Genomic DNA, 72089 nt, shown 5'->3' on the forward strand with positions numbered 1-72089 from the left:
GTTGTCTCCTTCCGTTTGCAAGTAGGAGTCGTTTGTAAGTTAGATGTTTGAAAGTAGGGTCCTGCCCTATATACTCAGCAGAAATTTGGGCCTTAGGTGTTGCTGTGGCCACAACACTGTAAGCCCTCACAGGGCCCTGCTGTGAAATATTAGATCAAGAATTGTAATTACATGCCCCTGTTGAACAGGAGCTGAAAAATTAGACCTTAGGCACTGGTGCTGGTGCCACAACACTGCAACCCCTCACAGACACTCTAGTTGGAACGCAGGAACGAGCCCTGCTGCAAATTATTGCTTCAAAAATTGTAATTACACGCCCCTGTTAGACAGGGGCAGAAAAATTGGGCCTTAGGCACTGGTGCTGGTGCCACAACACTGCAACCCCTCACAGACACTCTAGTTGGAACGCAGGAACGAGCCCTGCTGCAAAGTATTGCATCAAAAATTGTAATTACACGCCCCTGTTAGACAGGGGCAGAAAAATTGGGCCTTAGGCACTGGTGCTGGTGCCACAACACTGCAACCCCTCACAGACACTCTAGTTGGAACGCAGGAACGAGCCCTGCTGCAAAGTATTGCATCAAAAATTGTAATTACACGCCCCTGTTAGACAGGGGCAGAAAAATTGGGCCCTAGGCACTGGTGCTGGTGCCACAACACTGCAACCCCTCACAGACACTCTAGTTGGAATGCAGGAACGAGCCCTGCTGCAAAGTATTACATCAAAAATTGTAATTACACGCCCCTGTTAAACAGGGGCTGAAAAATTGTGCCTTAGGCACTGGTGGTGGCGCCCAGAACCAAAAATGTTCTTACAAGCTATCAGCGTGATGATTGAGGAGGAAGAGGATAATTACTCAGGGATAGTCACTCAGCATCAGCATAGGCAGTCTTTGAAGGGATCTGAGATTTCAAAAAAAATTATTCGGTTACATCAGCATCAGGTGCTTGGTAGCTGGTGGTGATCCAAGACTCATTCATTTTTATGAAGGTCAGCCGATCGACCGAGTCGGTGGACAGACGCACCCTGTGATCGGTTACCACGCCTCCAGCAGCACTGAATGTGCGTTCCGAAAGAACGCTGGATGCAGGACAGGCCAGTAGCTCAATTGCATACTGTGCAAGCTCTGGCCAGTGATCCATCCTCAAGACCCAGTAACCCAGAGGATTTTCGGTGGGAAAGGTGTCCAAGTCTGATCTTGCCCCTAGGTATTCCTGCACCATGTAAAACAGACGCTGGCGATGGTTGCTGGAACCGATCATACCTTGGGGCTGCGGACCAAAAAATTGTCTGAACGCATCGGTCAGACGGCCACCTTCTCCACCGCTCCTTCTTTGACTGACCGAAGCCTCAGCAACACGTTGTCCAGAAACAGGAGTTTGTAACCTCCCAGTCTCTGGGAACGCGTTGCACAGACCTTTCTGCAAGGCCTCCCGAAGATGTTTCATCCTCTGCTCCCTCTGCGATGGCAAGATAAGGTCCGCAACCTTACCCTTGTAACGTGGATCAAGGAGGGTTGCCAGCCAGTATTGGTCCTTCTCCTTGATACCACGAATACGAGGATCCTTACGCAGGCTTTGCAGGATCAGGGAGGCCATGCAGCGTAGGTTTGCTGAGGCATTCGGTCCGGAGTCCTCTGGGTCACTAAGAACGACATGGTCCGCAGCCACCTCCTCCCAGCCACGTACAAGTCCATGTGTTTCTTGGGACTGATCCCTTAAAGACTGCTGCTGATGCTGAGTGCCAGGCTCCACCTCCATACTGACACAATCTTCCTCCTCCTCCTCTTCCTCCTCGTCCTCTTCCTGTGTGATCGGCGGGCACGCAGGAACACTGTCTGGATAAAGGGGGCCTTGAGAGCTAAGGAAGTCCTCCTCTTCCTGCCTCTGTTCTGCCTCAAGTGCCCTGTCCATTATTCCACGCAGCGTGTGCTCCAACAGGTGGACAAGGGGGACAGTGTCACTGATGCATGCACTGTCACTGCTCACCATCCTCGTGGCCTCCTCGAATGGTGACAGGACAGTGCATGCATCCCTGATCATGGCCCACTGGCGTGGGGAAAAAAAACCAAGCTCCCCTGACCCTGTCCTGGTGCCATAGTCGCACAGGTACTCATTGATGGCCCTCTGCTGCGTGTGCAGCCGCTGCAGCATGGCCAACGTTGAGTTCCACCTGGTGGGCATGTCACAGATTAGGCGGTTCTTGGGCAGGTTAAACTCCTTTTGGAGGTCCGTCAGCCGAGCACTGGCATTATATGACCGGCGGAAATGCACACAGACTTTCCTGGCCTGCCTCAGGACATCCTGTAAGCCCGGGTACCTGCCCAAGAACCGCTGCACCACCAAGTTAAGGACGTGAGCCAAACAGGGCACATGGGTCATTTGTCCCTGTCGGAGGGCAGAGAGGAGGTTGGTGCCATTGTCGCAAACCACCATTCCTGCCTTAAGTTGGCGTGGCGTCAACCACCTCTGAACCTGCCCCTGCAGAGCTGACAGAACCTCTGCCCCAGTGTGGCTCCTGTCCCCCAAGCACACCAGCTCAAGCACCGCATGGCATCTTTTGGCCTGCGTACTTGCGTAGCCCCTTGAACGCCTACGGAGCACCGCTGGTTCCGAGGAAGAGGCCATGGAGGAAGAAGAAGAGGAGGGGGTGGAGGAGAGAGGTGTGTCACAATCAGCATTTTGGAGGCGTGGTGGCGGAACAACCTCCAACACTACTGCACCTTGTCCTGCATCCTTCCCAGCTGCCAGCAGAGTCACCCAATGCGCCGTGAAACTTAGGTAACGTCCCTGTCCATGCCTGCTGGACCATGAGTCAGCGGTAATATGCACCTTACCGCTGACCGCCCTGTCCAGCGAGGCATGGACATTGCCTTCCACATGCCGGTAGAGAGCCGGAATCGCCTTCCGTGAGAAAAAGTGGCGTTTGGGTACCTGCCACTGAGGAACCGCACATTCCACAAACTCACGGAAGGGGGCAGAGTCTACCAACTGAAAAGGCAGCAGTTGAAGTGCTAGCAATTTTGCCAAGCTAGCATTCAACCGCTGGGCATGTGGATGGCTGGGAGCAAACTTCTTTCGGCGGTGCAGCAGCTGGGGCAGGGAAATTTGCCTGGTACAATCTGACGTTGGTGTACCAAAAGCAGATTGCCCACAAGTACTTGGCTGTGACACACCTAATTCTACACCTTCATTCCTCTCACTGCAGGTCTCAGAGAGGACTGAAGGTCTAGTGGGGTTGGAAATCTCAGCTGATGAGGAGCAAGGAGAGATCCTCTTTGTTCTTTGGTGTGGGTCTTTTAGATACGCTTGCCAACGAACTGCATGGCAGGTCAACATATGTCTGGTCAAGCATGTGGTACCCAAGCGGGAGATATTTTGGCCACGCGAGATACGCTTGAGACATATGTTGCAAATAGCAGCGGTGCGATCTGATGCACTCGTCTCAAAAAAGGCCCACACCAAAGAACTTTTTGAATAACGCGCAGAGACTGCAGCGCCCTGCACATGTGGAGCTTTGGGGTGTGATGCAGTCAATGTGCTGCCCTTAGGCTGGCCCCTGGAGGGCATCCTGCCTCGTTGGTGATGTGCTGCCGCCTCCTCCTCCTCCTCCTCCTCCTCCTCCTCCTCCTCTCTCCTATCAGGCACCCACGTTGAGTCAGTGACCTCATCATCCCCTCCCTCCTCATCACTGGAGCAAACCTGGCAGTATGCTGCAGCAGGGGGAGCATGACTGCCAGATTGCTGTCCTTCTTGGGCACCCCCTCTGTCCGCGCTCATGTTACTGCCTTCATCGAGCTCAGTATCGTCATCAGAGCCTTCCAAACGCTGGGCATCCTCCTGGAGCATGTACCCAACACTGTGGTCAAACAGTTCGAGGGAATCCTCATGAGGACATGGTGGAGCTAGGGAAGGAGTCACTGATGACATTGAGCTGAGGGAAGAGGCCGCTGCTTTGCCAGACAAAGCACCCTGGGCATGGGTGAGAGAGGATGAGGAGGATGAGGACGGCTTGGTCATCCACTCGACCAAGTCTTCCGCATGTTGCGGCTCAACATGGCCAGCTGCCGAAAAAAAGGCCAAGCGTGTCCCATGGCCACGTGCTGATGAGGATGCACCGTCTCCACGACCAGCACTAGACACAGAGCCTGCTTGCCCTCTCTTATTGGCTTGTGACTGTCTGCCTCTCCTTCTTGGCCTTCCAGACATACTAATGGCCTGTAGCTGCACTAAGCTGGGATAGAACACCTGTAATTTTCTTCAAGTAGCTTTATATACTGTAACCAGACAAGCCTGCCTGTCAGTAGGAAGATAACAGGAACGGATCTAGCTGAACACTGTGAGCAGGATGTACAGCACTAACTTGTAGTTTTAGCTGTACACTGTGAGCAGGACGCACCGCACTAACTTGTAGGTTTAGCTGAACACTGTGAGGTAGACGCACCGCACTAACTTGTAGTTTTAGCTGAACACTGTGAGCAGGACGCACAGCACTAACTTGTAGTTTTAGCTGTACACTGTGAGCAGGACGCACCGCACTAACTTGTAGGTTTAGCTGAACACTGTGAGGTGGACGCACCCCACTAACTTGTAGGTTTAGCTGAACACTGTGAGCAGAACGCACCCCACTAACTTGTAGTTTTAGCTGAACACTGTGAGCAGGACGCACTGCCCTAACTGTAAATAGTCTAGCTGCCTGACTGTGGTACTAATAGGATCAAAAGAACACCAGCAATTTTCTTCAGGTAGCTGTAAATACTGTAACAAGACAAGCCTGCCTGTCAGTAAGAAGATAACAGGAACGGATCTAGCTCTACACTGTGAGCAGGACACACTGTACTAAATGTAAATAGTCTAGCTGCCTGACCGTGGTACTAATAGGATCAAATAGAACACCTGTAATTTTCTTCAGGTAGCTTTATATACTGTAACCAGACAAGCCTGCCTGTCAGTAGGAAGATAACAGGAACGGATCTAGCTGAACACTGTGAGCAGGACGCACTGTACTAAATGTAAATAGTCTAGCTGCCTGACCGTGGTACTAATAGGATCAAATAGAACACCTGTAATTTTCTTCAGGTAGCTTTATATACTGTAACCAGACAAGCCTGCCGGTCAGTAGGAATTTAACAGGAACGGATCTAGCTGAACACTGTGAGCAGGACGCACTGCACTAAATGTAAATAGCAGGAACGGATCTAGCTGAACACTGTGAGCAGGACGCACTGCACTAAATGTAAATAGCAGGAACGGATCTAGCTGAACACTGTGAGCAGGACGCACTGCACTAAATGTAAATAGCAGGAACGGATCTAGCTGAACACTGTGAGCAGGACGCACTGCACTAAATGTAAATTGCAGGAACGGATCTAGCTGAACACTGTGAGCAGGACGCACTGCACTAAATGTAAATAGTCTAGAAGATAACAGGAACGGATCTAGCTGAACACTGTGAGCAGGACGCACTGCACTAAATGTAAATAGCAGGAACGGATCTAGCTGAACACTGTGAGCAGGACGCACTGCACTAAATGTAAATAGCAGGAACGGATCTAGCTGAACACTGTGAGCAGGACGCACTGCACTAAATGTAAATAGCAGGAACGGATCTAGCTGAACACTGTGAGCAGGACGCACTGCACTAAATGTAAATAGCAGGAACGGATCTAGCTGAACACTGTGAGCAGGACGCACTGCACTAAATGTAAATTGCAGGAACGGATCTAGCTGAACACTGTGAGCAGGACGCACTGCACTAAATGTAAATAGTCTAGAAGATAACAGGAACGGATCTAGCTGAACACTGTGAGCAGGACGCACTGCACTAAATGTAAATAGCAGGAACGGATCTAGCTGAACACTGTGAGCAGGACGCACTGCACTAAATGTAAATAGCAGGAACGGATCTAGCTGAACACTGTGAGCAGGACGCACTGCACTAAATGTAAATAGCAGGAACGGATCTAGCTGAACACTGTGAGCAGGACGCACTGCACTAAATGTAAATAGCAGGAACGGATCTAGCTGAACACTGTGAGCAGGACGCACTGCACTAAATGTAAATAGCAGGAACGGATCTAGCTGAACACTGTGAGCAGGACGCACTGCACTAAATGTAAATTGCAGGAACGGATCTAGCTGAACACTGTGAGCAGGACGCACTGCACTAAATGTAAATAGTCTAGAAGATAACAGGAACGGATCTAGCTGAACACTGTGAGCAGGACGCACTGCACTAAATGTAAATAGCAGGAACGGATCTAGCTGAACACTGTGAGCAGGACGCACTGCATTAAATGTAAATAGTCTAGATAGAAGATAACAGGAACGGATCTAGCTAAACTGAATACAGTGTATATATATATATGCAACACCTGGGGTGCATATATATACACAATACACTGTAAGTGCAGCTAACTGACTGACTGTTCTGCCTAATCTATCTAACTCAAATCAAATGACACTGTCTCTCTCTCTCTCTATCTCTCAGCACACCGGAACACACACTACACAGGGCCGCCGTGCAGGCGGCCTTATATAGTGTGGGGTGTGTACTAAATCCCCTGAGCCATAATTGGCCAAAGCCACCCTGGCTTTGGCCAATTACAGCTCTCTCTACTGACAGCGCTGTGATTGGCCAAGCATGCGGGTCATAGTGCATGCTTGGCCAATCATCAGCCAGCAATGCACTGCGATGCCGCAGTGAATTATGGGCCGTGACGCGCCACACGAATTTAGCGCGAACGGCCCATAACGTTCGCAATTCGGCGAACGATCGAACAGCCGATGTTCGAGTCGAACATGGGTTCGACTCGAACACGAAGCTCATCCCTAGTAAGGATGTTAGATCTTAGTGACAACCATATTCATATGATTTGTCTTATGCCCTTCATTTCTCATGCCTTCATTCATAGACTTCATTTTTCAAGAATTCTGACGGACCTAGAAATGAAACATGTTCTAAATTTTTCAGACGGAACCAATTTCTATCGGGAAAGCCGATCGTCTGTATGCAAAAACGATGCATGCTGTGAAGCAAGTACGAGATGGAAGCTTTTGGCTACTGGCTATTGAACTTCCTTTTTCTAGACCCATCGTAAGTGTTGTACGTCACCGCATTCTGGACTTTGGTCAGACTTTGGGTTGACCGTGTGTAGGCAAGACCGCTTGAATGGAATTCCGTCCAAGTTCCATCAGAGAAACCTTCGGAGTTAATTCTGACAGCTAAACCGGTCATGTGTATGCGCCATTATTTGTATTATGTCTTTTGTGTTTTTTTTACTTTTTTTGTAATAAAAAAACTTTTTTATCCTTAATTATGCATTGACATTTATTTTGAGAGGGGGTTCCCAGCACCTCTAAAGTCCCACTCAGTATTGTATTATTTGTCTAGTCTTTATAGGGATGTGGTGCTGTTTCTTTCAGCCAAATGTATTTATTTTGTAATCTATATGAGAATGTTTGATCACATTAGCATGACAGTGAACCTTAGCTATGGTGAAAGGGCTTAATAACAGGGGCCATGAGAAGTCTTGCTTTATACAGACTAAGTAGATTTCCTCTGCTTATATGTTAAAAAAGGTTTTTGTACTGTCGTGAAGTGGTGGACTTAGTGCTGTTTTTTAATTGAGGCTGGATAAAACATTATCGGGCAGCCGTTCCACCAGCTGATGCCACCAAACCAAATCGTCTTTAGATGATGGCATTCACAAGCCCTGTGCACAGAGCCAATATGAGTTTCCCTGTACATTGTGATCACTGTGATTGGTCAGATGGAAACCGTGTGTGAAGCCTCCTGTACGTTTGGCTCTGAGCTTTGCAGTCCCACCCTTGCCTCCCTCACCTCCCATGCCTCCTGGTACCGAGCCCGCCAGTGAAGTAGAACCCATGCAGTTTGGCTTCACACGTCTCTCTGCAGAGGAGAGGACCTTTAGGAGGAGGGGGAGATTTTGCCTTTATTGTGGCCAGGCAGGTTACTTTTTGAAGTCTTGTAAATGGGAAAGGTTCCTCCACTGGGTTTTTTAGAAGCGCAATATCACAAATTATTTAACGTATAAAAATATTTTATTAAGTGAATAAAGGTCACATATTAAACATTAAAATATGAGCTCTGGTCATGAGGCATTGTACATATACCAGGATGCAACATTGCTATATCAAAAAACCCCAACGCGTTTTGATCTATTTAGTCATGGTCTTCATCTGGGGTATGGTTTGCTCTAAAACAAATGCTTCAAATTTTAATTTTCAAAAAACATCTTTCAATATGCACCAATTATATATACATAGACATTGCTATATTTACCACTGAAAGCTGGAATGAATAGCCTCAGAGCCTATAGTCTAAAATCAGTTGAATGATCCGGTGGACCACATGGCCATCTGCACCTCCCCAAGAGAAGAACCCAGCCCAGAAGTCTTACAAGAAGCCACGTTCTATGCCCCCCGGCACCAGAAACAATTCTCCCAGCTGTTGATAAAGTGTCAAGGAGGAGTGTAAATTAGTATAAAACATTGAAATTTCTAGTGTATTCTATTTTGTATCTTTTTATTAAAAGTAAATTAAGTAGTACTTGCTCACATGCGTGCTGTGAATAGCTGTATTAAGTAATAATTAATGTGTTACATATTTCATATTAACAACAATGAATTAGTTGGAGAAGACAATTTCCCAATAACAATATTGTGAGTTGAAAAGTAAAATTGCTTGTGAAAAGAAAAAATGTGCTGAATGTATGTGAGTAAGTTGAGATGTAATGATTGGTCTCATATATATAGTGAAAAATTATATAAACTGCAAAAAGTGAAAATTCTTGTTTAGGGGATTTTATTTTATTTTATTTAAAAAAAATAATTTTTTATCTCAGTTTAGGTCTTTATGTATTTTTCTACATATTTTTGGTAAAAAAAAAATCGCAATAAGAGTATATTGATTGGTTTGCGCAAAAGTTATAGTCTACAAAATAGGATTAAGATTTATGGCATTTTTATTATTATTAATTTTTTTACTAGTAATGGTGGCGATCCGTGATTTTTATCGGGACTGTGACATTATGGCAGACACATCGGACACTTTCAACACATTTTTGGGACCATTAACAATTATACAGCAATCAGTGCTATAAAAATGCACTGATTACTGTAAAAATGTCCCTGGCAGGGAAGGGGTTAACACTAGGGGCCATCAAGGTGTTTACTGTGTTCCCTCACTGTGTTCTAACTGAGCGGGGGATGGGACTTACTAAGGGAGATGACTGATCGCTGTTCATACTTTGTATGAACAGCGATCAGTCTCTTCTCCCCTGAAAGAACCGGGACCTGTGTGTTTACACACACAGATCCCGGTTCTTGCACTGTCACGAGCGATCGCGGGTGCCCGGCGGTCATCGTGCCCACCAGGCACTCGCATTGGCTCTGGCAGCGAGCACGCCCCTAGTGGCCACAATTGGAAGAGACGTCAGGTAACGTCTATTTGCCCAGCACTGCAGCAGCTGGTCGGCAAGTGGTTAATCTATAACTGCCATGATGCTGCACATGTGATCAGGTATGACACCAGCCATTGGGTGATTTTACCCTTTGGTTGAGAGCACAAACAATGGGAGTGTTACATCTCCTGCACAGCTCTCTTCCCAGTGATGGCATTAAAAAAACATAAACTTATGGTGCTTCACCATAAAAATGCTCTTTATTCACCCAAAAACAACACTCACATTTTCATGGTGCACATGTTGCATCACCATGCAGAAAACACACTGTATAATGCATATGCCGGTTTTCAGCTCAGTTGACGATAGAACTAGCATATGAATTATACATTAGTGTGGGCATCTGTAGGGTTGACTTATTGGAATTTGAAAACCTCTTTAAAATAAGGGCCCCCAGATATCTTCACCTCCCTTCGTAAATGTTACTCATTTGCAAAAGGAATTATAAAAGTAATAAAAATAAAACAGACACCATTGAAAATATTGACCATATTGTTATAAAAAAATGTAAAAAATAAATTCAAAAAATAAACACTGTCTCCTGATGTAAGTACAATTTCAATCACATTGTCCAGCAATGTAGATCCATTGCCAAACACGATAAGTGACAAACGCAGACATGGCGACCCATGCCACGATGGTCCCACCGAAAACAGTAGCTCCTTGGCCAGCTGCTAAATGCCAACAAACCAACTGGGGTTGTTGTTTGAGTACTTCCTACTGGTGTGGCACATGAGCAAATTTAAGGCATTCCCAGAATGTGTTATTTAAAGTTTTTTTATTTTAATGTTGCTCTTTAAACCACAATAAAAAGCTCATTGCTTAACCTCAATGCAGTGCCAAAATATCCATGCCCTTTTTACCAAAAGCTTGCAAATTGGCCTTGAAATATGATAGACTTCAAAAGGATTCAGGCACTAAGTTCAATGTTCTTGGACTTGCTGCTAGGAAGTCCATCAAACCAATTCTTTGCTTGGTCAGCTCATCCCTACTCACTAATACAACTCTACTGGGACCAGATGTTTAGTCTAACATTGCCAGGGATTTTTTTGTCAGAAAACAGGTGCAGGTAATGAATCCCGTCCCTTGGACTTAGGAGAGGTTTAAAGCAGCACACAGAGCTCTACAACCACAGTGGTTGGTGTGGTCAAATTTCATATATAGTGGGAGGGTGTTCAAGTGCATGGTAAATATACCTGGGTCAACTTGCTGTATATATAGCACACATATACCAAGGTTAAGCTTTGACGTCACAGTCAGCTTTGTGCCCAAATGTATTTTATACATTTTGTGGTAGGTGAGTTTGCACCTATATGGATCTACATAGCCGGTTATATGTATTCATATGTTTTGATAGTGCAGTAAATTATATATTGTTGTTTAATATATTGTTTATCAAATAGGTACACAGTAGTTTGTTTCTTTAAAAGCTATGTATGGTGTTTTCATATTATTGTATTTTGTATACAATATGTATAATTGTATATGCAAAGCTTATGTTTTGTGGAGTTAGGGAATATCATCACTCCCTTGCAACACATCCAAGAAATCAGCATCTGCAAAGTGCAGTAATCCATATTACCCAAATATTCTTTCATTTTCTGATTGCCCTAAATTGAAACAAATTATTATGGTTTGGTGATTATGGTATATACAGTAGTACTGTTCACATTGTCATTAGTACCTATACAATTTGTGCTCCATCAGGAAGAGGATTAAATAGTGTAAGCTGTTAGTATCAGTAGTAGGCATGATGTGTTTTTTTGGGGTTTTTTTTAGATTACATGAAAATATAAGCCCACAGTCTTGATTTAATTTATGTAAAAAGAGGTGGATTATCTCTCAAATCTTGAAAAAAATTGAAAGATCAAATTCTCAACATTCTTTAAAATTAGGATAACAAATACTATTTATCTTGTACTGTGTTAATTTTTTATGAATAACTTTTTGGATAGCAATGAGTATTGATTGTAAAACACTAATAGTAATAATATTAATATATGTCCTTTTACTGATATTCTATTATTATTATTATAATAGTTAATAAATAAAATCTATTGTGCACCTTGCGGGCATTACCTGCCTTCTCTAAAAAGTTTTAGTGCAGTTAGTGTGCCTATTATGTAAACTAATAATGTATAAAATGTATTTTGAAATACTAAAAAATGCAGGTAGAAGATATAGTGGGGTGAAAATGGTTTTCTTATAATTGACAATGCATGTCCTATTAACTAATGGCTATATAACAGAAAGAAAGCTCATATTGTGCAACATTGGAAGTTAGGTTGTTCAAAGTTGGGCAGATGTCTCATAAAACAGCAGCACTGAGACATCTACCCAACCTCGGCCACCAGTGATAAACCTCCCTCCTCCCTTTCTTATTGAGCTTTGGCGCTTTAAAGATCATCTAACTAGAACGTAATATCACTTTTTATCCATGTGCTTGCATCACAGAAACTGGACATGTATGATCTTTCTTAGAAAGACTTTAGTGGAGTTGAGGTGCATTCATTTTTCTGGTAAAAATATGTTGAAGGTATTTACAAATGAAATAATGTTTTTTTTTTAGTATAATTTCTTGCAGTTTTGTAATGCAGCAGTACAAAAAAAAGTACATATTTTTTACATGTAAGTGAAAGAAAACGGTGGATAACATTGTTAAATTACAGCAAATAGATAAAAAAATGAAAGGACTAAAGGACCACAGAAAACAAGTGTCCTTAGTTTATCACACTTTTTAGTCTCTCCTAAATAATTTCTTAGTTTGTTTTTTGAGTCAGAGGCAAGACAACAAAAACACTGAATAATCAGCTGCTGCAGGATGTTCCTATAATACTACTAATTGTGTTGAACATGTCTAGCACAGGATACTATATAGCAGAGATATGCAATTAGTGGACCTTCAGCTGTTACAGAACTGCAAGTCCCATGAGGCTTAGCAAGATTCTGACAGCCACAAGCATGACACCCAGAGGCAGAGGCATGATGGGACTTGTAGTTCTGCAACAGCTGGAGGGCCACTAATTGCATATCCATGCTACCCTGTTTCACCGAAAATAAGACCTAGCGTGATTGTCGGTGATGGCTGCAACATAAGCCCTACCCCCCAAGCCCTAGTTAAAGTCCTTGTAGGTCTTATTTTCAGGGTAGGGCTTATTTTTGGGGAAACAGGGTAGGGCTTATTTGGGGGGTAGGGCTTGTGTTGCAGCCATCACCGACAATCATGCTAGGTCTTATTTTCGGGGAAACAGGGTATATAGTATTTCAGACACTACTTCTCACTAGTCCTCCGACTCAGGGGCTGGCTCCCGGCAGTCCCTTGCTGACGCACATGCAAACCTCCAAAGAAGAAAAGAAGCTGCTCACTGTTTAAAAGCCTTTGATTTCTGATCTTTTTTTGTGCTGCCACAATACAAAAAAAATGTTTATAAATGTTTATAAATTTGTTGTAAATAACTTCAATATGTTTTTAACAGAAAGAGAAAATGTAATTTCATAAAACAAGTAGACACATAGAATAGAATGTATATTTACTGTAAGTCATAACTTACTTTAGCTCCTAGACAAAATAACAAACTTTAGTTATAATATTTTAAAAAAGCTGCTTTGTTTTACCATATGCATTATGAACCAAATCACAATGGTTTAATCACATTGCAAATCCTCTCAATACCCCATTCAGTATCCTTTTGACAAAAAGGAGGCAAATCTAGGGCTGGCAAACAGTGACTTCAGTCATTTCTGCACCCTGCCCCAGCCCAATCAGTGTTCATGCAAGCACAACATATCTAAATTTGGAGATAATGGTGAAGTTTGTAAACTTCGGTACATATTTATATTGCCCCAACACTGGTGTAGTGGAATTTTTAGACCTAGTACATACATGTATGTTCCACTTTTGAACTTTCTATTGTTCTTTAATTCTGCACATAATTCCATAATTGTATATTAGCATCCTTCTATATTTTTCCTGTATCACATAGAGATTTTTTCAAATATTCAGAAATCCATGACCCTTGAGGTGCTACATCTATCCACAACTTCACTTTTACATCTATACTAAAAATTAAATATATTTTTGATCCAGGAAACAAAGCTTTGACTTTTTTTTGTTATCAGGAGGAATTTTTAGTTTATGTTGCCAGTGTTGTGAATACAATTGTAATTAAAGTCGTTCTCATTCATTCTCTAAATATTAGCTATATCAAGGCTTTTTTTTTCTTTTTTCTTTTCTTGATTTACCTACATTTTAACAAACATCTCCTAAACACATTTTATGATACTGTAAGTAAAGTAAGGGAATTTTCTTCTTCTTTTTTAAAACAAGCAAGAGGTCGTAATAGATATTTGTTGATAGTCATTGCTTTTAAGCACATTTCTCTCTTTGGAGGTCCAATAATTCTGTAATGTCACTCTGCATGAATCCAATGACATATTGATATTTTTATTGCTAGGCAATTAAGTGAATCCCAACTTTTCAGCTCTAAAAATTCTTCTGTAACGAAATGTCAGATTTGGGAATGAGAAAGTCAGAACACACTGCAGTGAATATCAGAATGTTAAAGGGTAACTTTACAAGAATAAAACAACTGTAAGCAAGTTCAGTCCAAAAAAAAATTTTTTGTTCTATATAGATGTTTGCTTTATGTAACCGTTCATTTGATTATTAGGTTCTATAGCCTGCCCATAAAAGGGATATAGTAATAGTAATATAGTAATAAGTAAAAAAAGCTGAACTCTATAAATGCATTTAATGTTTATTTGTACTTCGCTTGGGGACATAATTTCCTACAGGATGTTAGTTTTGATGTAACTCATCACAGTATTACTTTTACACTTTTCCAAAACAGGTTCATTTATTTTTATTTGTCTTATTGGTTCACGTGTACCTTGATTCAGGTGCTCTTGGATCAAAGTGTTCGCAGACATAACTTATAGAATTACCTTATGGTAGATTTCCATTAGGAAAATGCCCTATGATAAATTTAATCTGATTCGATTTTGAGACATTTTAAACTGTTCCCTACAGCACTATAGCCAAAAGATGGCTACGGCCCTCCAGTCCTGGGAGGACATCCATGGACATCCTCCCATGTGTGTGCTTCCTGCTCACCACCTGGGTGCACATCAGGTGCACTCTGTGACTGATGTGTCCTTTCTCCCATGTCCTTTGCATCCAATCACAGCTAGTCACATGTAAACAGGCTTGCAAGGTTATCGGTATTTCTTTCCTTGCACGCTGTCTCTGTTTGAGGAAAGGAAAGCCAATAACTGGCAAGTCTAACAGGGCACAGTGAGTACATTGTTTACACTCATAATGATGAGTATCAGTGCAGCCACATCAGTGCAGATTATCAGTGCCCATCAGTGCCACTTATCAGTGCCCATCAATGCTGCCTAGCATTGCCCATCAGTGCTGCTTATCAGTGCCCATCAGTGCAGCCTCATTAGTGCCTATCAGTGCACATTACTAAAGCCTCATGAGTACCCATCAGGGCACCCTGGTCAGTGCCTCCTCATCAGTGCCCATCAGTGCAGCCTCATCAGTGCCCATCAATGCAGCCTGATGAGAGCGCACCAGTGCAGCCTCATCAGTGCCCATCAGTAAAGTAGAAAAATTACTTATTTGTAAAATTTTATAACAGAAACTAAGGAAAGCCTTTTTTTTCAAAATGTTTTCTTTTTGTGTTTGTTTTGCAAAAAATAAAAACCCCAATGGTGATTAAATACCACTAAAATTAAGCACTATCTGTCTCAAAAAAAATTATAAGAATTATTTTGGGTACAGTGTTGCATGACCACGCAATTGTTATTCAAAGTGTGACAGCTGAAAATTGGCCTGGGCAAGAAGGGGGGAAAGTGCCCAGTATTGAAGTGGTTAAAAGGTATGCAAAGCCTTAACTCTATTTTACGTGTTGGGTAGCATGGGGAAGGATTAGAACTCCCTTACTTTCTGTCACAGTGACAATATTTTATCAAAACAGAAGTATAAGATCACACCGGTGTTGAGAGTAAAGTCATCTACAACACCTCTGAAATTACTGTAAAAAAAAGTGTAAAAAAAAAAAAAAAACTGTAGTTTTCTTTTCAAATACATTCTGGATGGATTTCAGAGGCGTTCGAGAACACAAATGTGTTGCAAAATGCCAATGCTCTAAAATGTTACAGGCAAGATAAAAATCAATGCATCCTGTTGAGAATTTTTAATTTTTACTAGACCATTTCCTATTGTTTATGTAAATAGCACTGTTTTTGTAAAGCTTAATTCATCTGCATAAAATACCTGTTCTTTACCTCTTGTGAACAAAGCCAAAGGGTAGGAAAATCTGCAACATGGACATAGATCAGACATAGATGGACAAGGGACTGCCTCAGTCTTCATAGTATGAACCTATATTGCTTTATAGATTCTGATGGAGCCAGAGGCTAGCTGCACAAAAGTGTGAAGTTCCTCATCTATCCAGGTCATACTATAGTTAATAGTAGTTAGTCACATTCAGCCCTAATTCATACCATAAAAGGTGCCCACGCATGATGGTCCAAGAACTGGATGGGGGATGGAAATATTTTCAAAAAGCCATCCTTTGTGTTAGTAAGTCTGCACACATGTTAATCCTTTGACTCACATTGCTAAAGGTATGCATTTAAAGGTGTGAATTTAAAGGTGTGAATTGTTGTTATATTGCTGGGCTAGAGATGTTCTTAGATAGTCAACATCTGAATTGACATATTCCATGGTGATTAGATTAAGGTGTCTGTGATGTGTGTTCTTGACACTCATTAGAACTGACTAATAATGTAGCTTGGATAAGCTATAAAGCATATTCAGACTTACAGAACAGATCCAGCTGAATGGGAATAAATACTACTAACTAATTAGTGAATTGTCTTTATTCACTAAGCTAAGTGAAATTTCACTTTGTAAAGTGAACATGCTCTATTTTTTAAATAAATAAACCCCATGAAGGCAGTACACAAAATAACATTGATGTTTCTTTAGTATTTATTGCAATTTCCCAAGCCTCCCTTCATTCGATTTTAGACACAGCACTTTATGTAAACAATCCTATGAGCATAATAGTGTGTGGATTGAACAGAAAATGGTTAATTTCAATGTGTAACTTATATTTTTAAAAATAACTCTCTTTTTCCACTAACAACTGCTCATTCTTCTTAAAAAAATAGTATCTCTCTTGATGCATCTATTTACAACACCTTTTCTTGGCTGATAATTTACTTATATTTCATTACAGTTACAACCAAACATGTTTTTGAACACAGACCCTGCGAGGTCAAGTTTTCAAAGGCATAAAATGTATCTTCCTAAGTGACAGTAATTCTCATAAAATAAACATTTGTCTTTGTAAAAAAAGTCTCTCTAAAAGAATCTACCTTTTTATCTTCTGGAAAAAAAATACTACAAAAGCCCGTAAACATTGAACATGAGAAGGATAAAACAGGTATATGTTTTTCAGTGATAAGAGACCATTTCTGAGAACTTTCAGCTTAAAATGTGAGTTTTTAACATGCCACATTTGTTGTTATTCTATCATCATCTGTCAGTACACACATTTAGAAAATTAAGCCATTGCAAATCACATAATTTATCCATATACATTCAAAAAATTTATAGCATCCTATACAGTACATAAATATAACACATTGCATCATTCATATAGTTATACATTTTGACAAATCTGTATTTGAGATATGTTACACAAAATGGTTATATTTCTTAACTTTCAGAATCACTCAAATGTTATTAAACACATCCATACCATGATCATTTTTGTTAAAGGGCCAACTTAGAGGTTGAATCTACTAGGTTGGTTTCTCTGGTTGTTTCTTACCATTGGTCCCCCTGGTTTCTAAAGTTTTTCCTCACTCATTTTTTAGATCTTTTGCTCTTTTTTGCATTTCTCCTAAATAAAAGTAATGTATCAAGTAGAGCAAGCTGTGCCACCTCATAACAGCTACAACAGATATGCATAGTGTTGGAAGGCAACATGTTTTAATATATATTTCTGGAGTTTTACTGCCTGGTTGATACAGCCATTTGGCCTATGTTGGAAATGGTCACCTTGGAATGCCAGTACAGCAAGTTTACCCAGCAGGGTGTTCGTAACAAGGAGTCATAAAAGGGAATTAATCTCCTAACAGGATGTTCTCACATAGCCTTCCTGATATGATGTATGGGGTAGAAAAGTATCAGCTAAGACCTACGTGCCGGTGCAAATTAAAATGACTGATTTGCTGAGTTACAGTAACATCAAAGGCCAGCTGTTACTGGAAGATTACCTGGGTCAGAAGCAATGATTCATAGACTAATGCTGCCACTAATGGAGATCACAGCATGCTTCCAGGAAGATGGTCAGGGGAAGAATATACTGCCTGGTGATTAGGAAAGACAGCCTCTTATGGAGTTTCATTGGACAGAGGACTACACAAGCGGGCAGTGGGTATTTGTGTGGGGTGTGTCTGAGGGAGCTTTAAAAGGTAATGGTCAGTTAGGGTCCTTCCTCTTTTCCATTGAGCTTAGCTGAGAGACAGCATCTTAAGGACAACCAAACGTAAAGTATCATCTATGTTTTGTGTTTTATACACTCTGTAGTCTTCTTTTAGTGTTTTATGTTTGCATCTCTACTTTCTTTATAAATAAATGAGATCTTTGATTATTTAAGCATTCAAGTTTATTTTGTATAGCTTTCAAGAAACAAACAGGAGGGGCTTTTGGACTTTTTAGGCACAACTACAAAAAACTAGTTATATAAAATATTGTTTTATTCACTTAGAAAAATACATAGCAAAAAAGAAACATTGCTAAAAAACCACAACATGTGTATATATTCAAACGCTTGCTATACAACACCATCTAAAGTGCACAGTTGTTCGGACGTCTGGATGATTACTCTGAATAAAGATCGGTCCGAGAAGATGGCTAGATAGCAGATCCGCATTCAATTCATGTCACGTAAATATTACATGCTCATCTAATATGGAGTTAGAAGAGGTATAAGAAACTGTGAGGTGAATGTTGATACTGGATATGCTGACCCTTTAACACAAGACATAATTATTAATTAATTCAATTTATAAAGGAAGGGGAAGATATCTCTTGTGGTCTTTAGGGGGTCATCTTCAATTGGGGTCATTCACAAATTTTTGCCACCATTTCAATCTTTTGGCACAATTCAAGAGAAAAAACAAGCTCAATTTTAAAACACAAAAAAGGTCTTGCTATCCACAGCTCAGAGCTCTCATGGTCTTCCATCACTTTCTTCATCATGAAACTACTTTCCATGGATCAAATCCAAGAGAGCTTGTGGAGCAGAAAACACATTGGGTTAACTGTTCACTCCAAACATAGACCCTGGCCTTTCCAATTACTTCTTTATTGTACCTCAAATCAATAGTTTGTTTTTATCCCTTTTTAATATTCCCATAGAATGTTGATATGGAGGAGATTATATATACTCATATTTCCCAGGTGAGCATTGCTGTTTATCTTGGAAGGTCTTATGTTTTGTAGCTTCACTTTCCACTCTGGCTGAGAAGTGTCATTTAGCCCCAACCACTGTCCTTAGACTCATCTGTCAATGCAAACATAACCTTCCAGGCAAGATTCCCTCCTATTTATACATAGGCTCCTGCTTCAGACGTATCATATCATAGGAAACAGTGAGTTGGTAACTGTTAAGACCTATTATTAGGAGAAACATCTGTGAATACTGAATTCTGCACTCCAGCTGTGCAATCTGTGCCCCTAATCTACCATCTTCTTATACGGTTTGTTTTTGGGTATTGGCCTAGATTTTAAAAGTTATAGTCACCATTAAAAAAATAAAAAATAAATGCAGTTACACACTGACAGCACACATCAGTGAACTACCTAGAGTGTTCAACAGTGCCCAGGCAGTTCATTGAGAACTACAAGCCAACAGCTGCAAAGGCTGATGATAGTTGTAGTTACCCATTCATAGAACTCTGTATATGAATAACGCTATTGGGTGGGCGGAGCACTGCACAGCAGCATCTTTTTAAAATTGTCATCAGGAAAAAGAAACAGCTGGCAGCTCCATACCATCAAAAGGTATATATTTATTGTAAAGCCTTCACAGTGAGTACAGTCAGCGGCAGACGCGTTTCGGCAATAAGCCTTGTTAACAGCATACATATATGTTGAAAGACATGAACATATATACATAAATGACTATCACATGACTAATGTTTCTTCTCCAATCAGCAATAGGTTGAATTAAACATCAGGTGATCGATTGCAGATTGCCAACAGGTGTAATGCCCCATACACACGATCAGACATTGATCGGACATTTCAACAACAAAATCCATGGATTTTTTCTGAGGGATGTTGGCTCAAACTTGTTTTGCATACACACGGTGGCACAAATTGTCAGAATTTCCGATCGCCAAGAACGCGGTCACGTACACCACGTACGACAAGACTATAAAAGGGCAGTTCAGAATAAGTGTGTCACCCTTTGGGCTCCTTTTGCTAATCTCGTGTTAGTAAAAGTTTGGTGAGAGATGATTCACGCTTTTTCAGACTCGTGGTTTTCAGATCGTTTTCTGCTGTTCAGTTTGTGCTTGTGGGTTTGTATCTGTTCTTCAGTGCGTGCAGCGAGTACAATTGACTTGTCATTGTGTTCACGTTCATTCGTTACTGATTTTCAGGTCGCTCTTCACAGGCCTTGCTGTTCTTCAGTGCATTCTGTTACTTCGTTCTGAGCAGCCGACCATTTTCTAGCCATGTTGCGTATACGTACTCCTCGTAGAGTTTGTGCTGTGTGGGGGCTTGGTGTTGGGGTCCTTACCTTGACACAAGTCCAGTCCATGAACAGGGCGAGGAGGAGTTCATGGCCGAAGAATTGGTTGCTCCAGCGTGACCAGTTCTGTCACATGCCTTTGCTCCATGAGATCCGTGAGAATAATCCTGATGATTTCAGGAACTTTCTCCGGATGACGGACCCCATATTTCACCATTTGTTGGCTTTGCTGACCCATTATATCAGCAGGCAGGATACCTGCATGAGGCAAGCCATCACTCCGGAGCAGAGGCTTGTCGCCACCCTGCGTTACTTGGCAAAGGGGAGAAGCCTGCAGGACCTCAAGTTCTCGACAGGCATCTCCCCCAGGCTCTGGGGATCATTATCCCGGAGACCTGTTCTGACATCATTCAGGTCCTGCAGAAGGACTATATTAAGGTAAGATTTTTATCCTTTAACATCACATTTTATTGTATTTAATGTTAGTTAATATATTGTATTTCTTTCCTAATTCCCTAATTACCATGATTGTAATATGCTGTGAATGTCCCCTTTGTCCTCATGCATGCTGGATTTTTATGTCTTTTTTTGATCCTTCATACATATTTGCCTTCACTTACCTCCCCAGCATGCTCTCCTGGGCCTATAGTCACCTTGTGTAGTCACTTAACAATGTATTTTGTCATCTCCATAGTAGTGCTTTACCCTAAATACCCCCTAAAATGTGTAAAATAGTGATGTGTGCTTGAAATTCAGGCAGAGTGCCAGAGGCTTTTTTTTTGGTCTCCCAAAACCTTTTTGAACCCTCCCTCCCCCCAACTGCTAACTCAGCTGATACCAATCCTCTATCTGCTGACTTTGCCAAACCCATACACACTATACCCACCTCTTTAGTGGTCAGATTTATGGATGAATTCCCCAAAGCATGTAGTGCAAGGGCCTGCCTGAATACTTTCAAAAGGTACTGTTTCAAGTTTCTGTATCCTATTATTATCTTGATAGGTAATATCAGAATGTAAAAATGTGCTAAAATGTGTACAGTGTGTATTTATATCTTTTTTTATTATGACACTTCTTACCTGTCCAGTGGGCTGCCAATAGTGTAAAGTAAGAAGGGGCTGGCCAAAGTAATACACATTATTTATGCATTCATCTCTCAATGAAGTGGAGAGGGTTACCTGTCCAAAACATCTCCCTCCCCCCCTAAAATTTATAAAATGGCCCATGGGGGGAGGAATCTGATAGGTGGACCTTATACCTTTGTCTTTAAATACTCCCTAAAATAAATGTTATACTGATGTTGGCCAAGAATGTTTGTGTCTAATCTGCTTTCCATGTTCATGTGCAAAATGATTAATTTATTTTTCTGGTTTTACTCCACAGTTTCCTTCCAACCCACAGGAATGGCAGACTGTGGCCTCCCACTTTGCCCAGTGGTGAGACTTTCCTAACTGCGGAGGGGCAATTGATGGGAAACATGTCCACATCGTCCCACCACCCAACTCGGGGTCATACTATTACAACTACAAGGGGTTCAATAGTATTGTGATGTTGGCGGTGGTGTCGGCTACTTATGAGTTCCTGTATGTGGACGTGGGGAAGAATGGCCGGATGTCAGATGGTGGAGTCGTCGCCCAGACGGAGTTCTACAGGGTCTCCAGAATGGCAGCTTGGACTTGCCACCTCCAGAAGACAATGTGGAAGGACTCCCATTCATCTTTGTTGCGGATGAAGCATTTGCGCTGGGGGACCATCTTATGCGGGCATTCCCTATGAGGACCCTCACCCCGGACCAGAGGGTTTTTAATCACCGGCTGGCCAGAGCCAGAAGAGTGGTGGAGAACACGTTTGGAATCATGGCCAGCTGGTTCCGCTTATTTCTTACACCCATACACATGGCGGAGTATAAACTGAATCATATCAATTCATGTAAATGAACCAACCCTGACGGCGCTTGAGGCTGGCCGTCCTGGCTTGCCCCCTGAGTGCTCGCGATGTCCGTCTAAGATACATTGAATACTTTGTGGGTAGGGGGGCCATCAATATGCCAGACACTGTCTGAGCCTTTTTTAAAATAAAAAAAATAGTTTACCTACTAAAATATTTGCTGACATTTATTACTGCTTGTGTTTCTTTTAGCTGACCCTGACTGAAATGTGTGTAAAGTGCACTGAGACTGCACTGAAACTGCACTTGTAGTGCAAAGTGGATTTGCCCTTAGGAAATAACCCCCATTGTCACTGAAAAAACACCAATTTTACTACAACAAAAGTTTTGGAGCATTGAAAGAAGAATCCACACATTGGTGATTATCAATCTTTTTAATACCAGCACAATCACATGTGCATTTATAAAAGGTTTTTAAAACAAACCAACATGTTTGTTGTATAACAATTTTTTGGGTCACATTAATAAAAGTAACAATGTCCATTTAAGGTAAAACAGGCATGTTTAAAACCAACAAGAAATACACAAATCTGGAACTTACAAAGTTCAACTTTGTTAGAAATGGAAGGCAATATCAGACATGAGTATTTATAAACTGTGTTTGATATTGCGTTCAGATGGGATGAAGTCACCCCTGGAAAAGCCAAATTTTGAAGATGCACACAAATTGCAGAATGTCAACATGTGCTAGCTGCCATCATGGGGGATCAAGGGATGTGTTTTGGGGGTGCAACCCCTTCCTCTCAGCTACTTTATTATTGATGAAGTGGTTGCACCCACAAAACGCGTCCATTGATCTCCTCTGATGGCAGATAGCACATGTTGACACACTGTGTGCATCTTCAAAATTGGCTTTTCGAGAATATGTCAAAAAAGTGCAAAAAAATTTTCGATCCAAAAAACAACAAAAAAGTCAGGGATTTGGAGGTGTTTTAAACTCTCCCTAAAACATCAGCGATGTTCTTCATTTTGCTTCGAACATCATTGATGTATTTCTGGATGTTTTCCAAGTCCCTATTACACCCCATGATCTCCCCGATCAGGATCTGGGCACTTTCACATCCAAAACATCACGATCACCTAAAAATCTAGAAACAAAAACACACCATGTATTATAAATATGCTGGCATCCATCTCTTACCTGAGCCTGTGGTCACAGGCACTCACCTGTTGTGGTGACTATTTCCACCACGTCTCCTTCCTCCTCCTCCTCCTGTCGGCTTTGGGGGATTTCTCCTTCTTCCTGAGGTGGGGGGTCCGTTGTCTCCTTGGATGAGTGGTGTCCTCCGAGTCTTTTCTCCCCTATGTAAAAAAAAAGGTATACTTAGCACACAGATATTTGATGGCAGAAATAGGAATATGAAACATTGCTTGGAAGTGGGGTACAATTGTCTGTTTTGGCAGAGTTGCAAGATGAAGAAATATTTTTTTCCTTTGTCAAGCTTGAATACTTACCTGTTTTGTACAAGCTTCACAGATAGAGACAACCCTATAGTATACACTGGAGCACCTGTGTGGGCTCTCTAATAAAAAGGGTGTTCTGGTGTCCCACACTAGTGCTCCAGCGTCCAGATGTGTAAACAGCTGCTGAGTGTCCTCTCCTTACACAGAATCTAGTTTGCAGTTCATTCTAGTTACAAACTTATCTAGACACCAAAATTATTTGTAGAGAACTAGGCTAGCAAAAGTGTATTCAAATGCATATGTCCAAAACATGGTGTTTTCTATGCCGAACGAACAATGTTTCATACGAACGAATAATGTGCCCATGAACATGAAAGTTGCCATTTTAAACTTTACAACAGTAAAGAAAAGTACATGGCGCAGCACGAACGTTAGAAAAATCAAGAATAGGAACACAGGACAACTACTTACTTTCTTGCAGCACTCTCCTGATCCTTCTATACTGATCGTGCTCCCTTAATTTGAGGTCCGACCACCGCTTCCTGAGTTGATCCTTGGATCGTCGTACACCAAAATTCTTCTGCAGACTCTTGACAACTTTCGCCATGATCTTGGCCTTTCTGACATTGGGGTTGGGGTAAGGTCCATACTTCCCGTCATATTCGGCCCTCTTCAGGATGTCGACCATGTCCAACATCTCCCCAAAGGACATATTTGAGGCCTTAAATCGTCTCCTTCGGGATCGGGACATTTCTGGCTCCGGGCTTTCCTCCTCCTCCTCTTGCTGTAATTAGCACGCACCTGCTGTGTCTCCGCCATGTGCTCTTCCACCACTGCTTCTAATGAGAAGGGGTGGGGAATAGACTAGTAAGAACGTCAGGGGTGGGGGGAGTTTCACACACGCGCAGTGTATATAAAGCATAACATGCATGCGTCTTGCATACGATCTGTAAAGGCGGAGGAAGGAGTATTGGAAGCGCCGATCGTGATAGCGAAGGTAACATTTAAACTTGGGCCTATACTGCTTAGAAATTTAGGCCTATATTGGGAGAAGATTAGGAGACTTTAGCCTGATCTTAGGGTTTGTCTTGTGTTGTGTCTTGCAGAGAAAATGGATGGCTTCAATGACCACAACTTCCTCCCCCTGTTCACAGACAAGTACAGGGAGCTCCCCTGTCTGTGGCAGGTGAAACACCCCCAATATAATCATAAACAAAAGAGGCAGGCAGCACTGGAGAAACTGCTGGAGTTGGTGAAGCCGGTGGTCCCCACAGCAACCATCCTCTATTTAAAAGCCAAAATTGGTGGCCTGAGGAGCACATATCTTAGGGAGAGCAAGAAGGTCCAGGATTCCCAGAGATCAGGAGCTGCAGCAGATGACATTTATGTCCCCAGGCTGTGGTACTATGAGAGACTGCGATTTCTGTCAGACCACACTGAAGTCAGGGAATCCCTCTCAACCCTTCCTTCCACTCTTCCTTCCACCCTATCTTCCACCCCAGCTGAGGCTTCCGATGTCCAACCTGGGACTTCCAGCCAGGAAGAAGTGGAGGAGCCCAGCTGGAGCCAGGTATAACATTCTTCTACAGATTTCTGGTCAAGAAATAAATGATGTTTACTAGATGTTATTATTGATCACTAATTGATGATTTAAGAAAGTGTTTTACATATCAATAGACAGTAGTGGGCAAAAATAAGAATGAAAAATGCTGGGCTCAGAATGATAGTCTGTTATATTTGTTTACATTCAATTTGCAACAGTCATGAGATGAAAATTGTGTGTGATTGATGATGAAAAAACTAAAACTATGTCCCTTTTTCATACACAGGAAGACCTCAGCCAGGAGGAGGCTGTGGAATGTGGCACACAGGAGGAGGCTGTGGAATGTGCAGCCAGGAGGAGACTGGGGTTAGTGGCAGCCAGGAGGAGGGGGGGCTAAGTGGCAGCCAGGAGAAGGCCGGGCCCAGTAGGAGCCTGACAGAATCGCAGGTTCCTCCCCTCCGCCTTCCAAACAAAAGACCTAGGAAGGGGAGTAACGTGCAGGATTGAGCACTCAGGCTGATACAGGAGGTTTCTGCGTCCCTCAGAGCCTTCCCCACCCGTGAAGAGGCCTTTGCCTCCATGGCTGCCACCAAAGTGCAGGACATGCAGGAGGGCCAACGCCCTTAACTAAGGGGGTGAGGGGCAAAATCACACACAAAACCCACCTGTGTGAGTTGGACCATCCTCCTCCTCCTCCTGCCACAACTCCACCACCAGAGCCACAGCGTGGAAGGAAGCGTGGAAGGAAGACAAGAGAGTGATGACCTGGGTTCAGTCTGGTCTGACAAAAGATGCAAGCTCTTGTATGACCACAGCCTGGGGACACAGATGTCATCTGCTGCTGTCCATGATTCTCTTGGACTTCTGGACCAGACTGCACTCCCTTAGATATGGACTCCTCAGGTCACCAATTTTGGCTGGAAATAATTGATGTGTGCCTTTGGGGCCAAAGGGTTCGCCAATTTCGGATGTTTCTCCAGCGTTGTTTCCCTCTTTGTTTGGTTCGGATCCCTTAATAATGTTTTTTTGTTTCAATTATACTCGCCTATGTGTGTTTTTCTTCAAAAAGGACAGTTTGTTTGTGAGGAGGCAGGTACATTTCAAAAATACAATGTGAAATAACAAGAGACACCAACACCAAGCAACCTCCTTGAGATTAAATAATACAAGATAATAATGGTGTTGTGGTAACTTGACACACAAAACACACCCAAAAATATTCTGGAGTAAAAAAAAAAAAAAATAAAAAACACTGGCTTGAAAAAATAATAACCCAAAAAAAAAGTTTTTGAGTCAGATGTGACAAATAAAAATATTATATTGATGAAATTATGAGAAATAAGAAGAGAGTGCGCTGCATTAAACAATTTAAAACATTGCAGCCTGACGAAAGTGCTTTATCCATTCCGAACGCTAAGTTTACCAGACCGAGCAGTTCCGTCTCAGAATTTCTTCTGAGCATGCCTGGCACACAGGCATTGGCATCGGAATTGTCCACACCCGGTCGGAATTGACACGATCAGATTTTGTTGTCGGAAAATTTTATAGCCTGCTCTCAAACTTTGTGTGTCGGAAAATCCGATGGAAAAAGTCCGATGGAGCCCACACACGGTCAGAATTCCCAACAACAAGCTCCGATCGCACATTTTCCGGTGGAAAATCCGACCGTGTACAGGGCATAACAGTGGCAGGTAAAAAACAAAAAGTCATGCTATAATACATCACACAAAATACAGACATACAAAAACTATCCTAATATATAAAGATGAACATTATTAAAAATTCTATGAAAAAATTCTTTAATGAAAAATAATTATGAAAGATCATAAAATATAGAATATAAAAACCATGTGTAGAGGATAGTACACGTAAAGAGTGTATTACAAGAAATGGGCATAAACAAGTAATGCCTATGACTTTAGGACTTATTTAGGATTTATTTCATAAAAAGATCCACACCACAGCGGTGGTTCATTCCCACAGGTACCCTTGTTTGTAGGTTGAATATCCACCAAACTTCACGTAGAAGGAGTGCACAGTGAATATTACCCCATGCGAGGATAGTTTAACTCTTTCTGAACCAGAATAAGAAAAAGATGCCATATTACCACTGTGTTCATACTTGAAATGTTTGGACACATTGGATAAGCCTTTGTCAGTACTGTAAGTTGTACCATGAAAATGTTCACTGATTCTCATTCTCAGTGGTCTCGTGGTGCATCCGACGTACTGTTTGTTACATTTGTACATTCTACAACATAAACAACATTACTGGTGTCACGGTTGATGTATTCACAAATCATAAATTCTCATCCTGTGGGACAAAAAACAACCGTTTTATGTTGACTTGAGTGTCTACTGCAGAATCGGCATGTATTTTTGTCACAAATATAGGAGCCCACAGTATTCAGCCAAGTTTTTTTTATATTGCTGTGACTCAAACAAGCTGGGAGACAAAAGGCTTCCTAGTGTTTTGGCACGGTGGCATGAAAATCTACAACCCGCCATAAGTATTGGTGCCAAATTTTCGTCCGTGGAGAGTATGGGTAGGTATTTGTGTATAATATTTTTGATTTTATTAAATTCCAATGGAATTTTTTAAATTGTGACAGCAGGCATGGGGAGAAGATCCCCGGCCTACTGTCACAGTGAAGACTCAGGGGGACACAGGGGCAGCTGCAGCAGTAAAATGTTACATGTTACACCCTAAATACTGGTGAAACATGTAACATGTTATAAAAGGTGAACCTATCCTTCAACAAGAGAACTGTCTGTGTAAGGACCTGATCTCACCACCTTATTATTTGTGGGTGTAAGTTTTTATAACTGTTCCTTTGATAGCCTATAATATCTTGCAATAAACCAACTGCTTGTAGTTGGTACAAGATGTAGCACAGCCAGTACACTACAATCTACTCTTCTGGTAGGGGGCATTATAATTTTGTCATTAAAAACGGGGATAGGGAAGATGGCACTGTTCAAAGAGGGTACACATAGGAGGTGTCCCTGAAATAATTAAATTAATTAAATTAATTAAATTAGTCCTGTGATAGCCAATAAAAAAATAATAAATGTAAAATATTTAAAATATATATAAAAATGTAAATGAAGTGACTTTATCTAGGAGTTCAGTGGTAAACGAATAAAGTGATAAGTGCATCCAAAACTCTTTAGCAATAATTCATATGATGTATGCAAAAAATATTCATCAAAATGTGCAAATAAATCAATCAATATCCATAAGCAATAGTGCAACAAATATTATTAAAGTGACCTGTTTTTAATTACATTTTGGACTTCACTTTGGTAAAGTTCTTTAATGGGGAGGCTGCAGTTCACCTATTTTTCCTAAGTGCAGATACCTGTTATTTTATTATTATAATTTTGGCCTTTGTCAATAGTTTGTCATTCATGCATGTCTACATATCACCTATGGCAACTATAAGAGAAGACAGCCCTGTGGCCGATACGGACATGGATAACCTTTAAAGTTAAGATAAGACTTACCATATGAAATGAACCTGGAAGTGTGGACTTACCATATGAAATGGACCTGAAAGTGTGCCTTGGCCTGATAAACGGTATGCCAAAATAAGGGGGCATACCCCAGTTTAAGAAATGATTAAATTGTAAAGAGAAATTAATAATTGAGAAATGCCCTGAAAAGGGGGTATGGGAGGGTGTGTATCGTGCACAGGAAACCGACAAGTACCACAGGCGAGTGGGCTGGTTAAATACCCCCCGGGCTCCTCCCATAAATTCAGGCCACCATACTGGCCTTCCTACTTATGGTTGAAGCCCTATGGCCGATACGGACATGGATAACCTTTATAGTTAAGATAAGACTTACCATATGAAATTAACCTGGAAGTGTGGACTTACCATATGAAATGGACCTGAAAGTGTGCCTTGGTCTTATGGACGGTATGCCAAAATAAGGGGGCAAAAACATTCAGGTGGGGTATAGTATTTTATTGGTATTAAGTAATTCATTGAGCCAATTTTGAAAATGCCTGTGCCATCTCCACTTGAGGATTAGGGATATACCGGGTGAAGCAGGGCTGACTTCCACCTGCCTAGTCTTTTAATGACGTGGTCTGGGACCCCGTGGCAGGATACTGCTGAGGCCGCTCCAATACAAAAGGAATGGCCGGAGTACTGACTAGGGTTAAGGAGAAGGTTGCGGAGCAGTATCCTTATGTGTTTCATAAACTGACAGATACTTAAGGGTTTGACTGGAAACGGTAGAAGGGGACTGGAGTCCGGTAGTTCAGGCAGGAGTGACAGAAGTTGATTAAGTACGGTGACTGGACACCAGTCATTATTGGTTTTGTAAAGGTGAATGTCCACTCCAGAGCCTGCCTGCTGGGTTTTAGAAACCTCGAGGTGAAGGACGAAGTGGTCTTGGTAGCGAACCAAGTGCCGTCTGCGTAGTACTTGGCCTGCGGGGTTATTACAGGTAAACTCGCCAGGTCGTAAGAACCCGTAGTAGGCCAAGTATATGGCTGCTTGTAGGACCGTACTGGAGAGAAGACCGAATGGAGAAGTATTCAGGATGGTCGACATATCCATAAAGATGGGCCCCGTAATAGGTAAACGTTTGGTACTGACCACCGGTTGGTGTTTCTGAGTGCCACGTAGGATGGCCTGGATAGCGTGGGATGAAAACAGTGAAGATTTTGCAGGGTCTTGAAGAGTGAAGAAATGTTGTATGCCGGCTAGGTATAGCCGAATAGTATTATGGGATAAGGCCAGCTGAGTGTGGCAATATGAAATGAAGGCCAGTACCTGCTTGACATCTGTTGTTCCCTCGAAGCAGGGTGCCAGAAATTTATTGAACGCCCTCCAAGCTGTCTGGTAGGCTTTGAGTGTGTTATGGGAGAGTGAGTGATTTCTAAGCTGTGTTGCTCCTTGTAAATGTTGAACTAGTCCAGGGTCAGCTGAGACCAGACGGGGATAGGGGCCGACACTGGATCAGCTCCAGGAACCTGTTTGAAAAAGGAGGTGTAATTAAAACGTGACAGTGAGTCAGCAGCTAGATTGTATTTACCTGGAATAAATGAACAGTGGATGTTAAACTGATGTTGCAAAGACAGTTGTACCAACCTGCGCAGGAAGGACATGACTGATAGGGACTTGGACCTGCCTTTGTTGATAATGTCTGCCGTGGCCTGATTGTCGGTGGTGAAGACCACAGTTTGCCCTGTCCAATGATGACCCCAGATCTGTGCGGCTGCCACTATGGGATAGAGCTCGAAGAGGGAGGATGTTCGGGTGTCAACAGTATCTGTGGAGGCCAGGGTCCTGAAAACCATTGGTGGCCAAAAATTGCCGCGAAGCCTGTAGAAGCTGCAGCATCTGTCACCACCTGGGGTGAAAGGGCCAAAACCATAGGTATAAATAGGGATATGCCATTCCAGGTGGAAAGGAATTCCTCCCACATAGATAGGTCGGCTATTGCTGCGGAATCTAGATTTAAGATCTGATTGGGATCTTGTGTTTGTGACAGAAATCTCAGCAGACGTGACACAAAGGTGCGACCTTGTGGAATGATTCGCATAGCGAAATTAAGCATTCCCAGGAGAGACTGCAACTGCTTTTTGGTACACCCCCTAGTGTGGGTGAATTCTTGAAGGACCGCCCTAATGCGGGTTAGTTTGTTGAGGGAGAGACTGGCCTGCATGGTGCAGGTGTCTAAGTTGACCCCGAGAAAGGTGATGTTGTGTGCTGGGCCGTCGACTTTATGCTAAGCGATGGGAACATTGAGATTTCCGAATACGACTCTGAGTTTGTCGAGGTCTCCTCGGGGCTTGCTGGGTGGTTCTATTAGTAAGAAGTCGTCCAGGTAGTGAATGACTTCTTGGCACTGAGCTTTGTGCAAGAGTATCCAAGGAAGGGACTGAGCGAATGTGTCGAAGAGCCAAGGGCTACTCTTCAAACCGAAAGTCAGTTTCGTGGCAAAATAGTATGCCTCCTTCTACTTGATGCCATGCCAGCACCAAAGGGATGGGTGGATAGGCAGGAGCTTGAAGGCGTCCGAGATATCGGCTTTGGAGAGCCAGGCGCCTGTACCTGCTTTAATGATCACTTGGATTGCCATATCCACGGAGGAATATTTAAGGGAGAATTCTTCGGAGGGGATCAGGGAATTGAGACTGGGAATGTGGGAAGAATGAGGCGCAGACAGGTCGTACACCAAACGTAGTTTATTTGAGAACTTGCCCTTGACAAGCCCAATAGGGCTGACTCTCCAAGTACTGAAAGGGGGCTGAGTGAAGGGGCCTATAACGAACTCTCGGTCTACTTCTGTCTGTAAGAGCTGGTCTATGGCCTGTTCGTCAGTGGCCGCTGAGTGAAGATTCCTACATTCGTAGGTAGTATGGGGCAGTGAAATGAGGCCGGTGTGAAACCCTACTGTGAATCCCTGGATAAGGTATTTGGCCAGGGAGGGGGTGGGGTGTGAGGTGAGGTAGAGCCCTAGCCTCAAGATGTTGATTCGGCTTAGTCATGCCCTCTTCTGTTGTTTGACTTCACACAAATTTCTTGGATGCGCTCTTTGGCATAAGGTGCAGATGTGGAGCAGGCGGCACTGACTGAAGTTGCAGGACCCGTAGTTGTAATTGTTGCAGATGGCTGCCCCTCCCACGGTTCAGACTGGGCGTCCGAATTTGTCCACCTGAGGCATTTGTGCAGGGGCCGACTGACCCTGAAGTGCACCGGAGGTAGAGGGAAATTCAAAGGGACGTCTGATTGTCGCATTGGCGCACCAGGTGGCGGTGTGAGTGGAGGACTGGCAAAATGCACACAGTGGTGAGCGCAAGCCGGCAAAGTGGCGACAGAAAAGCTCTGTGTCCATGAGGCTCCAATTTGTGGTCATTTAAAACTGTGTGAGTCTGGCTGCTGCCTTTGCGGAAAAAGAACGGTGGTAGTCATAAAAAGAAAATCCTCCATACTTGTAACCCAGATCTATTACAGTATGGAGGTATAAGTCCAGCTCTTCCCTCCTGCTGGGAGCGGCTGAACATAGGACATTCCTCAGCATGCCAAAGGCCAATGTGAATTCTGGGACAGATAATTTCCTATTGAGTCTGGGGTCTTTGGCCTTAAGGACCACCGATACATCACCCCAGGTATAGGCCTTATTTTCCGCCAGATCATGGACAGAAATGAGGAGAGAGGCAAGGTTGACATCCCTGCCATCCAGAATGTCCTTCCTGATGCTGGTTGGAACCAAATGGGAGGGGTAGACAATGGGGCTCCACCCTGTGGTACCTGCAGGAAGGGGTGTCAAAACTTGGGTTGCTGTTGGGTCAGGAATATCCGCGGCTGGCCGAGCCTCCAGGAGTGCCACCCTGCATTGTACGTCAGTGACCGAGGAAGACAGGGACGATACCATAGTGTGGAGTTGTGAGATGGCAGAGGATATCGACTGGAGAGACGCCTGCTGGTTACTGGGTCCTGCGACTAACCACGATCTGGACTCTGGAGCATGTACTGAAATGAGGCCGAGCCCTGGGGCACCCCGTAACGAATCGGTGCATCATAAATGCGACTGGATTCGAACTGGAGCGCGGTAAGTGACAGTGGAGTAGTTGTTTGCCATGACAGAGGCACGAATCGATCGTGCCGCTGTTGCGACTGACTACGAATCAGACTCTGGAGCATGTACCGAAATGTGGCAAATACCTGGGGCACACCGAGACGAATCGGTGCATTTCTTAATGCAACTGGATTCGTATTGGAGCGTGATACGTGACAGTGAAATGCTGGCCATGACAGAGATATGAATCGGTGAGTCGTAACGACCAACTGACAATGAATCTGACTCTGGAGCATGTACTGAAATAAGGCCGTAAGCAACTGGGGAACACCAGAGCAAATCGGCGCATCTTTAGATGCGAATGGATTCGAATCGGAGCGCGGTACTTTACTGAAATGAACAAAATGATTTCAAATGGTTTGAAATGTTTGAAATGCTTAGAAATGTTTCTGAAATGAGAAATGATTTAGTGTCGAACTGACACGAGTCGATAGAAGATTGTGAATTTGCGAATCACAACGGTTTGTCTAATGAAGCATGGTACAATTGTTTAGACATGTCTAAATGAAGCGACGCCTATGTCGTGGTGGTTTGCAAACAACACAAATAGCTGACATAACAATAGTGCAAGTAGTATGTGTTGTGGTGACGTTGTGAAATTGCAAGTGATTCGTAAGTTTGATATCACGGTTTAGTGACATGATATCTAACAATGCGTGAAAATAAAACGTCAGTCGGAACCCTACCTGCGACAGCCGAGCCAGACGTGTAGTACGAAAATACGAATCGGTAACAAGGACCTCGGAACTCTCGAGCACGGAAATTTACGGATGCGGGAACTTGCCAGACAAGAACTCATGGACGCTGGTTTTCGAATAGTTGGCCTAGTGACGTATATCGCGCACAGGACGTATATCGCGCACAGGAAACCGACAAGTACCACAGGCGAGTGGGCTGGTTAAATACCTCCTTCCATAAATTCAGGCCACCATACTGGCCTTCCTACATATATATATAACCATATATCACAGTAGCAGTATCCACTTAGAAAAATGTCCATAGCGATCTTTAGTTCAAAATGATATATATAGAAGTATTGAGAAGGCTGAAAAATAATAACATAAATTCAAAATTTGCATATTTCTACAACCCTTAAGGTAACCAAAAATAATGACTCCAGCTCTAAATAGTAGCTTTCATAGACCAGAGTTGATCTCCAGAGTACTTTAATCCACTGGGCAAAGGTGTTTGTGGTGCAAAAAAACAGCTGAACCTTGTCCCCTAAATTTAAATCAAAATAGGATTCAACATAAACATTAAACAGTAGATATTCATAGTATTTAATGTGTAATGTTTATGTGGGTTTTCTATTTTTTTGTATATTTTCCCCCTCGCTTTTATAAATATAGTTTTTAACTTGATTGAAGAAAAATGTAGATTATGTTTTAAATATTACTGTGTCATCCTCTCTACCAGCAAAGTTCATTCTTTTTTTTTGTTTTTGTAGTATCTATTTTATTAGAATGCAGTTTCAGAGGGGGGCGTGGCCTGGAGCTAGGGCGTAGGGCAGTGATGAGGAACCTTGGCACCCCAGATGTTTTGGAACTACATTTCCCATGATGCTGAACTACACTGGACAGTGCATGAGCATCATGGGAAATGTAGTTCCAAAACATCTGGGGTGCCAAGGTTCCCCATCATTGGCGTAGGGTGTGCAGAGTGAGAGCTCTGTCTGAGAAATTAGCCTTTTCACTCATTCTCAGGGGAAATCCAACTACAAACATGCCGATAGGCTGCCCACGGTATCTGCCTGCAACCCTGCCTCCATGTCACTGCCGGACATCTGAAGCCATAACCAAGCTGGCCAAATATCGCCATGAGGGTCGGGAGAATAAGGAGGAAGATGGCGCTGACTCTGTACAGGCTGCAAAGGAGCCTCCCTCCGGTGACACCGCCAAAATCCTCGAGGCTGTCTCCCTGGGTCAGACTACCCTCACCTCCAAGATTGAGGAGGTTAAAAATTGACATCTCTCTCATCTGACAGGATATTCAGAAGCTGAGGGACAGAACTACTGACACTGAATGCAGAGTGATCCGCGTGGAGGCAGACATCACACCCCTGCAGGCATCCATGGAACAGCTCCAGCACCAGCTCAGCGTCGTCCTGCACAAACAGGACGACATGGAAAACAGTAGGTGTATGGGGTAAATTCACGCAATGAATTGAATGTTTTAGTTATGGATATGGCTGCTGCCTCTACACATACAATACCACCTAAATGGAAAGTATTAGAAAATGGTAAAAAAGCAGGAGTAGTATGGCGCTGCCCTTATGGAGACACATTTTTTTTTCTTCTTTGTAGTGAATGTATTGCCTAGTGTCCTTATGGAATTGCTTCTAAAACCTGTATTGCCCCGTACACACGGTCGGACTTTGTTCGGACATTCCGACAACAAAATCCTAGGATTTTTTCCGACGGATGTTGGCTCAAACTTGTTTTGCCTACACATGGTCGCACAAAGTTGTCGGAATTTCTGATCGACAACAACGCGGTGACGTACACCACGTACGACGAGACTAGAAAAGGCCGGTTCAGAACCAAGCGCGGCACCCTTTGGGCTCCTTTTGCTAATCTCGTGTTAGTAAAAGTTTGGTGAGAGACGATTCGCGCTTTTTCAGACTCGTGGCTTTCAGATCGTTTTCTGATGTTCAGTTTGTGCTTGTGGGTTTGTATCTGCTCTTCAGTGCGTGCAGTCAGTTCGTATCAGAGTTTTCTGTGTGATGTTGCCTGCTCGTTGCTGTTTTTCAGGTCGCTCTTCACAGGCCTTGCTGTTCTTCAGTGCGTTCTGTTACTTCGTTCTGAGCAGCCGACCGTTTTCTAGCCATGTTTCGTATGCGTACTCCTCGTAGAGTTCGTGCTGTGCGGGGGCTTGGTGTTGGGGTCCTGACCTTGACACAAGTCCAGTCCATGAACAGGGTGAGGAGGAGTTCATGGACCAAGAATTGGTTGCTTCAGCGTGACCAGTTCTGTCATATGCCTTTGCTCCGTGAGATCCGTGAGAATAATCCTGATGATTTCAGGAACTTTCTCAGGATGACGGACCCCGTGTTTCACTGTTTGTTGGCTTCGCTGACCCCCTATATCAGCAGGCAGGATACCTGCATGAGGCAAGCCATCACTCCGGAGCAGAGGTTGGTCGCTACCTTGCGGTATTTGGCCACAGGGAGAAGTCTGCAGGACTTGAAGTTCTCGACAGGCATCTCCCCCCAGGCTCTTCTTTGTGGACATTTACTGCTTGTGTTTGTTTGAGCTGACCCTGACAGAAATGTGTGGAGTGCAGAAAATGTCGTGATTGTGTAACCTTATACAAAGCACTGTTGGCTGTTATTTACTAAATGCAAAGACACTTTTCACTACAAGTGCACTTGCAACTGCACTGAAACTGCACTTGTAGTGCAAAGTGGATTTCCCCTTAGGAAATAACCCCCATTTTCTCATAAAACAACAATTACATCACCCCAAAAGTGTTGTAGCATTGAGACAATAATCCACACATTCTTGATGAACAATCTTTTTATTACCTGCACAATCACATGTGCATTTACCAAAGGTTTTTCTGACAAACCAACATGTTTGTTGTATAACAATTTTTGTGGTGTCATTATCCAAAATCAAAATGTCCATTTTATAGAAAACAGGCATGTGTAAAACCAACAAGAAAGACACAAATCTTGATCTTACAAAGTTCACATTTGGTAGAACTGGAAGGCAATATCAGACATGAGTATTTAGGAACTGTGTTTGATATTGCGTTCAGATGGGGGGAAATCACCCCTGGCAAAGCCAAATTTGGAAGATGCACACAAATTTCACAATGTCAACATGTGCTAGCTGCCATCACGGGGGATCAAGGGACGTGTTTTGGGGGAGAAAGCCCTTCCTCACCGCTACTTTATTATTGAGGAAGGGGTTGCACCCCCAAAACGCGCCCATTGATCTCCCGTGATGGCAGATAGCACATGTTGACACACTGTGTGCATCCTCCAAATTTGGCTTTGGGAAAAATCACAAAAACATTTCGCACATTGTAGCAGACAAAAGAAGAAAGTGATTTGGAGGGGCTTTAAACTCGCCCCAAAACATCAATGATGTTTTTATATTTTGGAATAACATCATTGATGTTTTGCTTGATGTTTTCCAATTGTAAATTACACCCCATGATCTCCCCGATCACAATCTGGGCACTTTCTGATGTGAAAGGATCTTCATCCACAACCTCACGATCACCTAAAAAGAGAGGAACCCCAAAATAAATTAGGTGTAAAAAATATGCCGCCATCCATCTCTTATCTGAGCCTGTGGTCGCAGACACTCACCTGTTGTGGTGACTACTTCCACCACGTCTTCTTCCTCCTGCTCATCTTGTGTTGGTGGGATTTCACCTTCTTCCAGAGGGGGGGGGCTCTGGTCTCCTCACATGAGGGGTGTCCTCCGAGTCTTTTCTCCCCTATGTAAAACAAAAATGGTATAATTAGCACACAGATATTTGATGGCAGAACTATATAAAGATGAAACATTGCTTGGAAGTGGGGTACAATGATATATTTTAGCAGAGTTCCAAGATGTAGCTTTTTTAGTGCCCTTTGTCAAGCTGCAATACTTTACCTGTTTAGTACAAGCTTCACAGATGTAGCCCCCCCTATAGTATACACTGGAGCACCTGTGTGGCCCCCCTAATAAAAATGGTGTTCTGGGGTCCCACACTAGTGCTCCAGTGTCCAGATGTGAAAACAGCTGCTCAGTGTCCTCTCCTTACACAGAATCTAGTTTGCATTTCATTCTAGTAACAAAGCCATCTACACAACCCAATTCTATGAAGACAAGTATAGGGCCTCAAAATGGTGGCCAAATGCATATGGCCTAAACAATGGTATTTTCTAGTCCGCAAAAAAAAATGTGTGATCCGAACGAATAATGTGCCCATGAACATGAAAGTTGCCATTTTAAACTGTACAACAGTTCCTAAAAGCACATGGAGCAGCACGAACGTAATAAACACAAAAAAAATAGGAACACAGCACAACTATTTACTTTTTTGCAGCACTCTCTATCTTTCTGTACTGCTCATGTTCTCGTAATTTCAGGTCCGACCACCGCTTCCTGAGCTGATCTTTCGATCGTCGTACCCCGAATTTCCGGTGCAGACTCCTGACCACTTTCACCATGATCTTGGCCTTTCAGACATTGGGGTTGGGGTAAGGCCCATACTTTCCATCATAGTCGGCCCTCTTCAGGATGTCCACCATTTCCAACATCTCCCCAAAGGACATATTTGAGTCCTTTAATCTCCTTCTGGATCTGGACGTTTCAGGCTCCGGCCTTTCCTCCTCCTCCTCGTTGCTCCAATTCTCAGGATCCTGCTGTCTCTCCGCCATGTGCTCTTCCTCCACTGCGCTGAACGAAAAGGGGCGGGGAATAGAATAGAAAGAACGTCAGGGGCGGGCGGAGTTATACGCATGCGCAGTGTGTATAAATCGTAACGCGCGCGTCTTACGTACGATCTGTGAGCGGAGGAAGGAGCATCGGAGACGCCGATCGTGCTAACGAAGGTAGGATCTAAACTTGGCCCTATACTGCTTCGAAATTGAAGCCTATATTGTAACAAGATTAGGGGAGTTTGACCTGACATTAGGCTTTGTCTTGTGTTGTGTCTTGCATAGAAAATGGATGGGTTCAACGACCACAATTTCCTGCCCCTGTTCATAGACAAGTACAGGGAGCTGCCCTGTCTGTGGCAGGTGAGACACCCCCACTATAACCACAAACAGAAGAGGCAGGCAGCGCTGGAGAAACTGCTGGAGTTGGTGAAGCCAGTGGTCCCCACAGCAACCATCCCTTATTTAAAAGCTAAAATTGGTGGCCTGAGGAGCACTTATCTTAGGGAGCGCAAGAAGGTCACAGATTCCCAGAGATCCGGAGCTGCAGCAGATGACGTTTATGTCCCCAGGCTGTGGTACTATGAGAGACTGCGATTTCTGTCAGACCACACTGAAGTCAGGGAATCCCTCTCTACTCTTCCTTCCACGCTTCCTTCCACCCCAGCTGAGGCTTCCGATGTCCAACTTGGGCCTTCCAGCCAGGAAGAAGTGGAGGAGCCCAGCTGGAGTCAGGTATAGCATTCTTCTACAGATTTCTGGTCAATCAATAAATGATGTTTATTAGATGTTATTATTGATCACTAATTGCTGATTGAAAAAAGTGTTTTACATATCAATAGACAGTAGTGGGCACCCAAAATTGGGACAAGAATGAAAACTGCTGGGCTCAGAAGGATAGTCTGTTATATTTGTTAACATTCAATTTGCAGCAGTCAGGAGGTGAAAATTGTGTGTGATTGATGAATAAAAAACTAAAACTATGTCCCTTTTTCATACACAGGAAGACCTCAGCCAGGAGGAGGCTGTGGAACGTGGCAGTCAGGAGGAGGCGGGGATTAGTGGCAGCCAGGAGGAGGCGGGGATTAGTGGCAGCCAGGAGGAGGCGGGGCTAAGTGTCAGCCAAGAGAAGCCTGAGACCAGTCGCAGCCTGACTGAGTCTCAGGTTCCTCCCCTCCACCTGCCATATAAAAGGGCCAGGAAGGCCACTCCGAGTCCCGTGCAGGATTCAGCATACAGGCTGATCCAGGAGGCTTCGGCGTCCCTCCGAGCCTTCCCCAGTCCTGAAGAGGCCTTTGCCTGCATGGCTGCCACAAAATTGCAGGGCATGCAGGAGGGCCAACGCAAGATTTCTGAGGACCTGATTTATAAAGTCCTACGTAAGGGGGAGAGTGGGGAACTGACACACAAGACAGATGTCATGGAGAGGGACGATCCTCCTCCTCCTCCTCCTCCTGCTGCCACAACTCCACCACCACAGCCAAAGCCTGTAAGGAAGCGTGGAAGGAAGACCAAAGAGTGATTGCCCTGGGTTCAGTCTGGTCTGACAGAAGATGCAGTCTCTCGTATGACCACAGCCTGGGGACACACATGTCATCTGCTGCTTTCCAGATCTCTGGGACTTCTGGACCAGACTGCCCTCCCTTAGATAAGGACTCCTCAGGCCACCAATTTTACTTTTAAATAATTGATGTCTGCCCTGGGGGTCCAAGGCTTCACCCACTTCTGCAGTTTCTCCAGCGTTGCCTCCCTCATTGTTTAGTTGTGAGCCCTTAATAAAATATTTTTCGGGAAATTCTACTCTCCTGTGTGTGTTTTCATCCAAAAAGGACAGTTTGTTGGTGACGATTCAGGTACATTTCTAAAGTACAATGTGAAATTAACAAGGGACAACAACACCAAACAATCTCCTACAGATTAAATAGAACAACATATTAGTGGTGTTGTGGGAACTTGTCACCAAAAACACACAAACATTTTCGGGAATACAAATCCAAATCACCAAAAAAAAAAAAATAAAAAGAGAAACACAAAAAAAGATTCTACATTAAAGTAAAAAAACCTAAAAAAAAATATATGTTGTCAGATGTGAGAAATCAAAATACATTGAGGGAATCCCGATAAATAGTAACGAAAAAAGTTTGTGAGAAGTGTGTGTGAATATGAGCATCAAAACGACTTAATTCTTGTCACATTATAAAGAAGAAGAGAGTGCGCTGTATTAAACCATTTTGAACATTGCAGCGTGACGAAAGTGCTTTATCCATTACGAACGCTAAGTTTACCAGAACGAGCTGTCCCGTGTCTGAATTTCTTCTGAGCATGCGTGGCACTTTGTGCGTCGGAACAGGCCACACACGGTCGGAATTGACGCGATCGGATTTTGTTGTCGGAAAATTTTATCTCCTGCTGTCCAACTTTGTGTGTCGGAAAATCCGATGGAAAATGTCCGATGGAGCCCACACACGGTCGGAATTTCCGACAACACGCTCCGATCGGACATTGTCCATCGGAAAATCCGACCGTGTGTACGGGGCATAAGTGTTCAAAAGTTGAATAAAACTGTGACTGGTGGTGAATATTTCTATTAAAAATTAAAATACAACAACTGGTGCTCCAATTGTTCAACAAAGATGCATAGTGCCCTTTAAATTAGGTAATAAAGTAGTTGTGGATATGGATACAATATCATCTAGGTGGAAAGTGTTAAAAACAATACAATACCACCTAAGTGGAAAGTATTAGAAAATGGTAAAAAGAATATTTCTATTAGAAGTGAAAATACAACAACTGGTGCTCCAATTGTTCAACAAAGGTGCATTGTGCCCTTTAAATTAAGTAATAAAGTAGTTATGGATATGGATACAATATCATCTAGGTGGAAAGTGTTAAAAAGAAAAAAGAAAAAAGAAAAAAAAGAAAAAAAGGAAAAAGGAAAAAAATGAAAAAAAGGAAAACAGGAATAATATGGCGCTGCCCTTATGGAGACAAAAAAAAACCTCTCTTTATAATGACTTTATAATTCCTAAAGTGTGTGTGCCAAAAATGAATAAATATGTGACTGGTGCCAAGTCCTTACTGTTAAAAGTACAATTGCAACCTAAGGTGCTTCAATTATTCAACAAAAGTGCATAGTGCAGCATCACTAAAGTGACCAGTGTTAAATCATACAAATCCATACAACATTGTGCAAATTATCCATCATAAATAGTGACTCTTGTGCTGTGACCAGTATTAGTTGGATAGGAAAAGTTCAGTTTATGAAAAAACAAGTTCTTTTTGGAGTATTTTGTAGTGTTCAATCTTTGAGGGTCAAATATCTGTAGGAAAGCTTCTTATCCAGGTGCTGGTTTCTTTAATTAGTGCCTTGTCTGCATGCTCTGACAATGCTTGCACTCACCGGATTCTCCTTTCCCCTGCAGGGGTATGGATGGTCACAGTGTCTGCCACTGTGTAGCAATCTAGGATATCCCCCAAACTTTACTTGCGTATTGTGGTGTAGTAATTACATGTAAAGGAAAGAAGGTATGCCCATCGCGTAAAACCATAGGAGAACTTTTATCAAAACTTAATAGACAAATGTACTCACATTTCAAATGAACAAATCAAGCATGGCAAAAGTTAGCGAATTCCCTTTGTTAGAGGTGCTGCAAGACGTTCGTAACCCGCCCTACGCACGTTTCGTCTTCAGACTTCTACTGGGGCCCCATAAGTTATACCTGATATGTTGCTTGCATTTGACTTACTTTATGCTTCAGCTTTACTGTACCTACTTTAAACCATGCCTGGTTTGTTTTACAACACCGGGGGTGACACTCTGTGCAGTCAGTTATGCTTACCCTCTGGTCCCTGCCGTCTGCTTGCACAGACCTGCTGCACTCCCATGTGTAATGTCTCCTATTCTATACCTAACATTGCTTTATAATGCATATGATATGTCTGACTCCCCTGCTGGGTGCTAGCCCTGATGGATCCGACTGCATGTCACAACTTCCCAGGACACCTCATGGCCTCGCTTAAGCTGATTACCTGGAATGTGAGAGGGTTATATGCTAAACCTAACCGAGTAGCTGTCCTCTCCCATCTTAAATCCATACGCGCAGATGTGTCTTAGTTGAAACCCACTTCACAGGTCAAACCCAAATGGAGCTCAAAAAACCCTGGGTGGGCTGGCTCTATCATGTTTCGCACACTTCTAACTCCTGTGGAATAGCCATCCTAATTGCCAAAACAGTGCAATTCCAACTCCACAATCTGCAGTCGATTCCTCAGGGCCGGTTCCTATTCCTCCATGCTACCATCGGTGGCCTGGAGGTGCTTCTCATGGCATTTTATATCCCACCACCATTCCAGTTTAATGCCCTGCAGGAGGGTCTTGCTTTCATGGCTAAACACCCCACAGTACCTGTAATCTGGCTGGGCAACTTTAATATGACGATCAACCCCAGCCTAGACAGATTTAGCATGACTGCCCAAACGCCACCCCCCATCTACCACTAGATTTGGCAGGTTCCTTTCAGAGTTCACCATGACAGACTCCTGGAGACATAAACATCGAACCAAGATAGCCTACTCCTGCTTCACCCCCTCACAACCGGCCATGTCCCGTATTGACCTTACACTGATCTCCCCCGCCCTGCTGCCTGACCTCATAGATGTGGGGTTTGGCACCAGAGTGCTCTCAGATCACTCCCCATACTGGGTGACAGTGCGACTTCCTGCAGCCTCCCCCTTCCGCATATGGTGGTTGAACCCGTTCTGGTTCACCGTCCTGCCAGACCTGGACGCTGCCCAAAGGGAACGGACACACTTTTTTCCACACCAACTTGGGCTCGGTGCCCACTGGGTCGGTCTGGGAGGCTTTTAAACTCCATGCCCGTTTGATCCTGTCTACATGCAAAATAGGCACAAAGCCACATCCAAACTAGCACTACAATAAGCTGAAGAGTGACTGAGCTCCCTTGAACAGGTTTTTTTCGCAGACCCCTCGGGCAACCAACGCTTCCTTTGTCCGTTTACAATCTAGATTAACTGATCAATTATACCTCGAAAAGGCGAAGCAGGGTATTTTCTTTAGTAAAAGCGCATATTTGAACATGACGAACGCACGGGCAAACTGCTAGCCTATATGGCCCACCTTGACCACAGTCCCCCAGTTGTGATCTGGCTCCAGGCAGCCTCCGGGGCTGTGATATCGGACCCTAGCTTAGTGGCAGAGGAGTTCAAGTGGTTTTACTTCGATCTCTATACATCCACAGCACAACACACTCAAACCGAACTATCCCAGTTCTTGCCTTGCATCTCAAAAAAGTAATACTCAGTCTGATCCACCCTGACCAAACCGGGTTTATGCCCAACAAGAACACTGCGTTCAATATTCGCAGGCTTTTTATGAACCTACAGGCCACACGTGACAACACTGGATCCAGGGTAGTGGTGAGCCTGGACGCGTCCAAGGTGTTCGATTCTGTGGAATGAACTACCTTTGGGAATGCCTCCGTAGGTTTGGCTTCAGCCCTAAATTTGTCAAAGGGTTACAGATTCTTTACCAGGCCCCCAATGCCTGGATCCAAGTTAATGGCAGGAACTCTGACTCATTTGCATTATCCAGAGGGACCCGTCAGGGGTGCCCCATATCTCCACTACTATATAGTCTGGCCGTGGAGCCTCTGGCTATTGCCATCAGAGCTCAACCCCATATTAAAGGCCTCCGCGTAGGCCAGATGACTGAGATCCTCAGCCTTTATGCGGACGACATGCTCCTCTATTTGGAAGACTCAGGCCCCTCCCTTGCGGCAGCTCTGAAGCTGATAAAGCAGTTCGGGGAATACTCCGGCCTGCAAATCAATTGGTCCAAATCCCAAATCCTCCCGCTGGATCTGAATGCTCCAGGCAGCACTCCCTCTTGTCAGAGCAAGTCAAATCAAATACCTAGGTGTGCAATGCTCGAGAGCCCCTGCAGACTACGTAGGCCTGAACCTAGAACCGCTATTTGCCCTCTTTAAAACAAAGACCCAAGTTTGGTCTCATCCCCTCTTGGAGTCATTGGACATATAAACTTAGTTAAAATGATTCTCCTCCCCAAGCTACTCTACCTGTTCTGGCATACTCCCCTCTACATTCCTCCCTGAATCTTTAAGTCCATGGAAGCTATCCCTAATACATTTGTATGGGGCTCCTCACAAACTCTTCTGGCGAGCTCTGAAATGTCCTGTTCACTTGGGTGGTACTGCCCTTCCTGACCTAGCCCTCTACTATATTGCCTCTCAGCTGTCCCATTTCTATTACTATAACCAAATCGACAGGGACCGGTACTCAACCCTAGTGTGCTCTCCCCGTACCAGCTTGTTCGCCCACCCATTTCAGGTCCTTCTATGTGGCACCCATGGGCCCCCGGACATCAGAAACAACATGTTGTTCCATCATTGTAAGATATGGCAACTCACCATGAACATAACCAAGGCCCCTACATTCCACACTCACACGCCCCTGTGGGACAACTCCCAACTCCCCGAACTACATACAGTCCCTGACCAAAACCTCTGGATGGCCAAAGGAATACTCTTTCTTTCACATGTTCTGGACAGTGGTACGGTCAGGTCGTTCCAGGCTATTAAAGATGTATTCGGCCTATCCAACCGAATGCTCTTCTGCTACCTCCAGCTTCAACATGCCCTCAACTTCCAATTTGGAGAATCCGTCCCCAGGCTTGAGTCACTGCTCCTTGTGGATGTGGTCCATGGTCAGGACCCTAAGGGGCTGATCTCCTTTTTCTATAACCATATCATGCTGCCCACGGCCACCTCGCAGGCACACCGACTGAAGTCCAAGTGGGAAGTGGACCTGGGGACTGTGGAGGATGGAGACTGGGAGGATGCACTGGTCACCTCTAAGACAGTATCCCCTAAACTGTCAGACAATCTCACACACCTATACATTCTACATAGGTCCTATCTCACCCCGATTCGCCTATCCAGGTTCAAACCCGATCACAGACCGGCATGCTCCAAGTGCGGGGACCCCAGGGGTACATTTTACCATCTGATATGGGCTTGCCCATGACTCCAAGATTACTGGTCACAGGTGGTTAAGTTTCTCCATGACCGCATGGGCTCTCCCCTATCTCTGTGCCCTCGCCAATGTCTACTTGGCATCCTCTCTATCCCTGAAGAGGAGAAGTACCTTAACATATTCCTACAAGAATCCCAATTTCTTGCCAGAATGCAAATAGCTCGCACCTGGATCAAAGTGACGCCCCCCACCATCCAGCAATGGATAGGTGCAGTGAACACCACTCTCCCTTATAAAAAGGTGTTGTATTTGCATAGAGGCTGCCCAGCCAAATACAACAAAATTTGGGACAGGTGGCTGAACGACACGTCCACATGCACGGACTAAGATCAATCCCCAGCCGAGGCACTGCCTTCAGCGTGTCACACATATTTGCATGTTGCCCCTCAATCTCACTGTTTATCTGATCTTGAGTACAATGTCATATGCCTCCTACACCCCTAATGTCTCTGTAGGTAAGAACTGTGTGTCTCCCCTCCAAGTGGACCTACTGGTCCTTGCGGTCGGATTCTTGGATATCACCCAATCAATGTGATCTGACATATGCAACACTTATTTGTAGGTTATGTCAAATGTGTTACCCTTCTGTTTAGTGCCTGTTGCACTTGATATTTGTTTATGTATCCTTTTTATTTATGCTCAATAAACTTCCTCTTGATTTAAAAAAAAAAAAAAAATGCAGTTTCAGAGGTTAAGAGCAGACAGATTTCCAAGATATGCTTTTTTTCAGATAGAGAAAACAGAAACATTGTGCAGATGTGATGCATAGTACAGTATATTATCCTTTTTAATATTGTACTATCTCAAAAACTATGCTTGGAAAATGATAACAAATCACAGTGAGAAATTATAAATAGTGCAAACTGAAATGAGAAGCAGCAGCGACATATTTTCCACAGACGAGAACTAATAAATCAAAAAAAGAGCTGCACTATACATTGGTGAACAGAAATACATAAATCAAAAATTTAAAACAAATAAAATATGATATGGTGTTGCAGTGTAATCAATAGTGTGACACCTGCATGTAACAAGATCCAAGTGCAAATACACTACTATGCTGATGTAGTGATAAAGTTCTCAAAAAAATAAAATAATATAAAAAAAGTTCATGGAAGTTTAAGACAATCCTCTTCATAAGTGTTCAGATAAGAATAATGGACGTCCAATCACCAATAAGGAACTCCAAATTGTGACACCACCTTAGTAAAGATGCAAGCTTACCAAATTCCGTGAACCCTTTCATTAAAGTGAGGTCAGATGAGCATGTGGCCAAACACCCTGGTCAGGGTATTTACAGGACTCTCCCACAAGATCCACTTAGAAGTGAGGATATGGGTTGTACTTCTTATTACAATGGTATCCAAGTGAGACCGCAATCGACATAAAAAGAGAAGCTCCATATAGTGTAACACCTTACTGTGTGGTCTGACATAGAGAAAATTCCATGCTGTACCCATGGTAGCCGTGTGTTCAGGATGGAGACTGAGAAGCCTAAAAAAACAGACAAATTGCACAGATTTGATGCATAGTACAGTATGTTATCCTTTTTAATATAATACAATTTTACTACAAATACTACACTAAAACTATAAATAAAAATGTGCAGTATATATTTTTTTCTGAGATCAAAACTGAAAATGCTTACAGATTCACACTACAACATTTACACCTTTTTGGTAGGCTACAAGAGGCACAGATAACACAATTTATTATAAAGGAATCTGTTTTGAAGAAATAATGTACTGACCAAACTATAAGTAAACATTATACTGTGATGGTGGGGAACATTGCTATCATGTAAAGGTTAAAAAAGGAAAATAACTTGTCAGACAAATTTACTCTCTTACCTGTCAATTAAGGCCTGAGAGGAAAGGAACTATCATCTACTGTATTCCAACAATCATCCAACTGTATGAGGTACACAATGGAGCCCACAAGCTAACTAAACTGGAACATTTCCCCTGCAGTACCCTCTAGTGGCAGAAATGCATATTTCTTGTTTGAGAACTGCATTGAGAAGTACAGTGTTACTTGAAATCTATTCCAGGATTTGCTTGTCTTCAGCTGAGAGAACTTTGCATAAAGTCTCAGAAATAATTCATTAAGGTCTTCATGTTATATAGTTTGAATACCATGTAATAGATATATTATTCATCATTGTAAAAGAACAAATTCACACTTCTTTATTTTTTTTCCAAATTCCAGGGCTAATTTATTTTTATAAAGCTAGTTGAGCGGTTTTGTCTGGGGATAGGTGGACTCTTTTTGTGTCTTACCCCCTCCCCCCACTGCATGTAATGCATGTTTTGAAAGCTATCTGGATGAAAGCTCTGATGGTGGTCCATCTTTATGCCTGATAGTAAATGGGGTGCCCATTCTGAGGGTGTCAACATCTGCCCTTGAACCCATATAATCTGATATCATATGGTCCAGGTAGTCAGCTGTGGGCACCTCTTACTAAAGAAGGACTTGAAAGCTTAATTTTGAAAGCCTTGTGCTGTGGAAGAGTCTTTCATTAAGAGGTTATTTCACAGCACATCGTCCAGATGTCTAATTTTTTTGCTCTCTCTATGACAACAGGATGAGTTTGGCTATTTTCTCCTTAAAATGTAGATCTAAAATGATAGTCAACCAGTAATGGTTCCATTCATTTATGTCCCAGATCCTGGGGTCCTTTTGCAGTCACTGCAGCATGAATGATCAGCCACAAATTTCCAGAGGCAGAGGAGCCTGAGTCCTCATGGTTGCTATGAATAATGTAAAACTTCTGGGTTGGTAGGGTTGAAATGTATCCCTGGAAGCCTTCCCCATGTCTTCCTCCTTCTTCTGAATACTAGCACCGCAACTGTTAGGATTGAGTTTGCCTGCTGGTGTCACTGAGGTGCTCTGGGCTTATTACTGCATTTTCAGTGTCCACCAGCAGGTGTCTCCCAGAAGCCAGCAGGCTTCTGTGATCAGCTCCACCTGGTTTCAGCTGCAAGGTGGCTATATAAGGCTGCTCCTGCTAACACACCTTGTGTCACTTTTTTGATAGCCATCCTTGCTAGCAAAGCCTTGTTCTTATGTATCCTGCTCCTGAGCTTATCTTGCATCCAGTGCCCTGCTGCTTAATCCTGCACTTGGTTCCTGTGCCCAGTCTTGATGCCACCCTTCCTTGCATCCTTGGTATTCCTTGTTACCCTTGTCTCTCATTGTGTATATATTTTGTATATAGTCAGCGTTTAGGTCTCTTTTAGATTTATTAGGCATTTTGTCACTGGGGTTTGTTAAGGTTCACTGTTTGCTAGTGTGTGATTGTCTCATTTTACTATAATCTTACTTAAAAGACATATACATTGTTTTGTCCCAGTTTTCTGTGTGTAGCTACATATATATGGTCTCCCAGCTGCTGATTCCTGACATAACAGTGATACCCACTAACAACCAGATCAGCTACACCTGGGAACTGGGAGCCATTTGCTTTGAGTCAAGATGCTTCGAATGCAGGTTATTTGTCGTGTGCAACTTGCAGTTGAAGACAAATATTTTTGTCACTTGACGTGGCATGACCTCACTGATGAGGAACTGTTGGGAAGCATTCTGACAGTACATACTTTAGTTATTTAGGAGGGATTCTAACTTGATAAAATACAGCCTTTGGCTCTGGTCTGTTCTAAATTGTTCTTTCCGTTTACCTCTCAGGGCCATGATATTTTCACTCCTCCTTTTTAAAATGTTTCAGGTAGACATGTGCAGAACGGAAACATTTGTTTTGTTTCATTTTGTTTTGTTTCATTTTGGATGGATTTATTATGTTACTAATTTCATTTTGCTGATTCGTTTCAGAATTCATTTAGTTTTGTTAAATTTAGTTTAGTTTATTAATTTTCTAACAAATTGCAAATTTTCAGAACGATTCAAATTCAGACCGGTCGAAAAACTCTCAACCGATTTGCATTCTGTGTGAAGAATAGCTGGTTGTTAAGAAGTGGGCTGGGAAGCTGTCAATGACCCATCAGCTGTCAGCCGGCTTCCCCGCTGAGAGTTAAAATGTAAACAATAGTCAGAAAAAAAACAGTGTGGGGCCCCCCAATCCATACCAGACCCTTATCCTAGCATGCAACCCGGCAGTCCAGGAAAGAGGGGGACAAGAGAGTGCCCCCACCCCTCCCTCCTAAATCATAACAGGCCACACGCCCTCAAAATAGGGGGTGCTTTGGGGACAAGGGCCTCTTCCCTACAACCATGGGCTGTGCTTGTGGAGGTCTGCAGGTGGGGGCTTATGGAAGCCCCATCTAACAAGGGGGCCCCCAGATCCCAGCCCCCCCATGTGAATGAGTATGGCCTACCCATTCACCAAAAAAGTGTAAAAAATTAATAAAGAAAGTACATGAGTTTTTGACAATTACTTTATTAAAAAATCAAAAATCAAAAACAATGTCCCCCCCCAATGTAGATCCATTATCAATCACACTGCCTGCTGTACCACCGGACCCAAAAAAAAAACCCAGCCTCGTCGAAAGCTCCCCATGGACTGCCTCTGTCTGACATTTCTTAAATAGCAAAGGGGAGGGGTCATATGATGACATCATCAGATAGCCCCGCCTATTGTGACCTCACTGACCAGGGCATGCTAGGTTTAGGATGTTACAAGGGGGCGGGGTCACTCACTGACATCATTGGATGACTTCGCTCCTCAGCTATTTAGGAAATGTCAGACAGAGGAGCAGGCAGTCAGAGGGGAGCCTTCGATGAGGCCAGAGTTTTATTTTTCTGTTTTTGGGTCCGGCGGGCAGTGTGATTGAGGATGGATCTACATCATGGGACATTGTATTTGATTTTTTAAAATAGGAATTGTCAAAAACTCGTGTACTGTCTTTATTCACTTTTCATTTTTTTTTTGGTGAAGGGGTAGGGTTACCCCATACTCATTAACTAGGGGGGGCTGGGATCTGGGGGCCCCCTTGTGAAAGTGAGCTTTCAGATTCTGATAAGCCCCCAGCCGCAGCCCCCCACAACCACAGACCAGTGTTGTGGGGAAGAGGCCCTTGTCCCCATCAACATGGAGACAGGGTGCTTTGGGGTGGGGGAAGAGCTCCCCTGCCCCAAAGCACCCCCCAATGTTAAGGGCATATGGCCTAGTATGGTTCAGGAGGGGGGCCCTCACTTGTTCCCCTTTCCTGGCTGCATGCTCCAATAAGGGTCTGGTATAGATTTTGGGGCAGACCCCAAGTCATTCTTTTTCTGAATCTTATATTACCAGCATTCTTTTGTTTATATTTCAACTGTCAGTAGGGGAGCCTGCTGACAGTTGAAATATAAACAAAAGAATGCTGGTAATATAAGATTCAGAAAAAAAAAAACGGGCATTTTTTCGGGAGCCCTTTGGGTCTGGTATGAATATTAGGGGAACCCCGAACCAAAATTTAAAAAAAAATTGCGTGAGGGTCCCCCTAAAATCCATACCAGGCCCTTTGGGTCTGATATAAAAATTAAGGTGAACCCTGCGCCAAATTTTAAAAAATGGCGTAGGGTTCCCCCTTAAAATCTATACCAGACCCTTATCCAAGCATGCAACTTGGCAGGCCGCAGGAAAAGAGGGGGGACGAGAGAGTGCCCCCCCTGAACCATACCAGGCCACATGCCCTCAACATGGGGAGGGTGCTTTGGGGTAGCCCCCCAAAGCACCTTGTCCCCATGCTGATCCCCACAACCCTATAAAAAAAAAATTGGGCCGCGATGTCCATTCATCTTCTTCTTCACGCCACAACGGACCGAAAAAGAAAAAAAAATCTGCCACGATCCTCCTCTATAGAAGGCTCCCGCCATGACAGTTCTTATATAACTGAGGGCGGGGCCACCCGGTGACGTACCCGGGTGACCCTGCCCCCTCTGATGCCACAGGGACTTTCCCATGGCTTCCCCATGGCATCAGAGGGGAGTCCGTCGCAGCATGTAAAAGAAGAAGAATGGACATCGTGGGACATTTTTATTTTTTTATTTTTTAATAAAAGACTTGTCCCCAAGCTGTGTCTTGTCGTTTTTAACATTTTGACACTTTTTTTGTGAAATGGTCGGGGTACATTTGTACCCCGACCATTTCACACGGGGGGCGGGATCTGGGGGTCCCCTTGTTAAAGGGGGTTTCCAGATTCCGATAAGCTTCACACCCGCAGAGCCCCCCAAACTACCGGGTAAGAGTTGTGGGGATGAGGCCCTTGTTCCCATCAACATGGGGACAAGGTGCTTTGGGGGGCTAAGATAAGGGTCTGGTATGGATTTTGGGGGGACCCCTATGCCATTTTTTTTAATTTAGCGCAGGGTTCCCCTTAATTTCCATATCAGACCCAAAGGGCCTGGTATGGATTTTAGGGGGACCCCCACGCAATTTTTTTTTTAAATTTTGGTTTGGGGTTCCCTTTAATATTCATACCAGACCAAAAGGGCCTGGTAATGGACTGGAGGGGATCCCATGCTCTTTTTTTCAATGAGTTTTATCTATATTGCCGAGACCCGACAATTCATTACAGCTGCGATCAGTTTTAAATTACAATTTTTCCTTTAGAAATGTCATTTTGCTGTGGTATTGTTCTAAACACGGGAAAAATGCGCCACTGTACAGGCATACTATAGCCACCACCCAGACACGATATTTAAAGGAATATTTCATTTTTATTGTTTCACTTTAAGCATTAAAAAAATTACTGCTTCCGAAAAAATAGCTGTTTTTTTAAAAAAAAATTTGCATTAATACATGTCCCCTGGTGCAGGACCCCAAACACTTCTTATGACAATAACTTGCATATAAGCCTTAAAAATGAGTACTTTTGATTATTCATGTTCGTGTCCCATAGACTTTAATGGTGTTCGTGTGTTCGGACAAATTTTTTGCCTGTTCGGTATGTTCTGGTGCGAATGAAACCGAGGGGTGTTCGGCTCATGCCTAATATCTGGGCTCCTAGCTGCTGAATCCTGACAACAATTCTCCCCTTGTGCTTCACCAGTGCTTCACAGTAAAGCAGTCATCTTCCTCCTGCTGCAGTGCCTCAAGTTTCCCATCTATCACACCACACAGTGTTTGCTTCAGCAAGAACACAACAGAGGTGTATCACAGATCCACACCTCATTACATCTCACCATTCTGGTAGCCATTTCAAATGATGATGACAAAAAAGATACATGCATCCTGACTGAGGAAGCACTAACGTTGTGAAAAAACAGATCTCCTGTCACTTTCTGCCATACTCTAACAAATAATCATTGGTGGCCCACTGATGCAAGTGCAGCTGCTGTAGCATGGCCAAAGTGGAAAGTGAGAATGTGGGCATATCTCATATCAGGCAGCTTACAGGCAGGTTGAGACAAACACTGGCTGGGCATCACCACTAGAAGTAGCTACAAACTCTTACAAACAATGTAAGCCAGGGTCCTAATTAGGAAGTGCTGTACCACCAGGTTCATTCGTGACACATGAGGCTGCCATTGTCACCTTTCCTGGGACAAAATGGTGTAGGGTTAGCCACCTCTTGCCCAGCTGCTGCAGAACGGACAGATCCTCTGCCCAAGTGTGGTTCATTCTCCCAAAACATACCAGCTGCTAAACAGCATTGTATCATTTTGCCTGGGCCATTGCTAAGTCCCTTGATTCCTTGGAGGGACTTGTGGTTCCAACGATGACTCTTTCAATGAGGCTATTGAGGAGGAGGAGATGGAGTTGACAGAGCTAACCTTCACCAAGTTGCATAATGCAGGGTGGTACCACCAAATCTAGCAGTGTGTCTGTTCTACATCCTTCCCAGCTGCAAAGAAATAGACCCAGTGGGCAGTAAAGGAGATGTAATACTCCTGGCCATCCTTGCCAGATACTGTTGCTGACCACTATGGTCCAGCGACACAGAGACGTTCATTTTCACATGATGGTGGATGTCTTTCTGGGCAAAAAATTGTGGGCAGGTACCTGCTCCTGTGGTACAACAAGAGGTCAAAGTGGCAGTATCAGGAAGACCTTGCCAAATGAAACAGAAGCAGCATTAAAGCAAGAAATGTTACCACTGTGACATTGAGATCCTAGGAATGGGGGTGGCTGGATGCATATTTCTCTCAAGTTTCAGCAGCTGGGGAAGACACACCTGCCTAGTCAAGGATACAGTTGGAGATCATAGGGTTGGATTTGGAGACTCAGAGAAAGGTTAAAATATATTATGCCCTATACTCTGGTGGCCCCATGCTGACCATCCTCCCAAGTCCCATATGGTAAACCCTTGTAAGGGGGGGTGGAAAGGGGAGAGTGAGAAGGGGGAGTGCAGGAATTTTGTCTCTTCATGCATGTGGTACCTAGATTACATATTTATCACACTTAATATACTGCAGGCAGAGACTTCAAATCACTGCAGTGTTGTCTGCAGTACATGTGAAAAACAGACCACAAAGTTTACCTGAGAGGAAAGGATGGAGATACCAGTGACTTGCACCCATGGAGCAGTGCTATCCAAAGTTGTAGGAAGGGTGCTCCCTCCCCTCCTTCGCAGGCCACTCCTGGATGCCATTTTGCCAAGTGATGTTATGCCTCTCCTTAACTCTCTCCATGACTATCTCTGGCACCCAGGTACAGTCTGAGACCTCATCATTATCCCCCACCCCCCTCATAACTAGAGCCAACTTGGCAGTAAGTGACAGAAATGAGAATAACATCACTGGAAATTGATTTTCCCTGCCCATTGTCCACTCTTTCGATGTCCCTGGTGCTCTCTTCCTCAACCTCTGATGAAATTAATTGATGCACTTCCTTCTGCAGCAAGTGACTGAAACTGTGCTAAAATAGTTTGGCTAACGCCTCCATACCAATTAGAGGGGTAATGGAAAGATTAGCTGTGAAAAAGAAAGAATAAGGTGGTGCATTTGCTGCTGCTGATGACATTGTAAGAGGAGAAGGATGATGGCAGTTTGGTTATCCACTCTGCCACTTACTCTGTGTGTTCTAGTTGTATAGCATGCCCACTGCTAGAAAAGAAAGGTAGAGGTGTCCTGACTCTCAAAGATATGGCCCAACCATCACTTTGGCCTGTGGATGTCAACCTGCTCACTCCCTTATAGCTCCACATGAATAATCACTGCCTCTCCCTTTAGGCCTCCTGGTGGATTGCCAGATTTATTACCAGCTATGGCAATAGGGAGATAGTGGATGTGGTGCTTTGCTGCACTTTACAAAATGGTGCTTTGGTATAGTAAACTGCACTACAATGATGCTTTGTTGCTAACACAGCTAATACAGCTGTGTTTGTGTCACCAACAAGTTCACACTGTTGCTGACCCCAAAAAATCAACAACAACAAAAAAAGTCCCTGACTAAATTATATAGAAATAAACTAAACCCAAGGAAAATAAATAAATTAAAACACTACACCCCAAACACTAAATCTGGAACACTAAAATCAAAAGAATCCTCTCTTTATACATTTATATACTGTATAAATTGTATATATTTCTTAGGCAATTAGTAAAAAGGTAAACGTGAAAAAAACAAAGAAAAATAACCAAAAAACTAAAAAGAAAAAAATGGGGAACAGCAGCCTCACAGCAACAGAAGGTGTTGCTGACACACACACAAAAAATAAAGTAGTCCTAGAAAGGACTGCTGGGCCTAGTCACTGTGAATACAGTGGATGGTAAACTGAAACCTCCCAATTTACAGCAATAAAGCTCTGATGCCACTAAGCATCACAGTGGATAATGGGAGGAGGTGGGTAAGCTTCACTCTCTTTGCCTTATCACACATTATTCCATTGTAATGTAGCAGTGGCACCATACAGCACTGTATATAGCGCTGTACTGGTCTGTGGTATCACATTAGCCCTGTACAGTACAGTAGCACTGTCTCTCTCTTCAATCACTGTCAGCTGTATCGCACTCCAACACACACTGACAAAAGACTCATAGGAGAGATGACTTTTAAAGTGAGAGTGCTGGCATATTGTTAGAAGCACATTGCTGGTCAGGTTATTTGACCTTACCACCTTTCACAGTGCAACAATACCTTAGTCCATTTTTCCCTGGGGCAGGGGACCAATGGAGTCATTTGCCAAATCACTGCCTGTCTCTAGCCCCTTTTGATGGTCCCATGGATTACTTTTGCAATGGTCATTGTTGCACTTCTCCACACACTGCTCAGTCATATGTCCTTTTCTGCTCTAAAAGTCCTGATTGCTTGTAGGCCCATTTAGTCCAATTCACCAAGACAGGATTAATTGGCACCACTGCAGTTACTTTGGTGATCTTAGTTGTAGCTTTTTGAGGTCCAGGACTTGGGGCACATGTGTGTCAATCTACCCCAATTTTATGGTGTGCATCATGAAGTCATTGGGCATCCACATGGGCATCCAATTTGAAATATCTTTAAAGACCAACCAATGGTCAGTGACGACAGTTACATGTCAGGAGGCATTCCCTTGAAAAGTAATTACTATTTCAACTCTGCATGCTGACTGTTTCCTCTTATTCCAGGCTCCTGCAGGACTTTGTCAGTACTTAGGTTGTAGGATCCTGCTATTTCCTATTCCTATCGTGAATGTAGGAAAACAGGTTCTTGATTTTGGGTGTCTTTCTCTCACTCAGTGCAGTTTTAGTGTTATCTCATGATGAAGTCCCCCTTTCAGGTGCTGGCCTTTTATCTGAGAAATTTGTAGCCATTCTCACATGGGTGTAGCCCTTTTCACTTCCTTCCTATATTGGTCTCTATGAGAGAGGTTTTTCTATCTAAAAACTATAGATGGCAGCACAGCACTATACTGTATATGCCAGCTATAGCAAACTATGTCAAAAGGTCAAACTACAGTTGATTCTTATTGTCAAAGCTTGGATCCAGTGCTTGACATAGGTCGAGTACACACAGGCTCAATGTTGGGAGACATTTGCCGATTCAAAAAAACATTCAGCCCATGCGTGTATGAGGGGTTTGCCTGACAGAAGCCGGCTGGCTTCTGTCGGATGAGCATGTTGGAAAACCAGCAGCCAACGGACTCCCGATCAGTGCTTTTCACCTATGGCAGAGAGCGCTGATCAGAACAACAGCTCAGTGGGGGAGATCGCTGTACTAATGCCGGATAGTTAGTAGAGTGTCTCTGAACGAAGCTGTCAGATTTTTTTTTGCGCAAACCAGCGGGTTGCACGAAAAAAACAAAAAACTAGTGTGTACCAGACTTAAAAGTTCCTCGAACACAATAGAAACAATTAAAAATGTGTATTTTTTTTTTTTTTTGCAAATAGATTACTGTAAGTTTACATTCACAAATACTATTATACTATTATATACTACTATCTATTTTCCCTTTGTTTTCAAAATAACACAATTGATGTTGTGCAAACACTTGCCTGAATTAACAATGATATGTTAGATGTTTCACAAAAAAAAAATATATAATGATAAAGTGGTATTAAACCCAAAGGCAAACATTTATTATATTGCAGCTGATCAATTCTTACATGTGATGGATGTATTAGTTTTCTTTTTTAAGCCTTCTTTTCTTTATTTTTATCTGCTGATCCTGCCTGTAAGTCTGTTTTTCAAAAGAACAACTCTCTTGCAATGAAGCAGTTAGAGTATTGAGACAAACCATTTGCCACTGACAGGGGTACTTACAATAATCAGCTTTTTTTAATGTAAATCCTTTATTTCAAAAGAAAAACAATACAGTTGCTTTAACTGCAGTGTAAGCTGGAGTTTGGCTTCAGTTTGTTAATGTTTCTAAATCTGCTACTACATTGAACACACCCCTCCCCCCTGACTGACAATGCTGCTGTCCAAAGTGCTCCTTCATCCAGAGTGGCAGCACTCTAATACAGAAGGTGTTTTACTGGCCAGATCACCAGGTGAAAACAGAGAGAAAAGCCTTAGAAAAGAAAATTAATGCAGCCACCGCTTCTAAGGATTGGTAAGCTGCAATATATTACATTTTGGTTTTGGGTTTAATACCGCTTTGAGAACTTGAGCAGCTTTATATACAGTATATATACTGTATACCAGGGGCATTGCTCGGTCTACAAAAGATCTGGGGCTAGAGCCTATAGCAGTGAAGTAAAGAAAGTCATACACTTGGGTGGGTATACAGAGAGGCTGGGGTATACAGAGAGGCTAAGTATACAGAGAGGCTGGTGTATATACAGAGGCTGGTTATACAGAGAAGCTGGTGTATATACAGAGTGGCTGGGTATACAGAGAGGCTAGGTATACAGAGCGGCTGATGTATATACAGAGAGGCTGGGTATATACAGAGAGGCTGGTGTATATACAGAGAGGCTAGTGATACAGAGAGGCTGGGTATACAGAGAGGCTGGTGTATACAGTATACAGAGAGGCTGGTGTATATACAGAGAGGCTGGTGTGTATACAGAGAGGCAGGTGTATATACAGAGAGGCTGGGTATACAGAGAGGCTGGTGTATATACAGAGAGGCTTGGTATATACAGAGAGGCTGGTGTATATACAGAGAGTCTAGTGATACAGAGAGGCTGGGTATACAGAGAGGCTGGTGTATACAGTATACAGGGAGGCTGGTGTATATACAGAGAGGCTGGGTATACAGAGAGGCTGGTGTATGCAGTATACAGAGAGGCTGGTGTATATACAGAGAGGCTGGTGTGTATACAGAGAGGCAGGTGTATATACAGAGAGGCTGGGTATACAGAGAGGCTGGTGTATATACAGAGAGGCTGGTGTACATACAGGAAGACTGGTGTATACAGAGAGGCTGGTGTATATACAGAGAGGCTGTTGTATATACAGAGAGGCTGGTGTATACAGAGAGGCTGGTGTATATACAGAGAGGCTGGGAATACAGAGAGGCTGATGTATACAGAGAGGCTGGTGTATATACAGAGAGGCTGGTGTATATAGTATACAGAGAGTCTGGTGTACATACAGAGAGGCTGCTGTATTTACAGAGAGGCTGGGTATATAGAGAGGCTGGTGTGTATACAGAGAGGCTGGTGTATACAGAGAGGCTGGTGTATACAGTATACAGAGAGGCTGGTGTATATACAGAGAGGCTGGTGTATATACAGAGAGGCTGGTGTGTATACAGAGAGGCAGGTGTATATACAGAGAGGCTGGGTATACAGAGAGGCTGGTGTATATACAGAGAGGCTGGTGTACATACAGGGAGACTGGTGTATACAGAGAGGCTGGTGTATATACAGAGAGGCTGTTGTATATACAGAGAGGCTGGGAATACAGAGAGACTGATGTATACAGAGAGGCTGGTGTATATACAGAGAGGCTGGTGTATACAGTATACAGAGAGTCTGGTGTACATACAGAGAGGCTGCTGTATTTACAGAGAGGCTGGGTATACAGAGAGGCTGGTGTGTATACAGAGAGGCTGGTATACACACCAGAAGTGTATGCATAGATATGTATGCTCATATCACCTGACAGTAAATATTTATGCCATGAGCAGAGAATCAAAGTCAGATTATTTCTATTTTGTTTCAGAAAGCTCCAGGTGACTCTTTCTCAAGCAATATTTATAGGATGAGCCTTCTCTAGCCTAGATGTAGTCACATATTTAATTGTTTTTGCCTGATCCAGCCAAAATAAGCTGGATCATGCAGTAATCATCAAATGAGTATTGCTGCCTCTACTCTGTACCAATTAACCTTTCCTGTTACCTGTTTGATAGCCTTCATATATGAGCACATAAGGTTATCGGGTGTGTGGCAACTGGATCAAGCCCCTTAGCAGTTTTGAAACTTGTTACTTCATTAAATGTCATCATAAGCTAGTTGAATTGATAAGAAAAAAAATGGAAATTATTATAATAGTATTACGGCTAAATCACAGAAATTGTAAGATAATGTCTTGCACTTCATTATCCGTTGACTGCATCTTAAATTCCCAAGTGGGTTTGATACTCTGATGTAACTAGAAGAAAAAACTCACTTTAAAGAAGAATGTGTGCATTAAGAAATTTAACACATCTACCCTATCAAAGTCAATCAACTGAGAACAAAAGTATTTTCTTAATGTTGGGTTTGGGACCCGTTAAGAACAAAACTGGTCTCTTAGTATATCACATTATCCTTTTGCTTTTAGCAAGAACAATTTACCTTTCTTGCAATCTTCTTGTGTTGTTTTACCCTAGACATTTGATCAGCAAGAGCAACCTCCAGGGTTGACTCAGTCTGTTGAGGAAAATGGAGCAATGATAATCTGTGAACCAAGGTGCATCCTAGGGCATACTTACATGTGGAAAAGAATTCAAGGATTAAATGTTATTACTTTCTTGTTACTCTCTGTCAATATAGAATGAAAAGTTACTTGCTCATAAACCAGTTGTCAGATTACTACATACAGATGTCATATTATTTATGCATTCAAGGACCCCATCAATCTTTATTTCCTCTTTTAATTTGCTAATGACAATAGTAGTACCAGTTAAGATTTGGACCATCAGCTGTCCGTTATGAAAATCCCAAAACAATCTGACTTGGTCAAGGCTTTTTCAGATAAAAAGAACCTCAAAAGTTTATGAGTTAAAGCGGGGCTTCATTCTCTCAATTAACATTGACTGTTTATAATCCTTTGATGCTGCTTGTCTTAAACTTTTTTCTTTTATTTACATTTCTTCAGTTACTTCCTGGTGTCCATGCCTAGGCTAATGATGTCATACATCCCAGGAGTCCTCAGTAGGGAATGGGGGGAGGAAGGGCTTTCTCACGTAAGAACACCCCCTATTGCTTGCATTCCTGGAGCTAAGAGCGGATTCCAGAAGGTAAATGCTACATGGATCATCTGCCCTTACTTGAGATGGCCATGGCCAGAAATGCTAAAGGGGTGCTTTTCAAAGTGATTTCTCAACAAAATAAAGCATAGAGACATGGATGGATGGAGGACTTTGCTTTGAATATTAAAACTGAATAAAATAGCATTTTTGGTTTGTGGTGCTCAGATGAAGTGTAGTTCCACTTTAAGGTGCATATTACTTCCTTAGAGGAAGCAAAATATTCTACATATTAGCTACAGTGTTAACTCCGAGTATGGAAATTACAGAACTTGATAAAACTGCTTTTAAAATTATCTGAAAAATGTTTCTGATTTAAAGTGGTATTAAAGTGGTATTAAACCTAAAAAACAAACATCTATTATATTTCAGATTACCAATGCTTAGATGCGATGGCTGCATTTGTTTTCTTTTTTTAGGCTTTCTTTCTTCCTCTATTTTAACCTGGCCAGTAAGTTCCCTTTCACATGAGCTGTCTGATCAGGTCCGCCTGTTTGGACACTCCATTCACCTCTATGGAGCGGCAGATGTCAGCGGTGACATGTGCGCTGACAACTGCTGCTATACGAGCCGATCCTCTCCGTCGGTCGTTTTTTTCAAAAGAACGTGCTCTCCAACAGAATGTATCAGTTACAGGGATGAAACAAACCATTCAACACACAAGGGGTTTACAATGATAAGCTTTTATTTATTAATGTAAAACCTTTATTCCAAAAGAAAAAAAAAATGTTTGCTGTAACTGCTTATAAAGTATTAGCTGGAGATTTGCTTCAGTTTGTTAGCTTATTTAAATTTCATTTAACACCCCCCTCCCTCCAGAGAGACACTGCTGATGTCCAAAGTTGCCCCCTTTGCTCCTTCATCAAGAGTGGAGGCACTCCACTGCATTACAGGCCATATCACCAGGTTAAAACTGAGGAAAAATCCTAAGAAAAGAAAACTAAGGCAGCCACCACCTCTAATGAGCTGCAATATATTACATTTTGGGTTTTGAATTAGATAACACTTTAAAAGGGCTGCATAGTTTTTTACAATTTAATGTAAATAATGTTATTAGTGCACGTTATAGTTTGCAAAAACCTTTCCTTCTATTTATGATGTTTAATTATATGTACAGTGGGGACGGAAAGTATTTAGACCCCCTTAAATTTTTCACTCTTTGTTATATTGCAGCCATTTGCTAAAATCATTTAAGTTCATTTTTTTTCCTCATTAATGTACACACAGCACCCCATATTAACAGAAAAACACAGAATTGTTCACATTTTTGCAGATTTATTAAAAAAGAAAAACTGAAATATCACATGGTCCTAAGTATTCAGACCCTTTGCTCAGTACTTAGTAGAAGCACCCTTTTGATCTAATACAGCCATGAGTTTTTTTGGGAAAGATGCAACAAGTTTTTTACACCTGGATTTGGGGATCCTCTGCCATTCCTCCTTGCAGATCCTCTCCAGTTCTGTCAGGTTGGAAGGTAAACTTTGGTGGACAGCCATTTTTAGGTCTCTCCAGAGATGCTCAATTGGGTTTAAGTCAGGGTTCTGGCTGGGTCATTCAAGAACAGTCACGGAGTTGTTGTGAAGCCACTCCTTCATTATTTTAGCTGTGTGCTTAGGGTCATTGTCTTGTTAGAAGGGTAACCTTCGGCCCAGTCTGAGGTCCTGAGCACTCTGGAGAAGGTTTTCATCCAGGACATCCCTGTACTTGGCCGCATTCATCTTTCCCTCAATTGCAACAAGTCATCCTGTCCCTGCAGCTGAAAAACATCCCCATAGCATGATGCTGCCACCACCATGCTTCACTGTTGAAACTGTATTGGGCAGTTGATGAGCAGTGCCTGGTTTTCTGCTCACATACCGCTTAGAATTAAGGCCAAAAAGTTCTATCTTGGTCTCATAAGACCAAAGAATCTTATTTCTCACCATCTTGGAGTCCTTCAGGTGTTTTTTAGCAAACTCCTTTCATGTGTCTTGCACTGAGGAGAGGCTTCCGTCGGGCCACTCTGCCATAAAGCCCCGGCTGATGGAGGGCTGCAGTGATGGTTGACTTTCTACAACTTTCACCCATCTCCCAACTGTATCTCTGGAGCTCAGCCACAGTGATCTTTGGGTTCTTCTTTTCCTCTCTCACCAAGGCTCTTCTCCCCCTCAATAGCTCAGTTTGGCTGGACGGCCAGCTCTAGGAAGGGTTCTGTCATCCCAAATGTCTTCCATTTAAGGATTATGAAGGCCACTGTGCTCTTAGGAACCTTAAGTGCAGCAGCAATTTTTTGTAACCTTGGCCAGATCTGTGCCTTGCCACAATTCTGTCTCTGAGCTCTTCAGGCAGTTCCTTTGACCTCATGATTCTCATTTGCTCTGGCATGCACTGTGAGCTGTAAGGTCTAATGCTGGCCATACACTATACGAAAAATCGGCCGAAAAATCGTTCGTATAGACACTTCGTTCGTTTTTCGGCAAGTTAATGGGCACAAATCGATAATCGTTTGTGACGTTTTTGTGGGAAAAAAACGAACGGGAAGTTTGGAAAATTTCTGCCGAACGTACGATAAATTGCAAGGTTAATGTGTTTCCCGTCTGAACTGTCTGCACTAGGTATATGTAAAAAAACGAACAAAAAATTATTTATTCATGTCCACTGAACAATTTATCGGTCATTATATGATGGCACGATCGTTTGCGGTCACGGTCGAACGTTCGTTTTTCGAAAATGGGTTCGGCCGATTTTCTGTATAGTGTATGGCCAGCATTATATAGACAGGTGTGTGGCTTTCCTAATCAAGTCCAATCAGTATAATCAAACACAGCTGGACTCAAATGAAGGTGTAGAACCATCTCAAGGATGATCAGAAGAAATGGACAGCACCCGAGTTAAATATGTGAGTGTCACAGCAAAGGGTCTGAATACTTAGGACCATGTGATATTTCAGTTTTTCTTTTTTAATAAATCTGCAAAAATGTCAACAATTCTGTGTTTTTCTGTCAATATGGGGTGCTGTGTGTACATTAATGAGGAAAAAAAATTATCTTAAATGATTTTAGCAAATGGCTGCAATATAACAAAGAATGAAACATTTAAGGGGGTCTGAATACTTTCCGTCCCCACTGTATATGTGCAAGGGAGCTGCCATAGATATTGATAAAATACACAGGCTCTGCTTTCTGCTTTGCAGTTCTACACAATGTTTGTGCATTAAAGCATCTTCTCAATTTAGGTCTATGAGTAAATTAAACCAAATGCCCTCAATGATATTTCATTTCTATAATTGTGAAAGAGTATCTAAACCTTACGATAATGAAACCTGGGAACAAAAATATAATATTATGTCATTTGCAAGTCCTTAGATGTGGTGGCTGCATTTGTTTTTTTTTTTTTTCTGTTTTTTTTTAACCTTTCTGTCCTGGGGTGACAACGTTGACTCACTGTATCTATGGTGGAGCAGCTTTGTCACCCTAGGACAGGAAATGTTTTAGGACTACTTCTTCGCTATAACCTAGGGGTAGGTGTTCTGTAGTACAAAAACTTCTGGGAACAATTCTAACCGATAAAAGTGCAGCAAAGATAGAAAGTTATCATCACACAAGATTTCCCGTTTGTTTGTTTTTTGCAATTATTGAAATTAAATAATACAACACTTTCAATGATATAACAGACCAAAGGAGATTTAATAAGAAAAGTTTAGCATTTTCAGTCTTTGTGCTTTTGTTTCTTTAAAAATGGGAAGTCATTTAGTTTAGGTGTAAATAAAAACTATTAATTTCAAATGGAGTTCTAGAAACAAACGTGAAAATCCTCATCAAATTGTCCAAATCCTATCCTCTTTAAAAACATGTAATGATTTAACAAAAATAAAATAAAAATAAAGACCACTGTAAATTATTAAAATTACAGGATACATAGTCACAGATCCATGCTTGTTTAGACATTTGCCAAAATATCTGTTATGATACAGAAAATGACATGCTAAATATTCAGGAAACTTCAATTATATCCTGCTGATGCAGTTATATTACCAGCATATGATTTAAAAATAAACACATGCATAGCTACTGAACAAATAGCAATATTGAGAGCAAGAATTGTGTTCTAAAGTGTGTAGCTGAAAAAGATTGGATTTTACCTTCAAATTCACCTTAGTATAAAAAATAAAAAACATATTTTGTGAGTGTAAACACACAGTTACCAAACTGTATCCTTCAGATTTCATGTACACTCACAATGTTAGCGCAATTTTGCACGTTTTGCAGTCAGTGGTCAAAATGTTCCTATCCTGAATGCGATTCTTCCGGATTCAGGAGAGAGAGGGGTTAAGGGATGTTGACCCTCCTCTAACCTCAGCAGATCCTAAATGATCCTAAAAGCCTATTTACATGGACACATAGGCTTTTATGGAGTTGAGTTTAGGAGCTTTGGCAAAAAAATGCCAAAAGCTCCTAAATTAAAGTTTAGGAGCTGCTAGTGTACATGGAGCCTAAATCAAATAACCACTTGAGCTTTATGTCAACATCCAGAAATCCTGTCATTTCCACAGGCACAACCTGAGATTGCTCAATGAGCTTTGACAAAAAAAAAATTGGAAAGCTGATTGATTTCTATGCAGAGCTGCACCAGATTTTGCACTCTACAATTTTAGTAAATAACCCCCAGTGCACTTAGTAAATTGACACCTAATTTGCTTAGTAGATACATCCTAAAACATTTACTATCAATTTAATTTTCCTCTAGAGCCCATGGGAGCTGCCAAATCCCAAGAGCACTTTTATTCAAACAGCCATCAAGCTACCATGGTTTGAAGATTCCATCTCTCCTGCCTCTTGTGGCTCCTTGTTGGTTAGTGAATCCAACCATCACCATGATGGGATAATAGAGAGGCACGGAAAGTGAATGTCAGCAGTAGGACTGTACCACTAAGGTAAGTTGATTGCTATTTGCATAGCACAGTGTAAGGGCTCCCAGGGAGGTGAACAAGGTAAGTGACAGGTTGATAAAAGTATTACCTTTAGTGATTATACTTGCTACTTTAAGTCTTAAGCATTAGTCTATAGAAGCCATGGATTCCATACACTGCACTAATGATAGTCAAAAAGCCTGAGGCCCCTTTCACATGACCGGGCCGATCGGGTCTGCCTGTCTGTTTTTCAGGCAGACCCAATCGGACCACTCATTGTTCTCTATGAAGAGGTGGATGTACACTCGCCTGCATCCAAATCCGGTCCACCAAAAATAGATGAATGGTGATCCATTTTCCATCTGTCTAGTGGATCAAATGACAGTCAATAGAAATGGACAGGTGGTCTGTTTCCATCCCACTGGCCCATAGAGAACAGTGGGCTATGTCTGTGTCCGCTCTGTCATCCGCCTGCTCAGCAGGGGTCAGTGGACAGATCCCCTGGATCCGCTTGATGAATCCGCTTGATGAAGTCCAACCCGTGCGAAAGTGACCTGAAACTGCTGAATCCAGTTTGCAATAAATGGTTCTATATTTATGGGACATAAACTGTTTTATTAACAACAGTTAACCGTATTGTCTAATACTCTGGTTGAGATTGTGTATCCATTGATAATTATTGGAAGAGGATCCTCATATTTTGATTATGAGGATTTAGTTTGGGCATTCATTTTACATTTTTAAATTTTTTTCTTTTATTGAAGCTAGGATTTTTCGTCTCTATTTTTTAGTTCCTTTTATTATTTGGATAGGTAGATTATTACACTTAAGATCTTTGAGAGATTGGTGATCTAATAGGTAAAGGTTTCTTGTATGAAATTTTTATACATCTTTTTAGTTTGGATATTGTGCATTTTTTGTATCTTAACTTAATAGGACATTATATCATGATTGTAAGTTTGGAGCTGTTTCAGTTTTGTAAACAAAAGAATGTTGTCTCAGAATTGTGGCAGACAAATCAGACACTTTTGACAAATTTTTGGGACCAGTGACATTTATACAGCGATCAGTGCTATAAAAATGCACTGATTACTGTATAAATGTCACTGGCAGGGAAGGGGTTAACACTAGGGGGTGATCAAGGGGTTAACTGTGTTCCCTAGGTGTGTTCTAACTGTTGGGGGATGGGACTGACTAGGGGAGGAGAGAGATTGGTGTTCATACTTCATATGAAAACACGATCTGTCTCCTCTCCCCTGAGAGAACTGGGATTTGTGTGTTTACACACACAGATCCCGGTTCTCGCTCTGTCACGAGCGCATCAGCTCTGGGGACATGCTGCAGGCGCGCCTTCTACAGCGTCTTAAAGGGCCGACACGTACAGCTACGACGGCTTGCCCAGGGGGCCATCCTGCCGCTGGTCGGGAACCAGTCAATACATTTGTATTTTATTTGAATAAATATATCCATCATTTGTAAAGTAACCACTAGATGAAGTAACCTTATGTGGAGCACCCTTTCATGTGTTTCCAGGATTTAGCTTAGTTTAGCATATTCACATATGGTTGCTGGCTCTATCCAATCACAGTAGACTGAACAACACTATTTAACCTGATGATGCGTGATGCCTGACGTTCGGCCCACCTTGGGAAGACATCACCGATGACGAAAAGCATTACGATTGGCCTGTTCTGACGACGTCACGCATACTAAGCTGGAACACGCGACTTTTCCTCTACACGAGCTGACAGTCTGCTGGAATCTTATACACTATTTGCTTGTTTACAATTGTTTTAAGTTACTTCTTTTTAATCAAAATAAAAAGGGATTCACATACATAGGGGCTTCAATATGCTTGTTTATTCTTTCTATCCATGATCCATTTGGAGCTGCCATTGCTCACTACATATGCCGGGTTAACATTAGGGATGAGCCGAACACCCCCCTGTTCGGTTCGCACCAGAACAAGGGAACAGGCAAAAAATTTGTTCGAACATGCGAACACCGTTAAAGTCTATGGGACATGAACGTGAATAATCAAAAGTGCTAATTTTAAAAGCTTATATGCAAGTTATTGTCATAAAAAGTGTTTGGGGACCTGGGTCCTGCCCCAGGGGACATGATCAATGCAAAAAAAGTTTTAAAAACGTCCATTTTTTCGGGAGCAGTGATTTTAATTATGCTTAAAGTGAAACAATAAAAGTGTAATATTCCTTTAAATTTCGTACCTGGGGGGTGTCTATAGTATGCCTGTAAAGGGGCGCATGTTTCCCGTGTTTAGAACAGTCTGACAGCAAAATGACATTTCAAAGGAATAAAAGTCATTTAAAACTACTCGCGGCTATTAATGAATTGCCGGTCCGACGACATAAAAGTTCATTGATAAAAACGGCATGGGAATTCCCCACAGGGAAACCCTGAAACAAAATTTTAAAAAAATGATTCGGGGTGTCCCCCTAAATCCCATACTAGGCCCTTCAGGTCTGGTATGGATATTAAAAAAAAATGGCGTGGGGTCTCCCCAAAAATCCATACCAGACCCTTATCCGAGCACGCAACCTGGCAGGCCGCAGGAAAAAAGGGGGGACGAGAGAGCGCCCCCCCTCCTGAACCATACCAGGCCACATGCCCTCAACATTGGGAGGGTACTTTGGGGTAGCCCCCCAAAACACTATGTCCCCATGTTGATGGGGACAAGGGCCTCATCCCCACAACCCTTGCCCGGTGGTTGTGGGGGTCTGCGGGCCGGGGGGGCTTATCGGAATCTGGAAGCCCCCTTTACCAAGGGGACCCCCAGATCCCGGCTCCCCCCCTGTGTGAAATGGTAAGGGGGTACAAAAGTACCCTTACCATTTTACAAAAAAAGTGTCAAAAATGTTAAAAATGACAGGAGACAGTTTTTGACAATTCCTTTATTTAAAAGCTTCTTCTTTCTTCTATCTTCCTCCATCTTCTTCTTCTTCTGGTTCTTCTGGTTCTTCTGGTTCTTCCTCCGGTGTTCTCATCCGGCATCTTCTTCCGTGGTGCCGGCGTCTTCTTCCCTTCGTCTTCTCAGGCCGCTCCACATCCAGCATGGTGGGAGGCTCCCGCTGTGTGACACTTCTCCTCTTCTGACGGTTCTTAAATAATGGAGGGTGGGGCCACCCAGTGACCTCGCCCCCCTCTGACGCATGGTGACTTCCCTGTCTGCCCCCTCTGACGTCATGGAGAATGCCACAGGGAAGTCCCCGTCAAGTCCCCGTGCGTCAGAGGGGGGCGGGGTCACTTGGTGGCCCCGCCCTCCGTTATTTAAGTACCTTCAGAAGAGGAGAAGCATCACACAGCTGGAGCCTCCCATCATGCTGGATGCAGAGCGGCCCAGAAGACGAAGGGAAGAAGACGCCGGCAACCGCAGAGGAAGATGCCGGACGAGAACACCGGAGGAAGAACCAGAAGAATGAGAAGAACCAGAAGAAGAAGAAGATGGATGAAGAAACCGAAGGAAGATAGAAGATAGAAGAAAGAAGATATAAGAAAGAAGAGGCATTTAAATAAAGGAACTGTCAAAAACTGTCTCTTGTCATGTTTAACATTTTTGACAGTTTTTTGTGAAATGGTAGAGGTACCCCCTTACCATTTCACACGGGGGGAGGGCCGGGATCTGGGGGTCCCCTTTTTAAAGGGGGCTTCCAGATTCCGATAAGCCCCCCGCCCACAGACCCCCACAACCACCGGGCAAGGGTTGTGGGGATGAGGCCCTTGTCCCCATCAACATGGGGACAAGGTGTTTTGGGGGGCTACCCCAAAGCACCCTCCCAATGTTGAGGGCATGTGGCCTGGTACGGTTCAGGAGTGGGGGCGCTCTCTCATCCCTCCCTCTTTTCCTGCGGCCTGCCAGGTTGCTTGCTCGGATAAGGGTCTGGAATGGATTTTTGGCGTGGGGTTCACCTTAAAATCCATACCAGACCTGAAGGGTCTGGTATACATTTTGAGGGGGACCCCACACCATTTTTAAAAAAAAAATTTGGCCAGGGTTCCCCTTAATATCCATACCAGACACAAAGGGCCTGGTATAGAATTGAGGGGGACCCCCCACGTCATTTTTTAAAAAAAAATTTTGGTTCAGGGTTCCCCTGTGGGGAATTCCCATGCCGTTTTTATCAATGAACTTTTATGTGTATTGTCAGACCGGCAATTCATTAATAGCCGCGAGTAGTTTAAAATGACTTTTTTTCCTTTGAAATGTCATTTTGCTGTCAGACTGTTCTAAACACGGGAAACATGTGCCCCTTTACAGGCATACTATAAACACCCCCCAGGTATGAAATTCAAAGGAATATTACACTTTTATGTTTCACTTTAAGCATTATTAAAATCACTGCTCCTGAAAAAACGGCCATTTTTAAAACTTTTTTTGCATTGATCCATGTCCCCTGGGGCAGAACCCAGGTCCCCAAACAGTTTTTATGACAATAACCTGCATATAAGCCTTTAAAATTAGCACTTTTGATTTCTCCCATAGACTTTTAAAGGGTGTTCCGTGGCTTTCGAATTTGCCGCGAACACCCCAAATTGTTCGCTGTTCAGCGAACTGGCGAACAGCCGATGTTCGAGTCGAAAATGAGTTCGACTCAAACTCGAAGCTCATCCCTAGTTAACATATGCCTATAAGACCATTATAATTTGTGGTCCACATAATCTGGTAAGAGACATATGCTAAATGTTGGTAGTGGGTGGCAGAGTTCGTCAGTCAACTTTATCTACACCCTTTTTCACTTTATTGACACTTGTAACTACCTTTGAAAGGATTTTTTGCTTTTTTATTTTGCACAATCTTTTCAATAATCATATTGTATTTTTGATGGTTTAATATTTTTGTGAAATTCAGGTGATTCACTGTCTGGTCTACTTTTATTGCACAATTGATTTGTGGTAACCACATATCAACAATTTATGTATGCATGGTATAAGGTTGCTACACTGCACATATTGATTTTTTTAGTGCTGCTTTTTTTATATTTTATATTGTTTACAGGTGGTATCATAGCTTGTTTAGTGGCTGCTTATTTTGATATTACTTTTTGATCTAGCGTGGATTTATTTTGATTTTTATATTTTGGTTCTATATTACTAGGCTATATCTATGCTTTACACCAGTGCTTCTGCATGTGCATATGGCTGATTGGGACATAAGGAATGGTTTTCATGGCACCATATACTGTCCTAAAATGAGGAATAATCTTCTTATTTTTGAAATATGTGAAGGAATGAGACATGCATATCTTTTGTTCTTAAATGGCTCTACTGTGCTACCCACTGATTCAGTTGACGGGCCATTTGATTCCTTTAGTCCCTTCTCACTTTAGCCTTAATTGTTATACTTGTTATATCCACATATCAAATCAGAAAAGTGATATAAACTGTGTATCCTTTGTTCAGTTTTACACCCCCAGATTTTATTTTTTTTAAATATTGTTTTTTTTTCTTACTCAAAATTTTGACAACCTCAGCATTCCCTCATATTGTTGGAAAGGTAATTAGACAAATACCTGGTTGGAGATCTAATCATTTTCAAAACAGTTACATAATGCAAAGTCCTACATAAAATAAAAGGTGTACTTTGTGTTCAGTTTAATAATCTTTCTATTGTTTTCTGAGTCTTTGGACAGCCAGAACCACACACAATAAAAGTGCCCTTTTATAGCTGTGAAGGGAGTCTGTGTCTCGAACTCCCACAATTAAAATCACAAAAGGCAAGCCTTTTTTTGTCATCCATACAGTATTCCCTGTTGCTTAACTGAACTTAACATTAACAGCACTATATTTCCAATACTGCCCTGCTGGGATCACTGATGCCTGTGGATTAGGGAACAATACGAGTAAGTCGAATCAGTTTTTGAACGTAGACCCCAGTAAATCTAACTGTAGACACAAGCATGACTAGTAGGCTATCAAAGTCTTAAACTAGTTAAACTTCCTTTCACCTTTGTCGCTGGCCTTTTAAAGTGAACTTCAAAAGGTGTAAGAAAGTCATGTCAAAAAGTATCCTTTCTACAATTATTCAATGAGAAAAGTGACACGGCTAAAACTGCTTTCAAATAGAAGTTCATGATTTACTAAGCAGAAAACAAAACAGAATTTCAAGTATTATGACTACATGTCTTTTTAACAGTTTTCAGATTTGCTTGTGAAAAACAACCCTGTCACCATTGATTTCAGTAAAAACCTTCCTATGGGATTACACATACATTTAAAGTATTTTCTGCATTAACCTGTAAAAGCTTAATTGTGTAGACATCCAAAGATTCTAAGAAATCTATTGAGTGCTGCAGCTCCCAGCAGACACAGGACTGTTGCTCATACAACACGCTATAGTAATCCCCTTTGCTCCTCCCCTGGCAGCTGCATAAAGGGTTATATAGGGAGCTGAAGGAAAAAGTGGAGGAGCTGGGCCAGCACAAAAAATAATTAGACAATCCCAGGGAAGGAGAGGGCTATGACTTGCAAGGAAGGAGGGGGTTGTGCTTGGAAATTGACTTTCCTAAATTAGTCAAATGTTCTAGTTCAAGTTCAAAGGCACATTGCAATAAATATTATACAAAAAAAAAGAATAATATATGAAAAAAAAGCACGGCAAGTGCACATTTAACCCCTTCGTGCCTAAGGGTAAAACAAATTTTAATGCCTAAGCCCAATTTTTTTTTTTTCAGGACAAATTGGGCTTTCATTTGGTGGTAAATGGTAATGGATATCTTCTGATTTTTTCTTATTATCAAAGGAAAACTGACCCAAAATGGTAAAAAAAATTATATTTTTTAAATTTAGCTGTACATTTCTTGCTACTACCATAACCTTGCACCAAAGAACATCCTAAAATAAATTCTTCTCACTCCTGATGATTGCAGAGATACCACATATGTGTATGTTAGTTGTTGTATGTACTCTTAGTACAGCCCAGAAACAATAGTGCGCATTTTGTTTTTGTTTTTTATCCTACCTAAAACACACTGACACTGATACTAATTTAAAAAAAAATCTGTCCATAAAATACTGACCCTGACCTTTGACCCTTACCTACACCTTTGATCCTGACCTTGTCCCAAACACTAACCCTGGCATTGACCTAGATCAAACCTTGATCTGGGTATTTTTTTTTATTTTTTAAATTATTATTATTATTTTTTTCTACACACTTTTTTTCTATCTCTGCAAGGACAGAGAAAGGTACAATGTATCTTTCTCGTCCATTCACAGA

This window comes from Aquarana catesbeiana, linkage group LG04, assembly GCF_042186555.1.
Source record: "Aquarana catesbeiana isolate 2022-GZ linkage group LG04, ASM4218655v1, whole genome shotgun sequence".
NCBI lineage: Eukaryota > Metazoa > Chordata > Amphibia > Anura > Ranidae > Aquarana > Aquarana catesbeiana.